Raw genomic sequence first — 72,089 nt, forward strand, 5'->3', positions numbered from 1 at the left:
ACAGCTGTTTCCCGTCACCTTGTTAGTATCTGTGTGTATATATACCCTGTTTGTTTCAGTCATTGTCATGGAGTCCTTGTATATGTCATCCTGCACTAAACGGAGTTCTGTTTACGTTTGTTTCTTGTTTGTTTTTCGTTTTGGACTGCTTATATGGTTTTTGACCCCTGCCTGGACTGGTTTTATAATTTACGGATTACCCATTAAACTGCACTTGGATCTTACCTGTTTGTGTGCGTTCCGTGACACTGGCATTTAAAGGGAATAGGAGATGAGTCTCTGATTGGTTTATTGCACGCAAAGACCAAAACACACCCATTACTCATTAAGAGAATAGGAACAACCCTTTTAGACCATGTGCCGGGAGCGCCGACCATTTTTCCCGTTGTTAAACTAGCAAAAGTGGTTTCAGATGACCTAAGTACACTTGCGACCCGCACGACCATGCCCTTAGATCCTTAAAATAGGGCGCAAAGTCTGGGATGTCAAAAAGTAAAGCCTTTATTATGTAGATTGAAAGGAGAATCTACAGTGAACCAGCAGGGTTAGTATAATTCTTTCATATCAGCTGTTGTCTGAAAAGAAGCTGACTTAATCGCATTTGCTATTACATATCTTTATTACATGGCCTGACTGAATTCTAATGTAGAATGCGGTGTGTTATCTCTTGATATCAGACCGCTGCTAAGTATAACACAACGCTGCCATGAAAAATAGAGCGTTGCCATGGAAACACAGGATTCTAACCGTAGAGACGGAGCATACGGTCTGGCATCTTAAAGAACATTAGCTGAGATTAAACCTCTAATACTGCAAGGATGACACTATATGACTTCATAAAATAAGTCAAATCTAGAGAAAAGGTGTCTCTTTTATAATTGTATGAAGTAGGACTGTCAACTGATACTTAATCATGATTAAGTACAAACAGCAAGTTCGAATAATCGCAATTAGTAGTTTTGAAAGCCTTTATTTATTTATTTATTTGTGTTGTTGTTGTTGTTGTTGTTTTGTTCAGTGACCACAACGGATGGAATCATCCTCCGCTGCAAGAATGCTCTCAAGAGATTCACCAAGTTTGGATCCATGAAAAAGGCCTTCGCCAAGATTACTGTTGAACACAACACAATAGCAAGAACAGCTATAATCGCTGAGCTAGCAATCACATATCCAGACGCATTTAAGGAGCTGCTCCCCACTGATGATGTAAATGAGAAGATCTCTGAGTTTGCAGAGCGCTGCAAGAGGGCTATGACAAAAGAGATGGCTGAAACAATCACAGCAAAGAAAAAAAGTGGTCAACTCCTCCCAATAATGTACACCTAATTTCATTAACAAGTTATCCTGTTGGTTTCCCTCCAAAACAATAAATATGTGTTGAGATTTTTTTGTAACCCTCTGAGGAAGCACAGGTAAATTATATTTTGTAATTTTTGGGGGTGTTTTTTTTCCCCATTTTATGTCAGAATCCTCTGTGTGAGGAAGGAAAACTTATGTTAGTTTTCATTTTTTTATGTGTTGTGTACATACATTAAGTTAAGTATAATCTTTTGATGTGTCTGTTGCATTTTGCTATACAATTATTTGACAGTAATACCACTTAATGACATTTAATGACAAGTTCAACTTGTACCAATGCAGAAACATATTCATGACACTGTTATAAACTAATTTGACAGAGTATTAACACTTAATGACATTTTAATGACAAATTCAATTTGTACCACTGAAAAAAAAAATGGTCAGAAATATATAAAGGTGTCATTTCAGTCTTATGCACAAGTAAAGTGTTACCACATTTCTTTATTTATTGTCACAGTGTCTGGTTTGTGTTTCTCTGGGTAACTACTAGAGGTCCTCTTCCCCCTCGGTGTCATTCACTCATAACTACATTTCCCATAATCCTGTTCTGTCACTCATTGATCATTGCACACTGCTAATGGATCTTACCTTTCCGTGTGTGTGATCGTGACACAAGGCATTTGATTTAGTTGATTATACTGTAGTTAATATGGTGATGGTGAATGAGATGTTAAATGTTATCTTAAATAATCTTTATTTATATATTTTTTTATATTAATGTATATCTTTTATAGATTTTTTTATATTAATGTATATCTTTTATAGATTATCAACCTAATGTAACTACTGCTTCTACTATTGCTTCTGCCAATACCTCTGCAAACAGAAGTAAATGAAAAACAGTAAAGCTCAAGTAGTTGTCCTCTTGCGTCCTTCAAAGTTTTGAATAATATTATATTGTGTCCTCCAGTGCCCGAACTCGACTGGACTGTATTCTGGGAAATTTTCAGAGTACAAATTCAGCCGAATTTGCGTTCATTGAAAATAGGACTTGAGTCAGAATTACCCCAACTCTAATAATAATAATAATAATAATAATAATAATTTTGTTACATTTATATAACGCTTTTCTGGGTACTCTGTGCTTTTACATGTAAGGGGGAATCTCCTTAACCACCACTAATGTGCAGCTCCACCTGGATGATGCGACGGCAGCCATATTGTGCCAGAACGCCCACCACACACCAGCTTACTGGTGGAGAGGAGACAGAGATGAAGCCAATCAGTAAATGGGGATGATTAGGAGGCCATGATGGACAGATGTCAAGGGGATTTTTAATGACCACAGAGAGCCAGGACCTCGGTTTAACGTCTCATCCGAAGGACGGTGCTCTTTGACAGTATAGTGTCCCCTTCACTACACTGGGGCATTAGCTTCAGTGGGCAACCAGTCTTTGGCTGCTGGAAACTCTGATGCTCTAACCCAACTCTACTGATCAACAAAGTTTATTTCTGCTGTACAGCAGATCTAGAGGAAAATAGCGTCATAGTCCAGCTTAAGTAAGTTCAATAATGGTTCATGTTTGTTGTAAAAAAAGTTATTAATTGATTTCACTATACAGCCGCTTTGGAGAAAACATTGATGTCATCGTCCAGCTCAGGTCAGTTCTCATATAATGGTGTCAATACAGGCAGATCAATAATATTCTGAATATAAGTAATCTCCCCAACTAATCAAGGAACCAAAACTCCATCAGGTGACAGAAGCTAGGCTCAGGCGCTCAGTTCTCCTCTAGCCAACAAACAGTGCATGATTATGATTCAATGAAATTAAAATATCCAACAGATATCCAACATAATTATCCCCATCTTGTGTGCTTCAGCAGTCACTGGAGAAAAGGGTATATGTTCTTAAGAAAAAATGAGGTTGCACCAGTTTGTGGAATGTGGTGTTGTTCCCAGGCATTTGACGTGAGCGGAGCAAGCATGTGATGTTGCTGCCTGTTGTTTTCATTGCAGTCGGCATTAAAGCAAGTTTAAACTAAGCTCTTGTGGCAGCGAGTCATTGTGCCTCATCTACACATTGGCACTCTCTGGTCCTATATGGTGGAATGAGCTGTCATTATCCACCCGATCTGCTGAGACCATCAATGCGTTTAAGAAACAACTGAAGACACACTACTTCTACAAACACTTAACTAATTCACATCCATAAACATTGTAATATATTCATGATGATGCTTCTTATCACCAAAGTCACTTTGGATAAAAGTGTCTGCTAAATAAGTACATCTGTCTGTAACCATTTTCTCAACTAATTTAATTTGAAATTTCCCTAATCAAGAAAACCCTGGATTCCCGGCAGTTGAATGTTGAATTGGCCGGAGTTTTTTTCTCTTATCAAATTAATAATAAGCGCACGGTGCCTCCACCAGGGAATAATAAAGCAAAAATAAATTTTCTTATAATTTACTTCCCCAGAATTTTAAATTCTTGTTAGTTCCCCCCTTTACAAGCTTTAAACAATCTCAATGCTGATTGGTCAACATTAATACACTTCAGTTCAACAGAACACCTCATTTGAGTAAAGGAAAACAGTACAAATGATGAAGAAACAAAGAATGTTGGTACATTTTGTTACATCACATTATCAAATAAACAAAAAAACAAAATATCAAAAGTATATATTTTAATACTCTGCAATTTTCAAAATAAGGCATATTTTTAAGGCATATTTTAAGGGGTCCCTACATGTCTCTTACTGTACCTGTAACTTCTCAGACTATCTCATTCCATCTACTGCATACATGATCAGTGTCTTGACATGTTCTCTCCCCAGAGTTTTTTCTTGAGATGCCAGTTCAGAGCCCTGCCTTGGAGCAGCGCTGAGCCGTGGTCTATACCTGGTATGGCCTGCAAGTATCATGCTTTCCCCGCCGCCCACGACGCCGAGCGGCAACAAAGAAAGGATCTTCATAAGCCCGGCTTGTTATGCTCTCCCCTGTGGTAGAGCTGCGAGCCAAGCGCGGAGAATGCAGCTAGTGTCCTCATGTCGGCACAGGTCTTACATGGCACTTCATACATGCATCTTTCACACGATAAGCAGCCCCTCGCCTCAGAGGCGCGGCCTACTGTGTACAGAAAAGCACTCGCACAATATAAACAGCTTCCTGTCTCAGTGCAGTGTATGGAAGAGCTTCCTGTCGTGTATGGAAGATATATTCCAGCACTCTCACGATGAACAGCCCTTGCCTCAGTGCAGCGGTCGGTCGTGTAAGGACGACAAAATTCCCAGCACTCTCATGATAAACAACGGCATCTCAGTGCAGCGGTCGGTCGTGTAAGGACGACAAAATTCCCAGCACTCTCATGATAAACAACGGCATCTCAGTGCAATGGTCGGTCGTGTAAGGACGACAAAATTCCCAGCACTCTCATGATAAACAACGCCGTCTCAGTGCAGTGGTCAGTCGTGGACAAACGGACCAGCTCTTCGTGTGCTGCCTATGGCAGCTGACTGTACTAAGGGACATGCAAGTTCAGTGTGACGCCATAAATCGTGTCGCAAGTGCTTTCGGTGAGTGATTAACCTCACTTATCTCCAAGTCTTGATATTGACTACGTGGGATTTTGACTAGTTGTTGTTGCTAAGGCTGCTGACTCTGTGCTTATGTACATACTGATATGTGATTATGCTGTTATGTTGCCCTGTATCCTTCAGTGCAACTAGTTATTCTGATCTGACTGCGTATATTCACAGCTCACAGTATATTCACAGAAAGCTTCCTCATGTTTTTTCACCTCCTGAAACTTGCTGACGACTGTGTTCACCAAACAGGCCAGGTGAGATTGGGGCATTAAGCAGAAACACTCTGTCCCTGTCCTTGAGGTTCAGCCACAGGCGCTGTCTTTGCCAGCGCTAGTTTGAAGACAGAGAGAGAGCGCACGCAAGGGAGGGGCTCTTTGCTCATTCTCTTAGTTAACATGCGCCCTATCACAAGTGCAGCAGTCATCTACACCACTCATAATAAATCACAATAACTGATCAAAGGCAGGATACAATTTTGCAAACCTTTTGGACAGTGGAAATATCCACTCATCCCAGATGAATACCCGCCGGCAGAGGCCTTACCAGGGTCTCTATTGTGCAGCCCATCCCAGTCCAGCAGCACCACTAGGATCTCCTGCTCGGCTCATTAAAAGTCTACAGAAAATGTTTTTCTTCCAATCACTTTTGTGTACTGTTAATTTAAAATTCTATGTTGTTTTTTCTAATCTTGAACGTAACTTATCTTGTTAATAGTTTTAGTAATTTATTTTGTTAATAATTAGAAAATAAACCATTCCTGTTAACAACAACAGCACAATAAATTCCAGCAATGGTTTATAAATTTCCCAACCCGTTCTCATCCTAGGGCGCTTGACGCTTTTGACATTTCGTCTACATCGAATGCACATGGCACCCTTTAGCGTCAATATGAGGTGCAGATAGATATGGGCCAGAAGGCGCCTCCTAGCGGTCTAACCCTAACCCTACACCAGACCTAAACCTACCCATAACCGAACAAAGCTCTGTGCGTGTCATATTGACGCTAAAGGGTGCCATGTGCGTTCGTATTTATTTATTAATTTTTTTACCTGCAAGGGAGTTAACCTTCCCCAGCCAGCCCGTTTTATACAGAATTGTCCTAAATCTTGAGAAAAAGAAAACACTAACAACGTTTTTAAATATGAATGTTTAAAATATTATAATATTAATATAATATTAATATAAAAATATTAAATATTTTTAAACAGTACATGCATACAAAATACTCCAGAAATCATATTTCTGGACACTCTAATTTGTTTAAAACATTTGTAGACATAGTTTGCATGACAGCACTACAAAAAAACTAAAAAAGTAAAAGAGTTATCTACTGGTTTTCTTATTTTTGTGGGTATTGTATGGGGTGAGGGCTATATGAGGGCTATAAAACACAAGTTTCCAATATTTTTTGGGAAATATTTTTGGCCTTGGGTAAATAAATGATCATTTTCAGCCCTCATTTGAATAAACTCAGCTGTCTGCCCCTTGCTGCCTAAAACATAACGAAATATTAGAACAAGTGAAGGCGCACAGTGGTAACTCAGGGATTAAGTTCACGTTTTTAAGAAAGAAAAAAACAGGCTTTTAACACCTGTTTTGTTGGCTATTTGAGTAAATAATTATTTTTTTAGTGTATTCATCCGCTGCCACAGAAGAACAATCACACGCTATTTTCTTTGATGATAATCCTGCCGTCGGTGTAGCGGGATAGGCTAGGCTGCAAATGATCCACTCGCGCTGTCCTGCGCAGCCCGGGGAATGAAGGCCGTAGGCCACAAGGAGCCTTCGAATATGGACAGCATTCAAATGCAGCCTTCGAAGGATGCAGCCCCTGAACTGGGACACAGGTGATGTGACCTTTTAATTTGGACCCAGAGAAACTGAGGGACGGTCTTTATTGCATCAAACAAGTGTCACTTTGCTCACAGCTGCTTAGTCCAGTTTCACCTGCAATGCAATGCTGCTTCATCATTTCATTCACGTTTCACACTTGTGTCTCTTGAAAAACTGGTTTAACTTGTTTTTCTGTTGTTGTTCAGAAAAGCTTTCAAAGTAAGTCGTTTAACACACATCAGTTGACTGATCAGCTCTTTTTCTACTTGTCCTGCAGAAGTGAGTCAGTGAAGAATGATGGCGTCTGTTTCAGAAAATCTTCTGGGTGCTCTGGATGATCTAGACCCAGATGAACTGAAGAGGTTTAAATGGCGTTTAAAGAATCATTACTGTGTTTCAAGTGCTGCTCTCGATAAGGCAGACCGACCTGACACGGTGGATCTGATAATGAAGCGTTTTGGACCAGAAGAAGCTGTGAAGATCATGGTGGAGATCCTGAGGAAGATGAACCAGAACCATGTGGCTGAACAGTTAGAGAACAAACACAAGCAAGGTAACAGGTTACAGTTAAAACAAAGTTGTTAAATGTGCCATTTCAAATAAAAAGTTGAACTAAAGAAGTTTTTTTTTTTAATATAAAGCCTTTTTCATGTACCAAATATAATACTTTTCTGTTATTGGTGTTTCACATAATAAATTAACTGTTGACTTAAACTTTCCTCTTTGTATTGCTAATGTGTTTGTGTGGTTTAATGTCACTGTATTTTCATTCTCTGTCACACAGCTCAGGCTGAGGGCAGTTTTGAGGATCCTGCACTTGTTGGAGCCGAACCAAAACCGATAGGGGGTAAATACTGATCGCTGTCTGTACAGAGAAAACCCAAACTCAGCTGCTCTATCCTGGGTTATAGAATGACTCATAAATTAATAACTACTGGTTTTCAGCCTAAACTTTGCTTCGCTGATGTGTTTGTGTGGTTTAATGTCACTGTATTTTCATTCTGATCTCTTTCTCTCTCACACAGCTCAGGCTGAGGGCGGTTTTGAGGATCCTGCTCCTGTTGGAGCCAGTTCAAAACCGATAGAGGGTAAATACTGATCGCTGTCTGTACAGAGAAACCCCAAATTTGGGTTTATTCTTATTTTAGTCATATGGACTCCTTGTGTAGATGAAAGAGAAAAGAAATTACAGGACAAAACACTGATAAGGCTGATCTTTTAAAATGAAATTCATAATTAAAACTATATATATAATACAATTATTTACACTTAAAAGCACTTGTTGTAATGTCAAAATTATATCCTTTAAAGTAATCCAGTGGTTTAATCCAAGTCTTCTGAAGTGATATAATCACTTTGTGTGATGAATAGAGTGAAATTTAAATAATTATTCAGTCTCAAATAAAATCATTGATCAACTCATGTATCCAGAACCCAAATCACATATAACACCTCATTGCTTTTTTGTCATGAAACAATAGACAAGAAAACCGTACAAGATTGGGACAACATGAGGGTGAGTAAATGATGACAGAATTAAAATTTTTGGATGAACTAACCCTTAAAAATAGGCAATGATGAAAAAATGCTAACACTGTTCATTTATATTTAAATTTGTGGTTTGAACCTATAGACTGTTTCTATGCTAGATCATCAACCACTCAGTGATGATCGTGTTTGTACTTTAAATTTATGTGGGGTCCGTGTACCTTCTGGTCATCTGTTTTTTATAAAAACAATTCTGTTTTAAGAAACATATAAACTAAAATTAAGCTAGATTTTTCATATTTTTGTTCATGGGTAAAAAAGGACCTAACGCTGACCTCGGGCTTGACGTCACTTATTGTATTGTTTTATTGATTATTTGTTTCGAATGAGTGGGCAGCCCTGAAACACCCCTTTTCAACTCATATTGGAAAAAACAAACATCAAACCATTTCTTATGCCTCTTTATTTCTCTTTAAGTAGAAAATCAAATGACCAGAAGTTACGCGGACCTACCTTGACATTTATTTATTTAATATTGAGATAAGAAAAATTTGAAAGTGGTGCATATTTAAATACAAAATACAATTTAAAGCAAGAATTTGGCTTGACTATTTTCAGGATTAGAAAATGGATGACGAGACTGTGGATAAATACAAAGAGGCCAGAAATGCAGCAAAAAATTCTTTGTTTACTCTTACTTCGAACTCTTTTTAAAGGAACACTCCGACTTTTTGGGACTTTAGCTTATTCACAGTATCCCCCAGAGTTAGATAAGTCCATACATACCCTTTTCATTTCTGTGCGTTCTGTAAGTGTTATTTGACGCACCCACCGCTAGCCTAGCTTAGCACAAAGACTGGATGTAATGGATAATGGTAGCATACTAATCCCAATAAGTGACAAAATAATGCAAACATTTTCCTATTTACATGTTGTGATCTGTATAGTCACAGCGTGTACAAATAACAAGGCTATATGAGACAGAGACCATTTTTAATCGTATAAATACTGGGAACTATATTCTCACTAGGCGTAGGTATACTCTCACTGGTTGAGTGGCAAAGACTATGGCCTTTCTACGCCCTTCTGCACTAGTTACAATATGGCTCTGATGGAAGTGGCGGATGCATCGCAGGTGACCATGGTGTTACAGGAGGTGCTGAAATGTGACAGAATGGGGGTGAAGTGAGTTGGGATCTCCTAACATGCCTGCATCCACACTGGGGTGTAACGGTTCTCTGTAAAGAAAAAACTAACCGTACCATTCTCCACCCACGGTTCGGCACGCACTTGCATTGCGGTTGATCTCAAATCTGATGAAGAATCTATAATCTGGTTTGTTGAAAATATGTAAACATACAGTTCCGCTAATGTATATTCCTGTTGATGTATGCATATGCTGGCACATGCCAAAACAGCTGAGGCTAGAGCAAGGTGAGCAGCAGTTAACCAGGACAGCAAGCTGGACAAGACACTGTCAAAACTGGTGGCACTAGCTCCAATGTAAGATTAAGTTTCAAGTATGGTTGACCCCCAAAAGAAGTAAGAAGAATAAGCGACAAAGATATGAGGAAAGGGAAAACAGTAGCTAGACTCTGGGGGAAGTTTGAATGGGGCTTGGGTGATAAATGGACCGAACGATATACAAAGCAAAGCCCCTCCCTCAGCAACCGAAAAGAGTACAGACTGCAAATTCAAATGGGAAGCCCTCACTGCATCCAGATGGATATGAAGCAGTGAATAAACAGCGAGATGTTCAACTGGGAGATAAGGTCCAGTCCATTTTGTGAGCTAATCAATAATCAGGACACAATCAAAAACACAAATGACGCTTAATTTTAACATTAACTCTCCTTTAACAGTCGGAAGAAAAGCATGATATGAACTAGTAATCTGCTGTAAAATATTCAATCTGAGTTCTGCTAAATATAATCAGTTATATTTAGTTTGTATTACCTTTTCTATTTAAGTAATATTTGAGTATAACTAACATGTTTTTTTGACTGTAAGGTGTTATATTGTAGCAGTATGAATTTAATTTGAACCGATGTTTGGAGCCCATATGGATGGTTCAATAGAAGAAGTAGCTCGCTGAAACTGGTTAAACAAATTGGATTCACGTACAGTGGATACGACAATGACAAGTTCACTTCTCAGACAAAAACGCTTTGTTAGACAGCATGGGAAGTACAATGCTGCTGAAAGTGTTGCAGAAAACACCGATGTAGTAATTAGTGTCACCTGTGTGGAGGCATAGCAGAGATACAGAAGGAAAACTCATTGCTTTACAAGTCCATGAGAGAGCCTTGATAAGGTGGCCTTTTCCAGCGGTTCTTCGCACTTCAGTAACAGGCTGGGGTAACCAATAGCTTGCTCCAATGTGCTACCAGAGTCACTCGGGGGATGCCCCTCAGTCTGTTAATCGCCATGGGTGTCAGTCCGCTGCGGGAAAAAACCCTCCACCACAGCCAGCTCTACTGTGACGTCAAACCTTCGCAGGAAGACAGTGCCAGAGTTGGACACAGCTGCTCTTCCCCGGAGGTGGGCCGGACGGAGAATATTTTGTTGAATCAAATTCTTTCTCATCCAGCGGTACCCAAAATTCTCAGTAAGAGCAGCTTCTCTATCTCTGGGTCCCAAGAGGGCCAGACTGGTTGTGTGCAACCCTGTAAAGCTTTGCCAGCCTCAGCCAGTGGCCCTCTTGTATCGCCAGCCGGCAGCCTGGTGCGGTTCGAGGACCCGAGTAAGCCTTCTCACGCACCTCTTGCCGACCCGTGGAAACAGGTAATTGTTGCACCACACACTCAGACCCCACTATGTCTTCTGAGTTGGGCCTTCCGAGTCGGGTCCCACCTCACCAGTAGGGCCATGGTGTAGGAGTTTCACCCGGGAGAGCGAGGAAGGGCGGCGGCCAGAACTCGGCAAGGCCAGAAATGCAGCAAACAACTCATTTACTCTTACTGCAAACTCATTTTAAAGGGGTCATAGACTGGAATATTTTATGATTTTATAATGTTTCCTTGGGTGCCCTTATACTGTTAGTATGATTTTAACATCAAAAATTGTCATAATTTTATAAATAAAAGGCATTTTTCCAAGCCTGATTTTAGCCTCTGATTTGAACGCTCTGTTTTAAGGGGCGTGTCTGCTCTGAGACTTCAGTGCAAACGCCCACTGCTGTGATTGGCTGACATGTTTGCATATGAAAAAGCTAGTATTACATGTGGAACTCTCTCTAAAACTTTTACTACGTTTTTACTTTTATAGCTATCGAGATTAACCTGTTAACCGTTGCCAGTTTTTATATATAGTTCAAAGTTACTATCAGATTTAAAGGTCCCATTCCATGGATTATTTTTATTATTTTATAATGTTTCCAGGGGTGCCCTTATAATGTTAGTATGTTTTTTAGATCAAAAATTGTTATAATTTAGAAATAAAAGGCATATTTCCTAGCCTGATTTCATTCCCTGGTTTGAACACTCTGTTTGAAGGGGCGTGTCTGCTGTGAGACTTCAGTGTAAATGCCCTCTGCTGTGATTGGCTGACATGCTTGCATATGAAATATCTGGCATTACATGTGGAACTATCTGGAAAACTTTTACTATTACAGCTATTATACGTTTTTACTATTACAGCTATCGGGATTAACGAATCGTGAGAAGTTTTTTAAGTATTTAGATCTATTCCCATCACATAAAAGATTGCAGTGATGAGCATTGAGCAGATGACAGTCTGTTGATTGCGTGAAAAAAGATCTTATCATTGCAACGCAGTTTCTGCACTCTCACTAATGATTTCACCAATGCAAACATGAGGTATATAAATACAGTAAGAGCTTCATTGTGCAGTGTAACAGCGCCATTGATTTCATAACGAGTTTTGGCAAGTGTCCAGGTAAACTCGCGCTGTGTGATTGTGTGATTGACAGCTTGGGCGATTGGAAAGGGATTGTTCTTTGATCGCTTTCTGTATATTAATCACAGTTTAAGTAAGATTATTTTCATCCTACTAAGAGAAACGATGTGAAGAGTGATCGCTACTTCCATATTAAATCAGTACTTACCGCTTGCTGGAATATAGTTGAAATTGCCCCCTTCGTCAGTATGAAACGCTGAGAGAAGGTTATTTCCCTGCTTGATATTATCCCAGGTTAGAAAAACAGTCCGTGGTGAAATGGACAGAGCAAACTTACAACTTCGAATTAAACTTTTGCGGTATCCGATTATAGATAAACATCAACCACGTCTGTTGACATTTTGCCATCAATACGCCTGTGTTCCTGTGGGCGGAGGTTAGTCTAAACACGGTTCTGGTGATGTCATTAATGAAGGAAGTAGAGGGATGTAGTCCAATCCAGCCGTTTTTTGTAGTCAACTTCTGTTAAATAAAATATCTCGCTTGGCATTGAACTTTGAGCTTTATAATTTTACAGATATTATTTACTGTATACTCTAACAACAACATTACACACTAACTAAAGTTTGAAACATGGGATCACGTAGAACGGGACCTTTAATGTTATACCTTGACAAACTATACATCATTAAAAAGATATAAGACTCAAGTTTCAGTATTTGACCACTATTGTATTCTGAGAAACTTATAGCAACAGTTATTTCTTAATTTGTGTCAGGAGTTATGAAATGAAAAAATGAGTCGATACCTTTGATATGAATTATGCGCGTCAGCCGCTTTCATTCATAAAAAAACTCCCGTGCCGTCGTCATGACAGCGATACACAAAACAACGTCCTTCTAGGCTTTAGCTCAAAAATGTGCAGATTTGGAGAAATATTGATATATTCTCATAGGTTTACATCAGATTTCTATAGACAGGAATAATATTTATTGAATTTATACCCAAATGCGTCGATGTAATCATTATGAGCGCTTGCATACTCTGATACTACTGTGTTTTCAATCCATACCAGCAGCCTGAGGGCGCCCTCGCCGCCCTGTGCACAGTATTAGTCCATATATAGAACACATGAAGAAGTGCCATAATCATGTGACATTCGGCGTCACTGATACACACAAAGCTAACAAGAGATCGCGCTGTAACATGCAGATACAGACGTTTTGAAGACAATAAACATGTTTGCTATGATATTTGAGTTACCTGTGTTTTTCAAGCCATGCCAGGTATTTCCATAATAATAGATTATATTTATAATGTAATGCTAATCTATATAGAATCATTGTGCAGAATACTATACCAATAGTATATTTTCTGTCTGATTTTTTTATCTGAAGCCAAATTAGATCACAGAAGATTATTTAAAATACTCGTCTTGTGTTATAAAGTAAGTTTGGAACACAAACATGGTTTTAATCTCATAAATTGTCGTGTATTGATGGTGTGCTAAGCTAACATGCTAGCTAGCCCTAGGTGCACCTGCCACCTAGAAGTTATATTTTTATGATTTTTTGAACGCTTACTGAAATGTTTCTTTATTCAAAAAATGCATTTGATACAGTTTAAAATGTGAGGTGAACTTTGAGAAAAGAAATTAGGGACTGAAACCATATGAATAGCCTGTGAGTAGCCAGTCGTTAGTAACTATAATGCAGACAAAAGAAATGCATATTTCGAGCCATAACCAGGCTGGAGAGGTGTGAATGTGTGCAGGGGGAGACTGAGACTGAATGGGGCTCGTTTGCACCACAAAACAATAAAGACAATATACTGGATAGATGGTTAGAAGATGACATGAAACATCAGTTGCATTTTAGAATCAAATCAAAATAAAGTAATTTGACATGGTCTTGAAAAAAATTTAACTAAATACAGAATTTTGGACTTATTATCTTCAGATTTTAAACATAAAATGTTTAGACATGTGGCTTTAGCTGTAGTGCATTTCTAGATTGCTACAGTGCCAACTTCAATTTTATTTTCATGAGGATGTTTCATAAAAATTAATTTCTAATAACTTTACAAAACTTTGAAGCTATTTATAACAATTTTTCATTATGACAATAATTAATTCTACATTTACAATAAACTACCAGGTGTCAGCTTTCAAATGAGATCATACTTGTGCTTTTAGTACAAAGGGTTCATGAACTGTATCTGTTTCAGTTTGGGTATGTCATTTCTGGGGATTTTTCAAAAGTGGGGTTGCAGCTTAACAGGTTAAGGAATCGTGAAAAGTATTGATCATAATGATCACGTGAAAGGTTACAGTGATGAGCATTGAGCAGATGACAGACAGTCTGTTGAAAAAGATCTTATCATTGCAATTTCGGCACTCTCACAAATGCTTTCCACCAAATAACAATGCAAAAAAATGTAAATACAGTAAGAGCTTCTTGTATTGTACATTGTAACATTGATTTCAACAAGTTTTGCCAAGTGTTTGATTGATAGCTTGGACAATTGTAAAGGGACAATTCGCTTTCTTTATATAATTTAATCAGTAATTTTTCACAGTTTAAATAACATTATTTACATCCTAGTAAGAGAAACGACGTGAAGTTGATTGTTTAGTCACTGGCTTGATTTACTGATGCATAAGGGACCGTTCGGTATTTATGGAAGGGGCCACCGGAGGAAAATAGGGGAGGGTCATGTCTTTTTATTCTTTGTTGAGGGGAGGGTCATCCAACTTTTTTTTAGTCTAGGGGGAGGGTCACCCAACTTCTATATGAAAACAGCAACATTTCAAAGTGGCTTGTTTGGTGCTATTTTTTTCCATTTAGCTCCATGTTGATCTCGCGTTATCAGCCCCCCTTCGATATCAGATGGGTCTGACCCAACAAAAATCCAGTTTGGCGCTGTTTGACAGTGCGCGCGCACTTCAGTTCGCACTTAGAAAAAGTGCATCATGTCAGAACAGAACGCCAATGAAATGTTTACCCGGCAAAGCTTTAAAGCACGAGCAAATAATAAACTTTTGTGATTGCGAATAAGTGCACAGTGTCCGGTGAGTGTAACTCTACCGCCGCATTAACATGTGTGACGTGAATGTACGTCGAGTTTTACAGTATTGGGACTGAGCCAGAACCGCAGCTGATAGAATGTGCTACTACCATATTTTAGTTTCCATTCTTATTTTGTTTCCACGATGTGTAAGATGTAGGGCTACCACATCTTTAAATTACTATTAGTAGGCCTATTATAAATTCGTTAAAATTGGGCGATTCCAGTGTTATGGACGTGAGTGACAATTGCAGTCAAAACTCAGAAAATGCATTTAATAGCCTACCAATATTTTGAAACGTCTGAAAGGAGTCAAGACATTAGAAAAATATCAGTCTACACATGCGTTTTATATTTAATATGAGGGAAATACACATGTGACGTGACACAAAAAAATCTTTAACTTTTAGGTGGCAAAATATTTTTTAGTAGGCTAATTCTATAAATTACACTGTGCAAACCAAAAGATATATACCCACCGGATTAATAAAGATCGGCCTCCACAGAACATAAAATATTATATTATTTTTATTTTATTTTTCGTGTTCGCATTTATGTGAAAAAATAAAATAAAAAATGTTACGGGCGTGACAGTTCTCCATTACGGACATGACTGCTCTGAAAGCGAAATTTCACAGAGACCTCAAACAGAAAGCACAAAGCCTTTCTTTAAAGTGAATTTCGTTTTTTTATTAATTGTATCTTAATTTTAATCAATGTTTCATCTGGATTTAATAAATAAGTAAATATAGTAGAAAATAGATAATCAGACACGGAGGCGCGGGCGAGTGAACTGGACTCTTGTCTCATAAATGAACCGAAACTCGGCGTAAGGTATGCTACTTGCCTCACAGACCTGAGAAATATATAGAAAGCTTGAAATGTCTACTTTTTAACATGCAGAACAATTCAAAACGAAGGAAAACAGACTGCTTTCTGCTTATGAAATGTGCATTTCTCTCTGGCGCGTTCTGAGAAGATCGCGACGCATCGTCAACTTCATCTTTGCAGTCGACACAGAAAACACTTGTTTATTAATAAACAATTAGAATGTCTCCTTGCTATATTTGACATATTAGTAATCATTACTTTTGCCGGTTCTTTGTGACAGCTTTTAGATGCTTCATTGGCAGCGCCACCCACATGTTGAACGAGTCACACCTCATCAGCACCGAAAACATGATTTTTTTCAAATCTAAAATAAAAAATCGTGATACGAACCGAATCGTAGGTTTGGTCTATCGTTACAGCCCTAGTAAGATGAGAAAGCATCTGAACATCTTTGCCAAGCGCAAACCAGTACAGAAGTAGGCTAATCAATAAATTATCGGGGAGGGTCATGCCTTTTTTCACAATCATTTTGGAGGGTCATAGAAAAATATATTGCTGGCGAAGGGAGGGTCATGTCTTTTTTGACAACACATCTCAAAACTCCTCCGGTGGCCCCTTAAATAAAAAACGAACAGTCCCTAAACAGTATTGAACGATATTTTGAGAGATAATCTGTCTAAACTTGAATAATTACATCAGAAATCACTGATCACAGATCAGGCATTAGAATAAACATGACTACTTACATGTTTGTGGCATTGCTGGCAGATCCATATTGTAAAAGTATGTTTGCAAAGCCTGAGCTGAAATTTACCAAATAATCAACAGTAAAATACACCAAATACACACAAATAATGCACTGCCGATACATTCACATTGTTGGGAAACCCCCCCCCCACTATCCTAGCATTAGGATCGTTTCGAAGGTAATGGTATTATTGATGCTGTATCGATCTTTTCTCGTTCTCATGTCACTGTTCGCTATCGCTCGAGTTGGCTCCATGATGTCACAAGTCTCCACTTTTTATATCCTGTCGTTTGCTGGCCTTGGTTTCAATAAAAGCAGTTTTTGGAATAACAAGAACGTTTTGAGTTTTGAAACTTACAGGGTATTTTTATAGTATAATGAACTCTTAACTGTCAAAGGATGAAGTTGTTTCGTCTGAATATGACCCTTACACTTGTCTTCTTCTGTGGAAACCTGCAAGAAAGGTCTACCTCGTCATGTTTCATTGTGTAAACACCACTGACTGTTTTGTAAAAAACACTTTCTGTGATGGTTTCACTACAATGTAAATTGATCGGCTCCTTTCTGTCCAGTCGGTTGCATAGCTTTGCCATACAGATTTTAATAGCTGGACAGCTAAATAAAACACGTAATGTGTCAAAGAAGTTTGCTAAGGGGTAATTTGGGTGCAGATGGAGGGGACATTAATACTAATGAAATTAACAACTTTCTCTGGCACACATAGGTTGTCAAACCTATTCCTGCTCAGTAGAAAGCCCTGTCTGCATGGCACTGCCCAGTAAAGTTTGTCAAGGCATTCTTTAGTCTGATTGTTATGAGGTTATATAGCCTGCAATAAACTTTTGAAGAATCCCATATATCCTAAAACTATAGCAGCACAGAGCTATTATTCTATTACAGAGAACTGCAGAATGATTGATGATGTTACATGTTAATATTTTGCTGACCAATCAGGGAAAGTGATTTCATGCCTGACATGTAGAAATTTAATGTTCAAGTTGTTTATCCATTTTCTATCCCTGAACCCAAAACTATATATATATATATATATATATATATATATTTCTTTCTTTCTGTGGTATGAACATTTATTAAATTTCGCCATTATTTCATTTAACTGCTATCAATGTTGATTAAAAAAATGGATGAACGTAACCTGCACGGACCGTTTGGATTGTCATCCAGTTCGATTTGAAGGTAACGCAGAGGTCATTCCAGAAGAGAATCCAGCAGAGAGAGAGAGATCTTCAGCAGTTGAAAGAGGCTGTGGAGTCTTATGAGGTGAGTTTGAGAAGTCTTGGTTAGGACTATCCTCTTTCATTCCCACTGAAGCCCACTGTGTGATTGTGATGTGTGTCTTAACAGCGCTCTGCACTGAAAGCAGTGGAGGAAAGTGAGAGGATATTTACTGAGCTCATCCGCTCCATTGAGAGAAGCCGCTCTGAGATGACACAGCGGATCAGAGATCAGGAACAGGCTGCGCTGAGTCGAGCTGAAGGAGGACTGAAGCAACTGGAGGAGGAGATCAATGATCTGAGGAGGAGAGACACTGAGCTGGAGCAGCTTTCACACACACAGGATCACATCCATTTCCTGCAGGTAACGGAGATCTAGTGGATTTGAGTGAGATCCTGCAATGACAGGAAACTTAATGAGAAATGTTTCAAGAAAACACGAACACGAGCAGTTGACTAGAATCAGCTGAAGAGACATCACTTAAAAATGGACTTCATCTCTGGAAAACTTCTCCAACCTGCACTTTTTGTAGGTCTCCTTTGTTTAAAACACCAATTCTCTGGGTGCTTCTCAATTCTTATTTGTGCATCCTTGTTTCCTTTTCTCGCTTCCTTTCCTCGTGTCTTAGCTCCACCCCTTCAGGATGCGAGGGAAGGACGCAAGGAAAAGACGTGAGGACGGAGGAATTTAATCAAGTGAAATAATATATCCTTGCTCCCTTTAGCGTCAATTCAAAGCGTAGTCAATTAATGATGACTACACCGCTGGATCTAGAGACGTAAATAAACGTAATTAAAACTGTGCTGAAAAGTACACGTTATACATCGGATCGGCACTGTCAAAACATAGCCCACATTTACAATAACTTTTATGCTTAATACTCAAATTGATTTGTGTTTGTATTTTCTGCCATGGTTAGCACTTGTGACACATGTGAAGGGGGAGGAGAATTTATATGTGCGTCACGTCTAGTCGATAAAACACTTCCGCAAAGGATACACTTGTGTATCCTCGCTCATGGCTCCTCTGGAAGCTCCTCACTCCTCGATCCTCTAGGTGCAATTAGAGGGTTGAGATGTCCTACAAGATAGCTGAGTTCGATCGGTTTCCGGGTCATAGGATGGAGGACAGAGGAGCGAGGAAACGAGGAGGGATATTGAGAAACACCCCTGGTCTTGGAGCCTCTAATAATGAGCTGATGACCTGAAAGCAGGTGTGTTTGATTAAGGAGACATGCAAACTGCTAAGACAGGGTTGAAAACCCCTGTCCTTAAGATACAGTTGTCTGAGCTCTTTCTTGTGCAAGATAAATTGAGTGTCACCAACACTTTTAAACTGAAGAAGCTAATCAATGTCTTCAGGATTACTTTAAAGTTTCATGTAGGTGAGTTTGATCAAGGTTTGGAGCTTAACTCTGCAGGAAAGTGGACCTTAATAGCCAAAGTTGAGAACCCGTCTTACATCATGGTGAAATCAACATACCTGATTTCCTCCCAATTTTTTAATGAAATTATTTCAAATACAAATTTTGAGTCATGTTCACCTGTTTTGAGTCAGGTGATCTTCAAATTGTCACAGTCTTAGAAGGCAAGGAGAGTGGAAAAATAGATCTATATGCAGCAGACCTCATGCTCCAACACGGCAAGCCCAGGGAAAAATCCTGAAGCCGGACACTAACCGAACATAAACAAGGACTAGAAAATGAATGTCAGGATCTTGTCATAAAACCCTAAATGTGACAGACTAGGTGACAGGATCCTGACAGAAACATGATCAGAGCTGTCTCCAGCATATTATCTGACATAAGATTAAGAATGTGTGCATATTGAAAATAAATGTAATGAACCCAGAACACCAGTTTACTAAACCTTATTTCACTCCAACCCATATGCAAAAGGCTGTTTTAAAGCTATCGTTATCCCATTTTTGCCCTACAAACATCTCGCTACGGGGACATGCTTCCGAATCCCCCTACCAAGCTCAGATGTTGGACCTTGTATTTATTAAAATCCTGTGCATGGTCATGAATGTCTTATTACATGGATATTTATGTTTAGTATAAATGACATCATTCGGTGTGGAGGTGATAAGATTTCTGTTTTCTGTAGAGTTTCCAGTCTCTCTCAGCACTTCCCGACTCTACAGATGTACCCAACATCCCCTTCAGTTCTCTCTTCTCTTTTGATGGCCTGACAGAATCTGTTCGTCAGCTGGGAGAGAAACTGGAGGATTTCTGCAAAGAGGAGATAAAAAAGATCTCAGACAGAGGTAAAGTCCTGGAGATTCATCTGCTTTCAGTCCTCCATCACCTCATATCATTTAGAACATCATATTAGAAATGTCTTAGGAATAAATGCATAGGAATCTCTTGACATGAGAATCACACTGTTCATGTCTGGTTCCACAGTCACATTCACCAACATTGTTTCTAGGACCAGGAACGACCTCGTACAATGTAAGTCACTAAAGCTGCATTCACACCACTAACAACTTTGTCGATGAACTTCACTAGACTGTACAATGAGTTGCTCATGGGCGTTCTAAGTGCTGTCGCTCTAATGTTATTGGTAGACCGCTCATGTGTACATTTCTTTATAATATAATCACAAATTAAATACACAGTCTATTAATTTCTTCCCTAAGATCTTGTCTCTTTTTACTCGTGTCTCGCCTCCTCTGTGCTCGACACTGGCCCTGCCTCCAGTCCTCAAACTTTGACGGGCCAGATCCCCCAGAGGCCTTAGGCAGGGATCTGGATCGGCAAGGGATGTACTTTCTGAACGCTGCCGCCTGCACCCTCGATCTCTAAACTTCCATGAAGTCTAATAATTCCCTGTTTATGTGGCTAGCAGGTTGAGAAGACACAGTAGATATTCTAGCACGTACACTACCCCTGCCCTCATTGTCAACAAAATGTTTTCACTGACGAAAACGAGATAACTAAATAAAAAACAATTTTCAATGATTTTCAATGATAAACATACAAAAGAGATGAAAATGTTAGGTAGGGACAATTTGGGAAGAGATCCAGTCAGAACTGATGTCCTGCGTGAGATTTTAATCACATTTTACTTTACTTTACATTTACAATTAACATGCAGATCTAACCAGTGGGACATAAGTTGGCATACATTTGATGCATGTTTCATAAAACTTTCAAAAGTGTAAACATCTGGGAGAAGAGCAGTAGGTTCCAAGGTGCAAACGATTATCAGTTATCTCTGCGCAGACCTACACTACCTCTGTGCAAACACCGACGTCGCGCACATGCGCATCATGTGTTCAGTCCATAGGTATGCGCGTTTGAATATATATATATGCGCTGGTGTGTAGTCCTTCTTTACAAATCAACCCTCAACAAACTAATTGTCTGGCTTTAAAAAATTATAATACAGAATTAATTATCGCGTCTGCGTAGCCACGTGGTGACTACAGAGGTAAAGGAAAGGGAGGGAGACCTTCACAGGGGAGAGACTGGTTGACACTTCAGGACTGCATTGTCGTTGTGTCCAGGTGCAGGTCCCTCATCAGATCTGGATACGGCCTGGATCCGGCAGACTGCAGTAAACCTCAGAATAAACAGAGAGACTAATATTAGCGTAGATACCATTCTTCTTATGATGTAACGAGTACATCAGGATATATGGGTAGTGTTCCCGGTTCCAGCTGACCTAAACTATGCAGCCTAACATTGAATTATAGAAGTCTAGAATGTGTTGTGTATGCTAGGTCAAAGAGAAGTGTTTTTAGTCTAGATTTGAACTGACAGAGTGTGTCAGCTTCCCAGACAATGGTAGGAAGTCTGTTCCAAAGTTTTGGTGCTAAATAGGAAAAGGATCTACCTACAGCAGGGGGAGATAAACCATTTAGTACTTTGTAAGTAATCAGCAATATTTAAAAATACATACAATGTTTAATAGGAAGCCCAATGCAGTGTTGACAGAACTGGGCTAATATGGTCATACTTTCTGGTTCTGGTAAGAACTCAACCGACGACGAAGACTTGACAGAGCAGCCATCAAGTGTTAGACAGTATTCTAGGTTATTAGGTGAGGAAGTTTTTTGTCCAATAATTAGAATCTCTGTTTTTTCAGAATTTAGAAGTAGGAAATTACGTGGCTGAAGTGATAGGTCTAACAAAGACTTGACTTGACTGGTTGGAGGTGGTCTTGGGGGAGAGATGGTGGGCCAGGCCTGTGCAGGGAACAGGAGCAGGATCATGGCAAGACAACGGCCATGCAAAAAAAAAGAAATTGTGGCCTGGACTCTGAACTAGGACCCGAGTCATCTCAGGAATCTGGATGGGGACTGCTGTCGATGTGTGCACAGCCCACACACACCAAGTGGCCGTGGCCATAATGGTTAGTGCTGCATCGCTCCGAGCTGACTCAGGACTGGCGGCTATCTTGGCAGAGGGCTCTGGCGTGGCAGCCATCTTGGGATGAGGCTCTGCAATCTTGGGACAAGGCAGTCATCTTGTGTATAGGCAGCAAACATATCTCCATACATCTCCGCTGTAAAGTAGATGCGCCTTTCATACTGACAAGATTACATAATCAGCTGTGGGTGGGAGTAACTATGACTCTCTTAGTTACATGGCCAGGGCGCCTCCCCGTGGCGACCGCTTGGCTGGGGAATAAAACCCCACCCAAGCTAAGATCCTGGCCACTCCCACAGGGTTCTTTTGGTTGGTTACGTCAAACAAAAAGAAAGGAAATCATGGTCCCCCCGGAAACCAGGATATCAATGAAGGTGAGGAAGCTAGTTCTGCCGCCACATATATTTGCAAGGAATGCACGCGCCGATTTGTCTCAGAAGCTTGGGAATGCATAGATACCATCGGCATCCTGAGGAAGTGAACCAAGATCGAATTAATACACTCCAAAGCAAACGGAAAGGATGGACAGAGGAAGAGGATTCAGACTTATGCAATCTGGCAAGCTCCTTGTGGAGGGAGGGCATGCTAAAGAAAGATCTCGTAGACCAAGTACATGATCAATTCCAACATCGATTCACTGAAGCATTAAAAAAGAGGCTTCAGATTATAGGATGGAAGCCACAAGGAACTGTACCTCCATTATCCCCCACAATCCTTAATGAACCACCAGCTTCAACTAAGCACAAACCCACGTCAAGTTCTAAAATGGTTAAAAAAGCTAAACTGACAGTTCAGCCAGTGGTGGCTGAGAAGAGAACAACCCACGAAAAATTGGACGGTGGAAGAGGATAACAGACTCATTGGAAAAACGAATTCCATCTGGAGCTTTGAAATGACTAAGAAAGATCTGATGGATGCTCTAAGTTTGGCTCTGGGAGGGAGAACTTCAGAATCCATCCGTAAGCGACTGTTGAAGCTGGGTTGGTCATCTCGGGACAGCGAAACGAACGAAGATCTAGCTGTTCCCGTTCAAATCCAAACATCGCCTGAACCGTCAATCTGGAAACTCATCTGATGGAGACGATGGAAGAACTTGATTCTTCAGAGGAGTGGAGAAGTGGAATGCTTGAGTATGCATTTTCCCGAATTGAAGATCCCAAATTGGGGGTAACAGAACTAAAAGCCATAATAACAGATCTGTTAATTGGAAGAAAGACCAGAGAGGAAGTAATGGCAGCACTGGAACAACATACACTGCACGTATTCGTGGTGAAATGGGCAGCTGTCCCCGTAAAGACGACTACCAACTATAAAGCGAAATCAAATAAACAACGGAGACGATTTCAGTATGCTAATATACAGCGATTGTACCGACTTAGGAGGAAGGATGCGGCCTGTATTGAAGGGTACATGAGTAGTAACAGCATGGGGGATGAACTTGAAAAATACTGGGTTCAGACCCTTGCAGCAAAGGGAGAGTCAGAATCCGACACATGGGAAGGTGAGGTGGTAACACACTGGGACATCTTAACCCCGATTGTTGGCAGTGAGGTGACAGAAGCCCTAAGGAGTATGACATCATCGGCAGCTGGCCCATATATGGTGTCGGCAAAGGAACTTCTTTTATGGGATCAAGAATCACTAGCAAGACTCTTTAATACCATCTTAGCAATAGAAGCTATGCCATCCACGCTATCTTCGGCAATGGTTACATTTGTTCCAAAAGTGGAGCTGCCAAAATCCCCTGGTGACTATCGTCCAATTTCTATCTCCTCAGTACTGACTCGTGCAATGCACAAGATTCTGGCAAGGAGGATGCTTGAAAATTTAGAATTCTCGAATCTGCAGTTTGCATACCTAAAGAGAGATGGATGTCTGGAAGTCAGAATGCTGCTACATTCCATTCTAAAAACAACACACGAGGAGGAAGCACCTATGGCTTTGGCATTCCTGGACATATCAAAAGCTTTCGACACAATCTCTCATACTGCAATCCTGAATACTGCTAACAAAGCTGGAATACCACAACCCTTACTCAACTACCTATCTCGACTCTACATCGAAGCTTTATATCGGTACAACAACCACTATGCGGAAGGGGAGTGAAACAAGGGGATCCCATCGCCAATTCTTTTCATTTTGGCAATGAATGAAGTGGTGATGCAGGCATCACCAGAAAAGGGCATTGAACTATGAGGAGAACATATCGACACATTAGCCTATGCTGACGACTTGGTCCTCTTTGCCGGGAATGGTGATGATCTACAACGGAAACTTTAAGAACTAGATATAGCTCTGAGGAAGATGGGTATGTATTTGAATATGCGGAAGTATAGAGTAGTATAGAGTATCACAATTTTGAGAGATGGGAGGAGGAAGTGTCTGGTACTAATGCTTAAATCCTATAACATCAGTGGCGGAACAATATCGCAGTTAGGAGTACTAGACCAGCAGAAGTATCTGGGCCTCAACTTTAGCTGGAAGGGATGAGTTGCACCTAAACAAACTGGGGAGCTTGACAGGATGCTGAAAGAACTAACTGCAGCACCGTTGAAACCGTTCTAAAGACTGGATCTGCTGAGGATTTTTTTACTACCGCGACTGTTCCATGGATTGGTCCTTGGAGGACCACATAGGAACACGCTGAAATCCATGGACAAGATGATCCGGGCAGCAGTTAGACAATGGCTTAGGTTGCCTAAAGATATACCCCTTGTCTATTTCTACTCAATAATCGACCTTGGCGGGATTAATATTCCATGCCTATTATCAACGATACCTTTGCTACAAAGATCAAGGATCATGAAAATACTGAATGGGAGTAATCCCTTGGATAAAGTGATCCAACAACTGCCATCATTCAAAAGGATGTTGAGTGGTGCAAATAGATCAGTCAAAATCGGTGAGGAAATAGTAACATCAACTACCGAAGTGAAACAAGCCTGGGCGAAGCTTCTGGCACAAACAGTTGACTGCAGGGATCTAACATATCCGGATACAGATGTAGACAGCAACCTTTGGTTAAAAAAATCGGACCACGTATTCCTAAGATTACATCTCTGCGCGATCCAACTTTGTGGTGGAACACTTTCAACGAAGGAAAGAGGATCGCGTGGAAGGAATATGACCGAAGAGGACATGCAATGCAGAGGAGTATGTCAGGTGAGAGAAATATTAAATCACATTCTACAGATCTGCGAAGTAACCCACTATGGAAGACATAACCGTGTGATGAAGAAGATTGATGGGATGCTGAAGAAGAATTCAGCAAAGACTTGGATGGAGCCAATTATCCCCACACCGGAAGCCTTTCATCAAGCCAGACATCATCGTGGAGAAAGGACATAATACCTACATTATGGATATCTCTATTGTGGCAGCGTACAGGATGGAGGAATCCTGGATCTTAAAAACTCGGATATATAGTTCTTAGTGTTATAAAGAACTGGAAGAATGCATTAACATCATTAAAAAATCTACCGATTATTGTTACGTATAATGTATGGGCCTTCAGGAAGGGGGCTTAAAGATCTTGGACTGTCTAAAGGCGGGCGTACACAGTGCGAGTTCGGACCAGGATCGGACACTCGGGAGGTCGTGAGATATTGCACACGTTGCGAGTCAGTTTAACTGATAATCGCGTCAAAGCAGCTGGTACACGGCACGACTGTCCTGCACGAATTTTATCCCGAGCCGGCAGCAATCACGTGAGCTTTCGCGCTAAACACAGAGACCGTCAATGTTGCATGTAGGCAAAGCTTCATATAGAAAAAAATGACAGAAATGTGTGTGTAAATGATTTGTTGTAAAGCAGAGAACAGTAGCCATTCCTTTCAACATAAAAACTAGAGAGAGAGAGAGAGAGGTGTGTTGTGTGTGTGTGTGTGTGTGTGTGTGTGAGACGGTGTATGCGCACGCTGTATGGTTGCTGCCACTGAGGTATAGCCCCACGTGGTTGTGTATGATTAGCAATAGGGGACAGCTGGTGAAAATCGGGCCGACTCCCCGAATTTTTTAAACATGTTTAAAAATGATCGGGAGGTCGGGGAGGTGCTCATAACGTGCTCGGCTCGGCTCGTAATTCCTCTCACACGCTGCGAGCCGCGACCATGCGAGCATCACCGATTCCACTCGATTTCTCCCGAGTGAAAAAAATCATCTGCGAGCTCGTAAAAACAGCAAAAATCGCACCGTGTACGCCCGCCTTAAGAGGGACATATCGGATATATGCCTTCTAGGAATTATAGGCTCATTATAGGCTCATTAACCCTCTGGGGTCTAAGGTGTTTTTGAGGTCCTTGAGGTGTTCTGACATGCCCTGACATTTGTGCTTTTTTCAGTTGCCTATAAACATATTAATGGCAAAGGTGTAATTACACTCTATATAGCACAAATAGGGCTACCATAATATGCGAGCAACATGTATGTACATGTTTGTATTTTTGAGAGAATAATGTTTATGCATGGTTATTGAAAAAACTAAAAACTAAAGTTTCTGAAATAAGGAAAAAAAACACATACTAAATATGTGTCCACAAGACTTTTGACTAATGGATGTTGTCGCCTAGAGTTTTTTTCTTCAAAATGATCTGAAAATCATCCTGCCTAATCATTCAGATAAAACAATACATTGATTTAAATTTTGCAAGACACTTTCTGTTTGGAAAGGCATATTGCAAGTGGGCGTCAACGATCCAACACCGTCATGCATACTGAATAGTTCACACCTGAGGAGACAATGGGGCCCGCATACTTAATGAGCCATTCATTCAGGTGTGTCACTGAGCCACAAGAAAGAATGCAAGAGCAACAGTTGGAAGCATCTCAATATTTTTTTATTTTTCCACAAATTGTGCTTGCAAATTGTATAATATCCGAGGAAAACATGTCTAGTAATTGTGCAGTTAATTCTCATACTGTATTTTCAGTTTTGGAATATTTATCCTCTCCCCAAATTTGTCACTAATAAAACACAATACAAATTATTTAAAGAAAAGGCTTATGTTTATATTATATATTAATATGGTTACAATTACAACAACAATTTCAAGTGTAATCTTTCTTTGTAAAAACTAAAGTATACATTTTATCATACATATTTCAAATTTAAGGATTCATTACTTGAATATAGCCTATACATTGGAACAAACACATTACATATTAGTTGATGACTTTATTTTTGACAAAACATACTATATTTACCATATGAGCAAAAATTGGCAAACAAAAGCTTATTTGAGGTGGCAGATATTTTACAGTAAAAATGTATTTTTTATTATAAGGAATATAAATGTTAATTTGCAGTTTAATACGTTGCTTATACAAATACATTTTATTTCAACATATTTCAGTCGATTTTACCTCATCTCAGTATAGCAATACAGTTTGCTAAAAGCAGATCATTCATTCACACACAGAAACGCGATTCAAATTTAAACTGTCTTTTTGCGAGTTGTGGTGAACAGCGCACATCTCTGCCATTCATTCATTCACACACAGAAATGCGATTCACTTGAGAATGAAAAAACTTACTACAGTATTCCATCCGTTGCTCCTCGAAATACCAGCACTTCTGAGGTACATTTTCCATTATTATTATTACGATAGTATTATTCCTCACAGCGCTGCGAGACGTTGTAAACAACAAGGATCTGATTAAACTTGATGTGTTTTCTCGAGCTGATATGGGGCGTTCACAGTTTGCATGAATTGCCTCAGTCATTCGCATTTGAATAGCGCATGCTCTCCGTGGGCAGGATCATATAAAAAATAATGAGCTGAGATGAGAACGACTGACATCTCTCTCTTTTCATACATATTACATAAACTGAGAATATTTGTTTTTTTTATAGAAATTACTTCATTTAAAAGAAGAGAATTCAAGCTTCATGCCTGTGTGACTGTTTGACTGAGTATTCGCTGAGTTATGGTTTATTTTCGGACGCGTTTCAGAATGGATTTAACTGACAGAGAGAAGGCAGAACTCGCATCATGTTTATTTTTATTTATTTGGCAAAAAGCACAACACTTTGTTTTTATTGTGAGTATACACAAAAATAATACACACTTAACAGGATCGATTGATGTATGAAACTTGTTTGTAAAATCAATATCAACAGAGTATTTGGAGTCTCGTTTGAACTGATAAGGAAAAAAAGCGAGCCTAGCCGACCTCAGGGGGTTAAAATTCTATGATCTTTATATGCGTGGCACTTGAGGGAGAGGGAGGCAGGTCGAGTTAAAATGACTCCTGATGGACGATGAATCCTTAGGGTACTCACCACTAGCGTTTCACAGATGCATTTGCTTGGGTTTGTAGGCTAGGGACAGCCGGGGGCCGTCAAATCCAATCTCAAGCGCACATTCACTATAAGTTTGACTGTACCTTGAAAACAAATTAAAATAGCCTACCGTATACATATTTGCTTTAGATTAGATTTTTTCCGTTGGTGGACATTTTTATAAGCTTTATATAGATAGGTATACTTCTCATGTCTGTGAGGCTTATCTATACGCGTCACAAACTGCTCCGAGACACAAAGGTTGAGATCCAATTGTGTGATCCAAAGCTTTATTTGAAGCGTAATCCAGAATCATAATCAGCACAAGCAGGGGTCAAACACAGGAAGGCAGTCCAAACAACCAAATAAACAAACAATCAAAACAGGAAGGGGTCAGAGGCAAAAGAGTAATCCAGGGAACAGGCAAGAAATTCAAAAACCAAGAGACATGAAACCAGGGAAACCGCTTGGAAATGCAGTGCAATAACATACAAAACTTCGCAGTGAGTGATGGGGTGAACCAGGCTTATATGGGGTGAACTAAACAAGAAGATGAGATACAGGTGAATGTGATAATGAGTGCTGATGAGTCCAGGCAGAGAATGATGGGAGATGTAGTCTGTGAGTGAACATGAGAGTCTGGTGTGGAGTGCCCTCTGGTGGCTCTCAAGGGCACTCCAGCTGGTGACCGTTACAATACGCTGTTTTTCAGTTCATTTTTGAGACGTGCTCCAATTCACGGAGACCATGAAAGCATGTTTTTCGTACTCACGTTTCAAAAACTTTGTTTTCTTTTCTTTTACAAAAGCACAACGTTTTCTTGTTGTTGCGAGTTTAAACAAATATAAGTATTTGCGACTAATGTATTATTCTTTTCTGTCTTTTCTATTCTTTCCAATGTTGATAGGAAAATGCGAGTGATGGCACCGGCACCTCCATGTCATGCAGTGCGCGCTCCACACTCCGCACAAACACTTGGATATGCGCTTAATAATAGCGAACATTTATCTAGGTTAACGTTAGAGCGACCATGCCAGTCGGATAAGTCCTCTTCAGGTTTAACAAATCAAATTCTGTTGCGTTTTCTTACACCAGTTTGAAAAGGGCGGCTGAAACACTAGGCCTATACAGATAAACGCCCGACACTGGTGTTTTTCTTTAAATAAATTTGTTTAGGATTTAAAATAAATATTGTTTGTGGGCTAATTAATGCCACAATAATTTGTTTATTTTATCGGCTACTTATATTTTTCATTTTTGTTTTGCATTGAATACCATTTAAAGGATTTGTTGTGCATCGCAATGCCATCCTCCTATAGAAAGCCACGTTAAGAGTTTTCTTTATAATAAAGGGGTTCTATGGGAGGAAAATGCTTAACGTGTAATTAAATGTGTTGCGTGTAGGATAGTATGGTTCATTAATAAGGTGTGTACAGCATTTGATCTTTATCACTGTAGTAGCCTATTAAGCCACACTAAGCTTTTTCTTTATAACAAGGGTTGGTAACACTTTATAATAACTTCATGCTATTAATCATTAGTTAAGCATTAGTAAACAGTTAATTCATCATTTATGTAAGGGATAATGTAGAGCGAGGCGGTTGTTATAGCGAATACAACCCCGACAGGCTGATCAGGACCCCGATGCGAAGCGGAGCTTGAATCAGCTGAAGGAGTTGTTATTCCCTATAACAACCGCCTCGGTTTACATTATCCCGCTGATTACATGGCTACCTACCAAATAAATCAATAATTTGACACAAAATATTGATTTAAAAAGGAGTTTATTGATTTAAAAACAATAGTATTGTTTCTGCTAAAGAAAATATCTAAAGAAAATTATCAAGAAATAACAGACCGCATTCTACATTAGAATTCAACCAAGCCATGTAATAAAAAGCATTAATAGACATTAATAAGCAGTTTATACAGCTATAAATGCTTTGTTCTTGATTTGTAAGCATATCTATAATGTTTAATAATTGTATTTTCATACTTTATTAATGATCAATTTATCATTTCTAAATGAAGTATAGCATTATTTACAAACCAGTTACATTATTTACCATTATTTACAAACTAGGTGTTATCATTGATTTATAAGATCACTTAGAAAGTGTAAGTAAATGTAGCCTAGTAGATTCAGGTAGCTATAAAGCATTTAGTAGTGGTCCGTTAACTATTTGTGTGAGCTCATCTAGTCAAGTGAGGACTATGTATGCCTTGTAAATCATTTACAAAGGAGATTTAAAGACTCATTGATCTTTGAGCCTTTAAATCTCCTTTATAACTGCTTTACAAGGCATAACTAGTCCTCACTTTAGATGAGCTCACAAAAATGGTTAATTCAGGTAGTTATAAAGCATTTAGTAGTGGTCAGTTAACTATGAATTAAGTAGAAATACATGTTAATAAAGCATTTATTAACACACTAAGTAACTATTACTATATGTCTTTATGAATGTACATTGAAATAATTTATTAATCATTTACTCACACTTTCTAAGTGATCTTATGAACCACTGACCACTCCTACACAACTGGTTTGAAAATAAAGCAATACTTTGTTTAGAAATGATAAATTGATCATTAATAAAGTAAGAAAATACAATTATTAAACACATTTTAGATATGCTTATAAATCAAGAATAAAGCATTTATAGCTGCATTTATAAACTGCTTATTAATGTCTATTAATGCTTTATAAATAATGAATTAACTGTTTACTAATGTTTAATTAATGATTAATAGCGTGCAGTTATTATAAAGTGTTACCTAAATTTTTTAGCATCGCTGAACACACCTAAATCTTGTTGTTAATGGTATGTAAAGGATGACTTCCACAATATATCGGGTAAGCTGTACTGAGACACTGGTGATAAACTGAACACAAAAAGATTAAAGGAGTAGTTCACTTTTAAAATAAAAATTCTGTCATCATATACTCACCCTCATGTTTTTTCAAACCTGTATGAATTTCTTTCTTCTGCTGAACAGAAAGGAAGATATTTAGAAGATTATCAGTAACCAGACAGTTTTTGGGTCCATTGACTTCCATAGTATATTTTTTTCTTACTATGGAAGTCAATGGGACCCAAAAACTGTCTGGTTACTGATAATCTTCTAAATATCTTCTTTTCTGTTCAGCAGAAGAAAGAAATTCATACAGGTTTGAAACAACATGAGGGTGAGTATATGATGACAGAATTTTAATTTTAAAAGTGAACTACTCCTTTAAAAGATCAAACAGATTTGTAATTCATGTTTCTGATGTGTTTTCTCTCCATCAGATTATCATCAGCTCACTCTGGATCCAAACACAATGAATAGACAACTTGATCTGTCAGAGAAGAACAAAGTGATTACTTTCACCCAAACAGTAAAGCCGTATCCTGATCATCCAGACAGATTTGATCATTCGTATCAGGTGTTGTGTAGAGAGAGTGTGTGTGGACGCTGTTACTGGGAGATTGAGTGGAGTGGACAAGTGTCTATATCAGTGTCATATAAGAGCATCAGCAGGAAGAGTTTTTTTAATGTGTGTCATAGTTATCATGTGTTTGGATCTAATGATCAGTCCTGGAGTTTGTCCTGCTTTGACTACAGTTATTCATTCATTCACAATAACATAGAGACTAAACTCCCTGTAAAGCCCATCAGCAGTAGAGTAGGAGTGTATGTGGATCACAGTGCAGGAACTCTGTCCTTCTACAGCATCTCTGACACAATGAGCCTAATACACACAGTCCAGACCACATTCACTCAACCGCTCTATCCGGGGTTTGGGGTTCATCCTTTATCATCAGTGAAACTGTGTTGATGAATCAGAATAGATTATAGAGATATTCCCATGATGTTTTGGGCTGCATGATAAAGATAAATCGGTAACAGTGAAATGTTATCCACCTTATTTTTCAGGTAAGATTTGGCATGGCTGTTGGTAATTTTAATGTGTCTGGCTTAGTTTGTCATTCACTTCCAGTTAGTTTTAGCTGTACAAAACAGCTTGTTATGCTGCTTGTAATAAAAAATGAACTTTTGATGATGAATTTTTCTGATAAATCTCCTGGAATAATATATGATAAAAATGTGAAAGATAAGATTTTTATGGATGATCTTTTAGTTGAATATCTGTAATGAGACCACGCCAGGAAAGTCTGCAAATCTGAGAAGAAGGAAGAGAAGGTGCTTGCGAGGACCTCCCGTTAAGACTTGATTTACCCAAACTGATCTGCCGTGGCCAACAGTTAATCAAAGGGATTGGCAAATTGAAAAAAAAAAAAAAAAGTAAAAATTAAAGAAGACTGTGAAAAAAATGTTTAAAAATGATACATGTATGTATATGATTTCGCACTATGTCTGCTGTTGAGGCCCTATACATCCTGAGAAAGATACTGTGAACACCTTCTGCCCTGACTGTAAAACGTTAGAGGTCAGGGGTGGGTTCTCAACGGCTCTTAATAGAAAAGATTACCAAATAAGCTTTTGTGGTTGTGCTGCATAAAATAAGTGTGGAAAAAGTGTTTGAATATGTGCTTTTTGCAAGCTTGTGTGAATTAGGGACCAGTGTGAGTCCAATTATTTACCATATAAGGGATGACAGCCCATAGCTTTTGCCTTGGGATTTTTTGTCTATGTATTACTTTTGAATAAAACAAATGTTGTGGTGATTCATAAAAAAAAAGTCTCAGAGTTATCTTTTCCTATCAATATTTCATATTTTTTGTAAAATTGCGCCCAGTGCATTCGAATCCGAGATTGAACTGGTGAGAGGCACCGCCGATGTCAACATCTAACATCTTTAATCTACAGGTAAGGGCAATATTTAATTGCAGCAGATTATGGGAATGTTTTAGAATTATTTAGTGGTTACAGCGGGATAAAGAAAAAAATACAACATGCTTTCTTACCATATGATCATATATATAATCATAATCATGTGATATTTCCCATATGAGGAACACGTTCAAATTGAATCCTTCGTCACACTCCGCCAGGTGCCGCCGCCGAGCCTCTGGCTACATTGCGCAGTCGCTAGTCCATCTGTTCCCGTCTCCACACCCCAACACGATTAGACCTGCCATCACCTCCTCCGGCGAGACATCCACTGTCTTCCTCGTCGTCTCCATACACCTTGGTCCATCTAACTATACCTGCAATTGAGTAATGGACACTGCTGGGATTAAGGCAAGCAATGATAAGTGCGGACGTTCATTTCTCAAGACGTACGAATAAACCCAAATTAAATGAATTGTATGTCAACCTGCAGTCAGCTTGCACTCCTAATAAATCCTCTTCACCCTCCAAGGCCGCCAATAAACGACCAAAAACCGCAAGGGCCAAAAGCATCCTTCTCAAACGCAGCCTTCCTTCTGGGCAAGACCGGACCCTCTGTTATGTCCCTCCACTACCTGTGTTTCCTTTTTCTCTGTTTGGCTGCTCTGTTATTGTTTATTATTGTGTGCAGGTGTAAGCTCCAATCACCGGCCCAAAGACGGTGTCCAGTGTCTTGGTTCGAAGGGAATTCAGCGTGTATGACGTTTCGGGCGCTTCTGGAAAAATCACTTTAATTTATTAAACAGTTAATTTCCAATTTTAATTCTGACTCCATGAATAATTTAATCTGACTCCAAATTTTAAGTGACTCTTTGTTTATTCCAATTGTCTATCTTAACAGCTGATCCGCAGATTAGTTGTGATTTAATTTAGACCAAGAATTATTCTGGGCCTCTCATACTTTCAAATATTCGCTCATTACGGACCTAGTGTCACTTTGAGACGTCCCGTCGCGACTGCGCGCTCTCGATCACAAACTAGCCAGTCCTGAAATAGTCAGAGGGTGCAGTACAAATATTTTACCCTATGCGGCCGCACACTACAGACCCATAGGTGTAATTTTTATAATATTTGCAGCATACAACATGCTAAGGCAGGGAATAGTCAGAAATCAGAAGGTTTTTCTAAGATGTGCCCCATGCTCCATTCAAAGTGCCTTCAGTTTGATCTACTCTGGACAAAGATTTGCGGAAACACCAGACTACACATTAATCTACTGGAAATAATGATTTCAGAAGAATGCAGAATAAATCAAGGTTAACATTTATTTTTGCCAGGCAGAATTAAACATCCAATAAAAAGAATTAAAAAGAATACATAATACACAACTGATCAGCATATAATAGAGACAACATTCAAAATGCAATATCAAAAATAGTTTCAAAGAGTCAGCATACCTGGCAATAGAGACACACAGCAACAGTGTGGGAAGTTCTGTTTACAGATGCTTCCTTGAGTGGTTTGCCAACCCCCTTTAAATACCCAAGTGGAACAAAAGAACAATAAACATCTAGCACCCAAATATTTATTCAGCTTTTGCTGGACCCTTTCTCGTGCCCAAGTGGTCACGTCTGAGTTTGGGGGATAAACACAAATGGTTATCTATTATCTTTATTGGGGCATCTTCCCACATCAGAAGAACAGGCATTGGTTTCTTTGTTCTGACTGTTCTGCTGCTGCGGGAATGAAACTTCTTTACCATTCGCACCAGAAGTATTTATTTTGACCTCTCATAAAACAACTGGAGACAGTAGGTGTGTGTGTTTTGCATGGCTGAATGAGACCTGGGGGGAGAAGATAGTGTGAGGAGTCAGGACCCCAGCATGGGGGGAAGAGATGAGATTGGAGAAGATGTGTTGTGCTCTCTGTCCCATAGATCTCTTCTTCAGATTAGTGAGTTTTATTGTTTTATTGCGGGTTAGGATTCTTGAATTCAGTCTTAGTAAAAGTCCATCCTTACACAGGTGTGATCGATAATGAGTGGGCGGAGAGACACCCTTTAAAACATCAGTCACTCCGTGGAGAGGGTGGAGATCTGTGTTCCGGCAACCACGCCAATGATTGACCTTCCTGCATCTTTTGTTGTAGTTGATCTCCCATATTCTGTTTTTGTAACCCACCTAAAAAGGGTAACCAGTTAATTGTGTGTAATTATTATCATTATTTATCCATACTTTATGTTTATGAGTAATGGGGGTTTTATTTTGAAAAATATATTTTATTTTGTGGGAAACTGGAAGTAGCGCGCTAAAATACTTCCGCTAGGTTCACATCGCTAAAATCAGATGGAGCACTGCTTCGGTTTCTCCCGCGAGTTCAAATAAACTGAGAAGAAAAGGTATGAAAACCTGTCTATTTTTGCTAGCAGTTAAATATGATTCAGTTCATTATGTAAACATCTGTATACTTGTTTTAGAAGTTGGAGAGCCGTCCAGAAATCGCTTTTATCTGTCCTGGCTTCTCATACAAAAAAAATCCTCTCTTGGTAAGCTAAAGTGTTCAATGATGGTGTGTGAAAAAAACCCACGAGGTAGCTATGCTAGTTTCAATTAGTGATTATTCAAACATTTCTGTTGTTTTGAAGGAATGTAACATGATAAAAGACAATTTATTTCATGGTTTAAGGAGAAATGTAAACTAATTTGGTATGTATTACAAAAAAGATGCTTTTGTAACATTTTTACTTTGTGATATATATGTGACTAAAGGTTTAAGTTACAGACAGAAGAATATAAAATGTCATTTTAAGTTAGTTAAAGTGGTTAAATCAGCAAATGCTGTAAATTCATATAAATGGGTTTTCAAGTAAAACTGTATTTCGTTATTTTGATTTAAAATCTAAAAAAATCCTATGTAAAAAGGGATTAAAAGCAGAGAGAAAAAGTTCATTAGTACAATGTGTCCCTATAATTACATTTCATTGTAATGACATAAGGTTAAAATGGTATATTCTGATTTAAATAGTTAAAATAGCTATTGTTTTCTTCCCGTGAACTATGCTATGATATTTTCTAACAGTAATATAATGTTGTACAATACTTTAAGAACTATTTGGTATAATTGATTTTGGACTGAACCTGTTCTATATACAGGTCAGGTCTTTTTTTGATGAGGTGAGCAGAAATTCCAGAAGCTCCAGTCCTTGAATTATACCAGGTGAACCATTGATCCATAGATGGCGAGCCTTCCCAATGAGCCATGAATCTCCACCACAGCATTCCGGAAGCCTGTGGTAGGATTGTGTCAGTTCAACTAACCGGCACCAACGAGATTTTCCCTTGACTTTGACTATTTCCCTTGACTAACTGACTTGAATTCTGGATTTAACTTTGGAATTCCTAAGGAAAATTTCCAAGGAACATTTTCAACAAAGAAAGGACATTTTATTTTATTTTATTCTAAATTTATTTTGGGCCCATAGGTATTGTGAACAAAAATTGTTGTGAAGTGTTGAAATATTTTGTTGAACTAAAAGTTTACACATGTCAAACATTACACCTGTGTTGCTTGGTTATTACTGTACTCTCAGCTCCTACGAACCTAGGGTGTACATACTCTGAAGTGGGTTACATTTTGTTGGCAATTTATTTATTCTTTGTTTAATAAACCCCTAGACAAAACGAGTCCAACTGACGTTGCAGTCATTTTATGTTGCGGTTAGTGTGCCTGATCGTAACATTTGGGGGCTCGTCCGGGATTTGAATTAAGTTGGAAGTAATGTTTTTGTGAGTGGCTTTTGTTGGTGAGTACCATATATATATTTTGGGTAGAGGAGCGTGCACCTCAATAAGTAAGTCATCGGGCAGACACGGAGTTTGCCACTTTATTATTTTAGTTTCATTATTTTTGGTGGTATCCTTAGTCGGTACGTTTCGGGGGTTGTAGTAGACTGCGCAATCGGTCTGCTACGTCCTCACGAGCTTAACGTTTAATGTACACCGGGTAGGGGATCCACTGAAGACTAGTGAGGCTAAGTTTAGTTTTTTGGGTAGGTAAGTAGGGGTTGGGGTGCAGTGAATCTCCCAGTCTTTTGGTACTCGCTTGTTTTGTATGTCGCTTTAGTGATTTGATAATGCACTGTATAATGTAGTGTTTAAACAGGCTGAGGTTGAGTGTAGACTTTTGTTGGCTGCAGAGATTTTTGGTGGTTTTAGCCCATTCGTATGTCTAACTTTTCCTCAGCTTGTCAGTATTGTGGCGTGGTTGGTTATGTTAAAATTTTGTGGTCATTTTTTGGGGGATTTTTGATCACTTCGTTTTTTCCCTGTAGTGGTGTAGCAGCCTGTAGTATTGTGTTGTTTATTTTGTTGTTATACTGATCATGTCTATAGTTCAGGAGTTTGCTGAAAACCCCTCGGTAGAGGCGTTTAATAATCTTAAAAAGGAGCAACTTTTGGAATTGGCTACTTATTATGAAGTTGAGTTGTCCGCTTCTGAAAAACGCCTCAAAAATAGCATTAAAACTGCTTTGTTACCAGTTTTGGTAGAGAAGAGGGTTTTGCCTCCTGTTGATATGAGAGATTCTATCCGGTTGAAAGAGCTTTCTATTCGGGAGAGAGAGTTAGACAATGAAAGAGAAGTGTTGCGTTTAAGAGTCTCTGAGAACGAGTTGGAAATGAAACGCTTAGATTTAAAAGCTAGACAGGAAAATATTGATCTCATTCACACCGGGTCTTTTGATGTGGGCAAAAACATTAGGCTGGTACCACCGTTTATTGAGAGAGACGTGGAAAAATATTTTCCGCATTTTGAGAAAGTTGCGTCAACTTTAAGTTGGCCGAAAGAAATATGGACTTTATTAATTCAGTCAGTGTTAACGGGTAGAGCACAAAAAGTGTATTCTTCACTTTCACTTGAGCAAAGTAAAGATTACGGTGTGGTTAACCTGTTAACCGTTGCCAGAGCGCGGGCGCACTGAAGCGGTTTTTTTTATAAATAGTTCAAAGTTACTATCAGATTTAATGTTATACCTTGACAAACTATACATCATTACAAAGATATAAGACTCAAGTTTCAGAATTTGACCACTATTGTATTCTGAGAAACTTATAGCGACAGTTATTTCTTAATTTGTGTCAGGAGTTATGAAATGAAAAAATGAGTCGATACCTTTGATATGAATTATGCGCGTCAGCCGCTTTCATTCATAAAAAAACTCCTGTGCTGTCGTCATGACAGCGATACACAAAACAACGTCTTTCCGGGCTTTTAGCTAAAAAATGTGCAGATTTGGAGAAATATTGATATATTCTCATAGGTTTACATCAGATTTCTATAGACAGGAATAATATTTATTGAATTTATACCCAAATGCGTCGATGTAATCATTATGAGTGTTTGTATACTCTGTTAATGTGTTTTCAATTCATACCAATAGCCTGAGGGCGCCCTCGCCGCCCTGTGCACAGTATTAGAACATGAAGAAGTGCCATAATCATGTGACAATCCAGGAAGCCTCGAACACACACACAGCTAACAAGAGATCGCGCTGTAACTATGGCTGTAACAGGGAGATACAGTCGTTTTGAAGACAATAAACATGTTTGCTATGATATTTGAGTTACCTGTGTTTTTCAATCCATGCCAGATATTTCCATAATAATAGATTATATTTATAATGTAATGCTAATCTATATAGACTATCATTGTGCAGAACAGTATACAATAGTATATTTTCTGTCTGATTTTTTTATCTGAAGCCAAATTAGATCACAGAAAATTATTTAAAATACTCGATTTGCTTTATAAAGTAAGTTTATAAGCACAAACATGGTTTTAATCTCATAAATTGTCGTGTATTGATGGTGTGCTAAGCTAACATGCTAGCTAGCCCTAGGTGCACCTGCCACCTAGAAGTTATATTTTTATTATTTTTTGAATGCTTACTGAAATGTTTCTTTATTCAAGAAATGCATTTAAAACAGTTTAGAATGTGAGGTGAACTTTGAGAAAAGAAATTAGTGACTGAAACCATATGAATAGCATGTGAATAGCCAGTCGTTAGTAACTATAATGCAGACAAAAGAAATGCATATTTAGAGCCATAGCCAGGCTGGAGAGGTGTGAATGTGTGCAGGGGGAGACTGAGACTGAATGGGGATCGTTTGCACCACAAAACAATAAAGACAATATACTGCATAGATGGTAAGAAGATGACAATAAATATCAGTAGCATTTTAGCATCAAATCAAAATAAAGTCACATGACATGGTCTTGAAAAACATTTCACTAAATACAGAGTTTTGGACTTATCTTAAGATTTTAAACATAAAATGTTTAGACATGTGGCATTAGCTGTAGTGCATTTCTAGATTGCTCCAGTGCCAACTTCAATTTTATTTTCATGAGGATGTTTCATAAAAAATAATTTCTAATAACTTTACAAAACTTCGAAGCTATTTATAACAATTTTTGTCATTATGACAATAATTAATTCTACATTACAATAAACTGCCAGGTGTCAGCTTTCAAATGAGATCATACTTGTGCTTTTAGTACAAAGGGTTCATGAACTGTATCTGTTTCAGTTTGGGTATGTCATTTCTTGGGATTTTTCAAAAGTGGGGTTGCAGCTTAACAGGTTAAGGCAGCTATTCTTAGATGTTACCAACTAGTTCCGGAAGCTTATCGACAGCGCTTTCGCCGATGTGAGAAAACTGAGCATCAGACTTATATCGAGTTTGCTCGTGAGAAAGAGGCTTTGTTTGATCGATGGTGTTTGTCAAGTGATGTAGACAGCCAGGCAAAGTTGCGAGCTTTGATCCTTGTGGAGGAATTTAAAAATTGCTTGCCGGATGTTGTAGCTACTTACCTTAATGAACATAAAGTCGATTCTTTGCACGAAGCTGCTGTCCTGGCAGATGAATTTGTTTTGACCCACCGTGTCTTTAAAGATAGATATAAGTCTGTAAGTTCATCTCCAAAGCCCAGTTATGCTGCGGTCCATTCTTCCGGTAGTCCAGAGCAGGCTTGTTTTTATTGTAAGAAGCCTGGGCACTTGGTGGCAGATTGTCCAGTGCTGAAAAAAAAACAAGCTGCGAAAGGCTTTGGATTGATTAAAGTGTTTCCACATATTGCTTCGCCCTGTCTTGAATTGTCGAGCGAGGTGAAGACTGGATATGAACCTTTCATTAGTGATGGTTTTGTGTCGTTGTCTGGTGATGATAATTTCATTTCCGTACGCATTTTGCGCGACACCGGTGCTGCACAATCATTCATTTTGAAAGGGGTTTTGCCTTTCTCTGAAACAACGAAAACGGGTACCAGCGTTTTAGTTTGTGGTTTTGAGATGGGCTTCACTGTTGTTCCACTTCACCAAATCATTTTAAAATCTAGTGTAGTCACCGGCCGCATTGCGGTTGGTGTTCGTGAATCTTTGCCTATTTCTGGCATTTCCTTTATTTTGGGCAATGATTTAGCAGGTGGTAGTGTGTGGAGCCGAGGGAGTTTGGAAGTTCTCCCTCAAGTTGTCACTGTGCCTAGCAAGACAGCCGACCATGAGTGTGTGGAGAAAAATCCAGATGTGTTCCCTGCATGCGCGATTACTCGCGCTATGTCAAGGAAAGGAGGGTGCTCCTCTTCTCCTGTTGAATATGAATTGTCTGATTCTTTCTTTGTGAATCTTGATTCTGAGACGTCTCCTGAGTCAGCCGCTGTTGATTTGTCTGGGCTTGATAAGGAAACTAATAAAATTAGGACGGAGTCTGCATGCGTGTCACGCACAAAATTGATTGCTGCTCAAAAAGCAGATGGGTCATTGGTCTCTTTATTCTGCTCTGCCTCATCTGAAGTTAACCTGGATGAACAACCACAATGTTTTTTCTTTCAGGATGGTGTTCTAATGAGGAAATGGAGGCCTTACAATGTTCCAGACTATGGTAACTCTGTTCACCAAATTGTGATGCCAGTTGAATACAGAGATAAAATTTTGAGTGTAGCTCATGACAGTGTAGCTGGTCATATGGGGGTCGCCAAAACACTAAATCGTGTTTGTCAACACTTTTATTGGCCAGGGTTGAAGCGGGATGTAGTTAGATTTTGTAAAACTTGCAAGGTCTGTCAGCTGGTTGGTAAACCTAACCAGAAAATTCCTCCTGCTCCTCTGTACCCCATTCCTGTGGTGGCCCCGCCATTTGATCATGTCATTGTTGATATTGTTGGTCCCCTTGTGCGCTCCACGAGTGGATATCAATATCTTTTAACAATCATGTGTGCATCTACTCGTTTTCCGGAAGCTATCCCTCTGCGAAAAATCTCTGCTAAAGTGGTGTTAAAGGAACTGCTAAGTTTTTTCTCTGTGTTTGGTCTGCCAAAAGTCATTCAGACTGACCGTGGATCGAATTTCATGTCTCGTGTGTTCACCCGTGTTTTGAAACAGCTTAGCATACAACATAATGTTTCCAGTGCCTATCATCCTGAAAGCCAGGGGGCACTGGAACGTTATCATCAAACACTGAAGAGCATGTTGCGTGCATATTGCCTTGAGACTGGTAAGGATTGGGCAGATGCAGTTCCCTGGCTGCTGTTCGCCTGTAGAGAGGTGAGACAGGAGTCACTTGGTTTTAGTCCTGCTGATCTTGTTTTTGCACACACCCCACGAGGTCCGTTGGCTGTATTGAAAGATCAGTCTTTAAGTGAATGCCCTGCAAAAGACATCTTGAGTTATGTGTCAAATTTTCGTTCTCGTTTATACAGAGCTCTTGAGTTAGCCCATGAGAATCTTGAGAGAGCACAAGACAAGATGAAAAACTGGTATGACCGTAAGACCATAGGTCGACACTTTAAAGTGGGCGATAAAGTACTCATGTTACTTCCCATCCCTGGATCTGCTCTACAAGCTCGTTTTAGTGGTCCATATGTGGTAGTGCATGAAGTTTCTGACCGCGATTATGTAATCGCCACTCCAGATCGGCGGCAGCAGAAGCGTCTTTGTCACGTTAATATGTTGAAGCCTTATTTTGAGCGTGCTTCTTCTGCTAGCCTAGATTCGTCTCCAGCTGAGCTGGAGTCGGTTTCGTCAGGTGATAAATCTATACTATTGTCTGTTGTGGTGGAGGAGAGTGATGAAATTGAAAATAATCCATCTCGGGCTCTAATTGAGGGTCGCCTTAACAACACTGAAATGCTCTCAGTTTTAGCTGATCATCTCCCACACCTCACAGACTCTGAGAAGGTTGATATTTTGGATGTTGTCCATCAATTTTCAGAGTTGTTTAGTGATGTTCCAAACCAAACTCATATTATCGAGCATGATATTGATGTTGGAGAAACAGCACCGATAAAACAACATCCATACAGGGTAAATCCTTTGAAACGTGCTGTGTTAAAGAAGGAAGTACAGTACATGCTTTTAAACAACATTGCGGAACCTAGCATGAGTGCATGGAGTTCTCCATGTCTCTTGGTAGCAAAGCCTGATGGTACGTTTAGATTTTGCACTGATTATCGGCGTGTTAACGCAGTCACCAGACCTGACTGTCATCTGTTGCCCAGGTTGGATGATTGCATCGACCAGGTGGGTTCTACAGTTTTTGTTAGCAAGTTTGACTTGCTAAAAGGTTATTGGCAGATTCCCCTCACTAGTCGTGCAAGAGAAATATCTGCCTTTGTTACCCCAGATGACTTTCTGAATTATCACGTTATGGCTTTTGGAATGCGTAATGCTCCCGCAACGTTCCAGCGATTAATAAATACAGTGCTGTCTGGCATGTCTGGCTGTGAGGCCTATTTGGACGATGTGGTCCTTTATAGTGCGTCATGGCCAGAACATGTTCAGCAGATTCAAGAGCTATTTTGCCGACTGTCCGCAGCTAACTTGACCATCAATTTGGCTAAATGCGAGATTGGCAAGGCAACAGTCACTTACTTGGGTAGAATAGTAGGAGGTGGCCAGGTGCGTCCTTTGGATGCCAAAGTTTCTGCTATTTGTAGTTTTCCTCCCCCTGCTGATCGTCATGAGTTACGCAGATTTCTTGGTATGGTGGGCTACTACCGTGGTTTTTGTAGAAATTTTTCATCTGTAGTAGCTCCACTGACTAATTTGCTTAGTCCAAAGGTGGTATATCAGTGGTCTGGTCAGTGTCAGAGTGCCTTTGAGAATGCAAAGGCATTACTTATTTCAGCTCCTGTGTTGGACCTGCACCTGACTTTGCGACACCTTTTTTTTTAATGGTTGACGCAAGTGATCAAGGTGCTGGAGCTGTCCTTCTCCAAGATGGTGTTGAGAATGTCCATCACCCTGTTTGCTGCTTCTCCAAGAAGTTTAATCAACATCAACGGCGGTACTCCACCATCGAAAAGGAGACGCTGGCCCTTGTTCTTGCTGTCCAACACTTTGAAGTATACTTAGGTGCTTCGGATAGAACAATTGTTTATAGTGATCATGACCCCTTGAAGTTCCTCAGTCGCATGAGAAATGCCAACCAGCGTCTGATGCGGTGGAGTTTGATCTTTTAATATTGAGGTCAAGCATATCCGTGGTACTGATAACGTCTTGGCAGACGCTTTATCTAGAGTACCTTAGTTAAGTATTCTCATGTTTATAGTTACTTGGGGGTAACTGTATTGACATGGGTTTTTTTGTTGTTGTTGTTTGTTTGTTTGTTTGTTTGTGTGTTTTTGTACTTTAAATTGTATTAATTTTGTTTGATTATGGTGACTGGAGTCACCATTTTGGTGTGGGGGTGTGTTATGTCCCTCCACTACCTGTGTTTCCTTTTTCTCTGTTTGGCTGCTCTGTTATTGTTTATTATTGTGTGCAGGTGTGATCGATAATGAGTGGGCGGAGAGACACCCTTTAAAACATCAGTCACTCCGTGGAGAGGGTGGAGATCTGTGTTCCGGCAACCACGCCAATGATTGACCTTCCTGCATCTTTTGTTGTAGTTGATCTCCCATATTCTGTTTTGTTGGCAATTTATTTATTCTTTGTTTAATAAACCCCTAGACAAAACGAGTCCAACTGACGTTGCAGTCATTTTATGTTGCGGTTAGTGTGCCTGATCGTAACACCCTCTAAGAGCGTCAGGCCGCGGCAGCAGGCCTTCAGTGAGCCTGGGTTAGGCTCTCCTCTTCTCTCCTCCTCCCTCCTCCCAATGAATGCCTTCTTTCCCTGCTTCCACCATCCGATTCTAGTCGCTAAATTGATTGCCGTGACTTTTCAGTTACTGGAAAAAAAATGCTAATAACCCATCCTGGACCCTTTCCTTCTCAAAATTCTACACTGCGTTCATTCGATACACAGAAATCATCTGTGCTGCATTTCCCCATAGGAGGCGCAAGCTAATTAACTATCTCGCGATTGTAGCAGAGCTCGCGTTATCCTATGGAGGTTCACACTCCTACACTTACCACAAGCTGTTTTCTGCAAAATGCTCCGTTCAAATCGCCCAGTGGAACCAATGCCCCTATTGGGAGACGCTCGACACAGACCTCCACAATAGAATCTTCTTAGACGTTTGAAACATTTCATGTGTTGTTTGTAGATCAGTCGCTCATTCCACCATAGCTTGTCCCCAAGTTAATCCCTCAATTCCTCCATGTTCAATTCCAATTCAAGAAAGATGAATGAGTTGCGTTCCACTCCCAGCCTCAAATTTAGACTCTTCTGGTACAGGATCCACAGCCTTTTCCACAAGAAGACAGGTCTGCAACCACTTTAATACAGGTGGATGCGGTGGCGCTCGCGCCCGTCCAATATGCCCTGACAGGAAATCTGTTAATATAAATTCTAAAAATTACTTGTCGACTCCTGTCAATATTTTATGTTTGACAACTGAATTGTCTCGCCACCCTGATCATGATTTTACTAACTACTTGCTGTCTGGCTTCAAGCATGGTTTTGAACCTGGTGTAGAGGCCTTCCCTCACAAAAATATAATTTGTGATACCCCGACACAGTAGACAAACTGATCAGCAAGGACGTTAATTCAGGCTTCATGATTGGACCTTTTGATGTTTCTCCCTCTGAAAACTCTCGCATCAGCCCTGTTGGAGTGGCTACTGTTGTGGTTTCAATCTTTTTTGGAAGTCACGTCTCAGAGATCTTTAATGCCAGAAATATTAGACTTTATTTCACAAACAAAGTCTGAACGCCCCTTGTGCAGAAAGGCGCTCCAGATCAGTGGCTGGCTTCTCACATATATTACCTACATCCCTTCCAAAGATGGTAATACATTCTTATAGACCCTTTTACAGTTGGTAAACATGATTACGTATTTGTGTGGGCGGGGCTTAGCTGGAGGCAGAAAGATCCCTCTGGCCGCTTCACTAACGTTAGTTTGCCAGTGTGTTAGCTTGTTTTTTTAACAATGACTGGAGAAAATCCAATTTTATCTTAATGTGCAAGGTCACTCACTCTCCAGGGCTGCGATTGTTATTTGCAAAAGTTAATTTTAACAGACGGAACCAGATTGACTGACCCGTACATTCTCAGTCAATGGACGATCTGACAGGATTAACGTTAACACTACTACCGGTTGAGTGGCCTGGCTTCTACACCTATGTAAGGCCCGTGAAATTGGTCCAATGGAGGTTTTCCAATAACACAGGGAAGGTCTCACGTGCTCCTGTCCTTTTCTCATGCGAAGTATTGATTGGTTAAATTTACAATACATTTAGTTATGTATTCTCTCGTTAATTCATCTGACTCCATAAATGAAAGGTTTTAATAATATCTGTGCCTCACTAAAGGTGAGTGAATATTTGACTATTCCTTTTAGCCATTAAATGAACAATGTCAAGATCAGTTAGAATAATCGAATGTAACATTTTAATGTTTCAGATATCAGAAATTAATTCCACAATCAATTCAAATATCTAGAACATGGTTATACATTGGTTACACCAAAGAATCTTACCCAGCTTGTACCTGAGATAGGGAGAGAGAAAGAGAAAGAAAGAAAGAAAGAAAGAGAGAGAGAGAGAGAGAGAGAGAGAGAGAGAGAGAGAGAGAGAGAGCTACCACCTATTCCATTTCTCACCAGCCAAGTACAAGAGACCAGATAGAGCAAGCACACCTTCCTTTATACTGTTTGCCCAGGTGACATGGGGGATGGGGAAGACCACCCTCAAATGGCTTAACCAGTTTTCTCTAAACTTCTATAAACCTTATTACCTTTTATTTTATCTATCTGGATATGAGATATCTGTACCACTCACTTTGAGACCTTTCAAATGACACCAAAAACATAAGTTATTGATCAACATTCGCATCAAACCATGTTCTTGAGTGAGTTCTTTGTTGTTTCTGAGAGGAAGTCAGGCTGTATGGGGGAGGTCGAATGCTAATTAGCCAGCAAGGCCCCTTTGTCTCATAGACCAGGCCGCAACCAATATTTTCAGTCTTACAGCTCCCTCCTTGACCCCGTGGGTCACATTCCGATGAACACTTACGGGGTCACAGTAAGACGTTTGTTATTATCTTTGAAGATGTAGCACAAAAATTGTCTTTGCTATGTTGGCATCTGTAAAAGCTCAGTGGGCTGTGTTCACCAGCAGAACACCTGTTCTCACCAGTGTTTCGCTTTAGTCCAGCAGGTGGACGAATGAGTTCAGGTTCTCTTCCTGTAATCCTGTGACATGAGCAAAGTTCATAGAGTCAACCTGGACCTTTTGTGACTTGTTCAGTTGACGTGTCATTCCTTCATGGAGAAACTTCCGCTTCCCTGGCACCTTCTTCACGATGATGATCTGACCCTTCTTGACCAACCCGGTCACCTCCAGCGGTACGGTGGTCTGGGCAGACCTCAGTGGATGAAGGGGTTCTCCTTTGATCCACACTGCTTTGTGTGAGACACCTGAAAAGCATCTTAAATGTCCGCTTCACGATTGAGCACATATGAACTTACAGTCGTAAGGAAATGCATAGGAATGCATAGTGCAATAAAGCAAAATCATGTCATGTTCAATGTAAAATACCATGTTCATGTCAGCAAATGTGAGTGGTACATTTGGTCTCATTAATTACCTGATTTTAATAACCACGCCAATAGTACTCCTACAGAGGGTCAAGGAAGGACAAAGTAAGATCCTACAAGCTCTTACCCTATTTCTAGAAACATTTAAATAAATGTCATTCTAACAAAACAACCAGTGCTGGGTTAAAGAGTGTCAGCTAAATTTTGGTGTGACCAAACACAAAGATTCAATTGAATTGATGTCCAAAAACATTGTTGCAAGTAAATTGGACAATATACAAATAAGCAGAAATCAAAATAAGTTTAAGAAATTAAAATCAAAATAAGTTTTAGAAATGTTTTTCTGAATTATTCAAAGGAAAAAATGCAGAGTTTCAGAAATTAAAATCAAAAATAAGTTTCAGAAATGTTTGTATGAATTATTCAAAGGAAAAAATGCAGAAATCAAAATGAGTTTCAGAAATTAAAATCAAAAATAAGTTTCAGAAATGTTTTTCTGAATTACTCAAAGGAAAAATGCAGAAATCAAAATAGGTTTCAGAAATGCAGCAAGAGGTCAGTGTAAACCAATCAATGGTTTTGTGTGTTTGTGTTTAATTTTTTAGAATGTCAGAGTGTGTTTTTGTCTGTGAGAGTGTTTTTGTGTGTGTGTGTGTGTGTGTGTGTGTGTGTGTGTGTGTGTGTGTGTGTGAGAGAGTGTGTTTGAGAGTGTGTGTGTATTGATCTGGCTAAGTCACAGTCGATGACAGAGTTGAATTGTACATTTTTTGTACTTGATTGAATTGGTATTTATCCATTTTAATTCTGTTTCTGTTATTAGTAGGTATGTTGAGAAATCAGGGGCCCTCTGATTTTTCAACTCCCACCAACAATCATGGAGTTTGAAATTTAATGGCAGGTCTGCCTTAGAATTTGTCTTGATTTGTGACTGTAGCCATTCAGTTGTCCATGTGTGTTGCATTAGTTGGCAGTTTGTTGTGAATAGCGTATGCTATGTGTGTCTCTTTTAGACTGTCATGACCATCCTATGTGTGTGAAGCTATCTGGATCTGTTTGTGTGAAAATGACACATCTTCGTATGATGTGTAGTGTTCAGTGTTCATGTCTAGGAGATGGGTGGAATATAATCTATAACAATTGTGTTGCAAATTTCGATCCAGTTCTAAACTGGGAGGCCATATTTATGCAGTAATGTGATGGTGTGACGTGTGAAAAGGCCTTTTGTAATATCTTTTCACCCATCTCCCGAGTCTCAGGTTATGTTCTAACAATTCCGCTGTCCTGGATTTGCTCCAGGTGTGCTCCTGGCATCCATCTTCTGAGGAATTTGCGGAAGTAAGCCTGAGACAGAAAACAGAGGAGAGCGAACCACAGACAATTCCAATATTTAAAAAACATTAAATTCAGACATGTGGAATTCTTTTACTTGTTCCATTATCATGTCAGTTGGAATTTTTAATTCCAGATGTCACATGAAACCGAGTTTCATTGACCAAGTCTGAATTGTTGCTGTTGTCTCAGTGTGTTGTGACACCTGAAGCTGCTCTTTCAGTTCAGCCTTCAGTCTGCTGCATGTGCAATGCTCATTGCTTTCTCTCATTACAGGCAGATCTCTGGGTTGTCTGGTTAGCATTTTGCTGTTTATGGTGTCGTTCACACATTTTGGTTAGTGCAGATATTTTTTGACCTGCAAAAAAAAAACTGTGGTACTTCTGTCTGCTGTTTAGCATTTCACACCCTCCTTGTAAATTTACTTCTCTGATTAGATTACATTTTAGTTGTTGCACAATTTGGTTTGCTATTACCTGTGCCACAATTCTAGCCGTGTTTTCTAACGGTGAAAAATAAAGGCATACCCCGCCCCTTTTGGCACTGGGTAGCACACAAATGAAATTCTGTTTTAGAAATTCAGTTTTAATGACGAAAGTCACACTTCTCCAATTATTATCCTACTCTGTGAGTGTAATATAATGTTGATTATAATTCAAGTTATAATATAATTATATTCTTTAACAATACAAGTCAAATTATATTGTTTTCAGTCTCTGAAGAGTCTCTGGAACAACTTACCGCATGGTCAAATCTCTACTTGTTCTCATGTCAATACATTTGAATATGTAAAAGGCTTTTCTGGCTCAGGGCTGATAAGATGTACATTTGCTGTTTCTCTTTTTTCTTTGCTAGGTTTCAAATACCTTTTACAATAGCATTTAGCATTAGCCTTGAGCGCAGCATGGCTTTAGCATTTAGCGTAGCCTTGAGCGTTTTGAAAGCAACATGGACAATAGCATTTAGCATTAGCCTTGAGCGCAGCATGGCTTTAGCATTTAGCGTAGCCTTGAGCGTTTTGAAAGCAACATGGACAATAGCATTTAGCATTATCCTTGATATCTGAGTTTTAGCCTGTACATCATATCATCCTGTTTTCCCAAAATTTTCTTTCCATAAACAATGCATCGATCTGCCTTTTTATTTATAAAATCACGTGTTTTCCGATTGTTTACAAACGTAGATTTTTCTTTCTCTGTTTCTTGTTAGTTTGCTCATTCTCTTCACGTGTTGCTGGTTTGTTTAACAAGCCCAGATACAACAATGGCCGGAAAACATGCGGCTGATTTTAAAACTTTTAGGCTTTACTTTTTTCAGCTCTTCATCGAGTTATTAATTATTTGGAAGATGTTATTCTTATTTTAGGTTTTGCTTCCTGTTGCTTAGGCAAAACAAGGAGATCTTTAAAATCTAATTCACAAGGTTTTTCATTCTTCATCTGGCTGCCACATCAAACATTTCTTCAACTAAAAATGCAAAGAAAATTGACTTACCACAACTGCAGAAGAAAGAGATGATTTTCAAACCTCTTGTTGATTTTAAGATCCCAATACTTGCTGGAAAGGACGTTTCTCGCCTGTGTTGTGAGATCACGTCGGGGTCACCACTTGTAAGGCCCGTGAAATTGGTCCAATGGAGGTTTTCCAATAACACAGGGAAGGTCTCACGTGCTCCTGTCCTTTTCTCATGCGAAGTATTGATTGGTTAAATTTACAATACATTTAGTTATGTATTCTCTCGTTAATTCATCTGACTCCATAAATGAAAGGTTTTAATAATATCTGTGCCTCACTAAAGGTGAGTGAATATTTGACTATTCCTTTTAGCCATTAAATGAACAATGTCAAGATCAGTTAGAATAATCGAATGTAACATTTTAATGTTTCAGATATCAGAAATTAATTCCACAATCAATTCAAATATCTAGAACATGGTTATACATTGGTTACACCAAAGAATCTTACCCAGCTTGTACCTGAGATAGGGAGAGAGAAAGAGAAAGAAAGAAAGAAAGAGAGAGAGAGAGAGAGAGAGAGAGCTACCACCTATTCCATTTCTCACCAGCCAAGTACAAGAGACCAGATAGAGCAAGCACACCTTCCTTTATACTGTTTGCCCAGGTGACATGGGGGATGGGGAAGACCACCCTCAAATGGCTTAACCAGTTTTCTCTAAACTTCTATAAACCTTATTACCTTTTATTTTATCTATCTGGATATGAGATATCTGTACCACTCACTTTGAGACCTTTCAAATGACACCAAAAACATAAGTTATTGATCAACATTCGCATCAAACCATGTTCTTGAGTGAGTTCTTTGTTGTTTCTGAGAGGAAGTCAGGCTGTATGGGGGAGGTCGAATGCTAATTAGCCAGCAAGGCCCCTTTGTCTCATAGACCAGGCCGCAACCAATATTTTCAGTCTTACACCTACCCGATAAAGAAACTGAGGGTAAAGAGAAACTGAGGGTGTGTACGATCCGCAGTTCTGCCTAGCCAGCGCCAAGAAGACGACAATGTAAAGAGTGACATATTACGGTGCAATTTTAAAGATGTGGATATTTTCTAGAAATAAAAATTCCAGATACAGCATAGTCATGTTTCATCGATTCTTGCACCCAACAACACAACAAGATGACATTTAATAATAAAAATAAGAATTTAAGCTCCTTATTATGTTGCCGAATCTTTGCTGGTTTGTATTGGCCGCCTCCAGTTTTCCATTTGTTTTGCCTCCAGCTAGCGCCGTGACGTAACTGTGACGACCGCGCAAAAGGGGTCTATAGATATTTTGAGAAATATTTTGTACCATGTGACATTACTGAAATATAATTCTCAGTCGACCGTTCAGGCTTCCAAAGTCAAACCCAAAGACACACACACACACACACATAAAGGAAATAATAGTGTACAAATATATAGCAAAATGACTTATTTTCTAAATAATAAAATCTTCAACATTTGACCCTCCTCTAGGGCTTTTTTAAGCCCCACTTTCACTTTCCTTTTCCAGAGTGTAGTTTCAAAATCCAGCCCCCTCAGTTATGCTACCTTAGTGACTAAATGAAGTCACCCATTCTCCTTTCCACTGACTAGGTTATGCCACCACTCTCCGGAGGAGCATTCGAGCCAAGCATCTCTTTCCATTCATTTTTCTTTCTTTCAGTTGTTCTCTCTTTTTCTTTCAATGGAGAAAGTAAAAGACTTGAATCCTCCCTAATCAAAAATTAAACATTGTTATAAGTGTGTGGATAAAATTTGTTCAGCATTGCCTGTTATTGTCACAGTAATGTAGAGTATGTCAAACATAAAAGTTCTTCTTGCGACATCCTCTTCGACTACACTTTGCGCACCGTAGAGGGTCACCCTCGGGGAGGGGTTTAGGCTCATTAATCTTCTTCTTCCTCATCATTTGAGGTACTTGAATCAATGTCCAATGCTTGTAAAATCCAATTTGGTTTATAAGCCCAATCTTAATAATATATAAACAATTTTAGCACTTCCATTTGCTTAACCGTGGTTTTGACAACTAGTGATCTTAATATGGGACGTACACAACAGAATAATAACCCCATTTCAATACTGCAACTCCAAAAAATATTCCTTATTTAGCAAATCATGATCATAATTCTCCAAAATCAAGTTTTCCTTAACTTTTTGACTCAATCGTATTTGCTAAATTTTCGTCCCTGCGCAGTATTATTTGCTAAAAGTGCAAACTAATCTCCAAACATAAGTCATTCTACTTTTTTCATGTTATTGTTTTCCTCCTAATACAGACAAATCATTATAATAAATCTCTGCTGATTATAGTAGTAGAATTGATTCATTCTGCATTTTTATTTTGCGTAATCCATATGAATTTTGATTTAAAATAGGGCTGGGTAAAAATAACTATTTCTCATTTTTATTTGCTTTTTATGAAGGAATATCATTTCTTAAATTTGAAGAATCAATATTTTAATCAGACATTTTTAGTTGATGAACGAACAGAACATTGTAGTGCAGCTTCTATCCAATAAATCGCAATATGATTTGTCATAAAGTTTTACATTTCAAATTCTGACTATTTTATTACCAAATTTAATAATAAATACTATTTTGACATTTTTAATCTCACGTGTTACAGCTCCTTCTCATTGTAGCTCCTCAGTTCAAGCATACCTTAATTGAATACCTTTTCTTCCTTTTTACTAATTTCTAAGTAAAAAGTTTCTTCATGAATAAACTTTTCTTCATGTCTCATGTAATCACTCAAACTAAGAAAGCTTTGAGAGCAATGTTACATTTACCTCATAAAAGTCATTCATAAAAGACAATTAGAAAAAATATAACTCTAGAAAATAACTTTTTGCTCTATCTTACATATTCAGTATATGTACATTTCTTTTTCTGTATTTCTAAATAAGTCTAACTATCTATAAGTTTTTATCTCAACCATTTCAAACATAAAGCATTATAACTTAATTATTATTAAAAAGTCCTTGTGTGCACTTTAAGTGTTTGTATACAATTCATTTTAATCTTCAATATTTCTGGAATGACTGCTGACCTATTATCTGAACTTATTTCTGATAGAATTTCAATCTAAGGAATACTTCACTGGTAGAAATGTAATTACTGCTCCTGCCCCTCCTCTGCTGATTTCACTGCCTTTACCCATCTATATCATGTTCACATAATCCATTACCAAGTGTTTTATTAGTCCTTCTGGTACTGGTATGTGGCAGTATGTAGCCTATTTGTGTCACTGTTCCTTTCCTACCTTTATTTTTGGCACAAATTGCACATGTGGACAAACAAAAATTAGCAAAAAATGTATTTTATTTAATTTTCATTATTCTTAATTTTGCCTTTTAATTTAATTTCCTTTCATTTAATTTTTAAAATCATGCACATCTGGATTGAGAATATTAAAAATTACTATTGGTGCAATAATCTGTAGTTCATGTAAACGCCAAATATCTTTTTTGACCCTCCTCTGGTACCATATAGATTGTTCATAAGGGCCTGTTTGTTATTGAATTTGAACAACTTCCACTTGAGGTTGTCGTGCTATTAGCACTATATATATTTAATTATTTAAAAGCATATTGAAACAAATCATATTCTTATGAATTAAAAGCTTTGTGTGTGTGTGTGTGTGTGTGTGTTGCACTTGGAAGTTTGCCGCAATTTTGCAAAGAGTTAAAAGAAGCCTGAAAAACCTCAATCTTGCAGTGATTACTTCTTCAGTTTAACCAAACGTTAGCCTTCAGATGTGAGATCAATCATGGAGAGTTTCAGTCTCATCTTGTTCAGAGGAACTAAACGGGTGACTGTCAAAGACGACGACATGACGACCGAAAAAATCGGCAGGATCTTCCAGGTAACTTATTGTAGTTTCATCTAAAAATAAGTCTAATTTATTCTGTAAAATTGCACTGACCTAACGCTAACTGTTAGCTAACGTTACTTTATTTTATAACTAACGTTAGGGTGACCATACGTCCTCTTTAACCAGGACATGTCAGGCCAGGAATTTGAGATTGCCCAAAATGTCCGGGATTCGGCTTTTGCTTTCTACAGTCACCATTCATTATGTTTACATTATTTAACACTGACACGTACGTGCCAGCTTTGCAGGTCATGCATTCTGCTTCACACGGATCCCGACCGAGACGAAAACACAGGAATTTTCTTAGCAATGCTAAAACTCACATCAACCGATCACTTATTTAGCGTTCATGTAAACACTATTCAGATTCACCAATCGGAATTAATTCAGTCCTATTGAATCAAAAGGTGTGCATGTAAACAAAATGAGTGGCGACAAAAAAAGCAAAAGCCGAATCCCAGATATTTTGTGTGATTTCGAAATCCTGGCTGGACATGTCCTGGAAAAAGAGGACGTATGGTCACCCTAACTAACGTTGTACCCTTCCTTCACTGTTTACATATGCAAAGGTACATGGCCCCAGTCTCTACATCACCGATGACAGCAACATAGCCCTATTTCCTGGGCTTGATGGCCTTTTTAGCACTTTAGACCTCATTGTAAGAGGACATTACGAGGTGCACGGCGAAAGCAGCGTGGAAGACTCATCTACCGGTAGTGTGCCAGCAACACACCCTACCCCAGTGGTCTCAAACTCGAGGCCCGCGTGATGATATTTTTTTGGCCCCCATTTGACATCAAAGTTTAATGTTAGTGCGGCCCGCGCGTTGTTCTGAAACGCACTTTTTTTTTTTTGCTGAGTCGTTGCGTGCGGCGCGTTTTTTTTAATCACTTATGGGCTACCATAGATGGTCTCATGACAGCTTCCCGGGGCGTTTGTTGTCAATAGTTGTCATAGCAATAGTTGTCAACCGCGAACGGAAAATATATGCCATCACCCAGTTCCAGTCATGTCTCTCTCAAAACGTGCCGTGAAGAGAAAGGTTGCCGACGAGCACAGGCAATTTCAGGAAAAGTGGGAGACGGAATATTTTTTTGTCGAGCACAGGGGCACCCCTACGTGTCTCATATGCACAGAGAAAGTTGCGGTGTACAAGGAATACAACATCAGACGTCATTACTCAACTAGACATGCTGAGGAGTATATAAAGTGCCAGGGAGATGAGAGAAAGAACCGGGTCGCCAATCTTAAAAAATGTCTATTGAGGCAACAAGATTTATTCAAGAAAGCAAAGAAAGAGAATGAAGCAGCAGTCGAAGCTAGCTACGTGGTGAGTGAAATGATTGCGAAGGCCGGTAAGCCGTTCAAGGATGGCGAGTTCATCAAAAAGTGCATTTTACTAGCTGCAAGTAAAGTCTGTCCAGAAAAGAAGGGTCAGTTTAGCAACATCAGCCTTTCAGCTAACACAGTGGCAGAGCGCATTTCTGACCTGTCAGAAAACATATATGATCAACTGCGTGAGAAAGCCAAACGTTTTTGTGCATACTCAGTCGCTCTTGATGAGAGCACAGATAACACTGACACCGCGCAGCTCGCAGTATATGTCCGTGGTGTTGACGACAATTTTGAAGTGATCGAGGAGTTACTCGCTGTGATTCCAATGCATGGTCAGACCACCGCTCAGGAGATATTCCGTCAGCTGTGTGGTGCTATTAAGGATGCAGGTTTACCATGGAAGAGTTTTGCTGGAATAACGACCGACGGAGCGCCATCAATGACTGGAAGGAAAAATGGACTGGTGGCACTTGTTCAAAGAAAATTAGAAGAGAAGAATGTGGAGGAGGCCAATGCTCTGCACTGCATTATCCATCAGCAGGCCCTTTGCAGCAAATGCCTGAGGTTTGACAATGTGATGTCTGTTGTTGTGAAATGCATCAACCATATCAGATCTAGGGGCTTAAAGCACCGGCAGTTCCGTGCCTTTTTGGACGAAATAGTCAGAATATGAGGATTTGCTCTACTTCACAGAGGTACGTTGGCTCAGTAGGGGAAATGTCTTGAAGAGGTTTTTTGAGTTGAGAGCAGAAGTGAAAGCCTTCATGGAGAAGGATGGGATGGCTGTTCCTGTGTTAAGTGATCCCAAATGGCTCATGGACTTAGATTTTCTTGTTGACATCACACAGGAGCTGAATGTACTGAACAAAAAGTTACAAGGCCAGGGGCAGCTTGTGAGTGCTGCCCATGACAATGTGAGGGCATTCTCCACAAAACTTGTGTTATGGAAAGCCCAGCTCTCTCAGACAAACCTCTGCCATTTTCCAGCATGCAAGGCACTCATGGATGTAGGCACACCATTCATTGGTGAGAAGTATGCTGATGCCATTATGAAGCTACAGGAGGAATTTGATCGCAGGTTTGCAGACTTCAAGACGCACAGAGCCACTTTTCAAATTTTTGCTGACCCCTTTTCCTTTGAAGTGCAAGATGCTACTCCTGTACTTCAAATGGAGCTCATTGACCTGCAGTGCAATTCTGAACTCAAAGCCAAGTTCAGGGAGGTGAATGGAAATGCTGACAAGCTTGGACATTTTTTGAGAGAATTGCCACCGCTCATGAAGAACCGTTCATGTTCAGAAGGACAGCTCATGAAGAACCGTTCATGTTCAGAAGGACAGCTCATGAAGAACCGTTCATGTTCAGAAGGACAGCTCATGAAGAACCGTTCATGTTCAGAAGGACAGCTCATGAAGAACCGTTCATGTTCAGAAGGACAGCTCATGAAGAACCGTTCATGTTCAGAAGGACAGCTCATGAAGAATCGTTCATGTTCAGAAGGACAGCTCATGAAGAACCGTTCATGTTCAGAAGGACAGCTCATGAAGAATCGTTCATGTTCAAAAGGACAGCTCATGAAGAACCGTTCATGTTCAGAAGGACAGCTCATGAAGAACCGTTCATGTTCAGAAGGACAGCTCATGAAGAACCGTTCATGTTCAGAAGGACAGCTCATGAAGAACCGTTCATGTTCAGAAGGACAGCTCATGAAGAACCGTTCATGTTCAAAAGGACAGCTCATGAAGAACCGTTCATGTTCAGAAGGACAGCTCATGAAGAACCGTTCATGTTCAGAAGGACAGCTCATGAAGAACCGTTCATGTTCAGAAGGACAGCTCATGAAGAACCGTTCATGTTCAGAAGGACAGCTCATGAAGAATCGTTCATGTTCAGAAGGACAGCTCATGAAGAACCGTTCATGTTCAGAAGGACAGCTCATGAAGAACCGTTCATGTTCAAAAGGACAGCTCATGAAGAACCGTTCATGTTCAGAAGGACAGCTCATGAAGAACCGTTCATGTTCAGAAGGACAGCTCATGAAGAACCGTTCATGTTCAGAAGGACAGCTCATGAAGAACCGTTCATGTTCAGAAGGACAGCTCATGAAGAACCGTTCATGTTCAAAAGGACAGCTCATGAAGAATCGTTCATGTTCAAAAGGACAGCTCATGAAGAATCGTTCATGTTCAAAAGGACAGCTCATGAAGAATCGTTCATGTTCAGAAGGACAGCTCATGAAGAACCGTTCATGTTCAAAAGGACAGCTCATGAAGAACCGTTCATGTTCAAAAGGACAGCTCATGAAGAACCGTTCATGTTCAGAAGGACAGCTCATGAAGAACCGTTCATGTTCAGAAGGACAGCTCATGAAGAACCGTTCATGTTCAAAAGGACAGCTCATGAAGAACCGTTCATGTTCAGAAGGACAGCTCATGAAGAACCGTTCATGTTCAGAAAGGAATGTTCAAATTCAGAGGAACAGTTTATGTTCAAAAGAAACATTCATGTTGAAGAACAGTTAATAATAAAGATTGAGAAGATTGGATCAGCTGTGCTCCTTTCTTTTTTTGGAAAACTTGATGAGGCCCAGCCTGACCCAGACTCTACCTTCAGCGGCCCCCGGGTAAGTTGAGTTTGAGACCCCTGCCCTACCCGCTTTTCTTTCCACTGTGTTATTTCAAACAAACTGCAACATGACAACAAACAAAGAATGTTACAGTATGAATTACTGACTGTGAAAAACATGAAATACTGTAATTAGGAGTTATGCCTTCTTTATTCGGTATATTTTCTGAATTATGTGCATTGTTAGATATCATCATCAGATGATTCAACAATAGGGAGAGGGAGAGGGAGAGGAAGAGGTAGAGGGAGAGGGAGAGGACAGAGAGGCAGTGGATCAGTGGGATCTAGACGAGGAGTTGGACGACGAGGAAGAGGAGGAGAGCGAGAGTCAATACCACGACGACAAAGATGCCCGGCAGCTACGAGAGACGATCTTGATAGAATTGAAAGTTTACAAAGGCAGAGAAGAGAAGCGACCGAGGTTTGTACAATTTATGTCTAGCAATAGCAATGAATTTTCATTGTTTGCACAGTTCTATGCACGTAGCAAAATATTCACAATTTGAGCTAATGGATTGTTTTTGAAAAAGGAGAGCAATATAAAATGTTACAGAGAGCACTGATTTTTTTTGCACACAAATAAAAAATTATTTTGTCAACATTGATACATGAGATCCCTGCAATGCCTCCAGTGCAATATACTGCAAAACATGTTTTTCAGCCTTGTGACTATATAGGTCTATCTAAAACCTACATGTATATCTAATTGTGACGGAGAGGCAGAGACGGTCGGATCCATTTGCAGATATTTATTTAAGATGATATCAAACTCAAAAGAAGACAGGGGCAATCCAGAATCGTAGTCAAACAAGCAGTGGTCAGAGGCAGGCAGCAAAGGTTCACAAAAGAGTTCAGAGTCCAAGTTCAAATACACGAGATCAAGTCAAATACAGAGTAGCAAGAGAAACAAACTGAGACAGAGGTTTGGTAAAACAAGACTTCACAAATGAGAACAGAACAGAACAGTCCAGATAAAAGGGAGCTGAGGGTGCACAGGTGAAACGGATGAAATCATAATGAGGTGATGAGGGAATTGCAGTCCTAGTATGCAGGAGAGAGGGACCTAGTGAAACCAGGAGGAGGCGCTGTCGTGCGTTCCGTGACACTAATAGACTAACCCTATCTTATTTCCTTTTATTTCTTCAGAGACTTCTGCAGGATATGAGCCTTGACGATCACATATGCCTCACAGGTAGACTGTTAGAGAGGCAGCCGGGTCTGGTCTTTGATATATTGATGGAGCATCAGCAAAGACATGGTGCTCCAACATCTGCGGAGGTTCCGGGGGTACCTTGGTGTACCTGTAGCCACTGCAGGGACATGCCGACCGACAGGGAGCGGAAATGCTGTGGACAAGACCCTGCCCACTGTGTGAGCCTCCTTCCTCATTTTACACAATACTGCCTGGATGAGGGATATCTGCGGATACATAGGCAGTACCGGGAGGATCTCACTGCTTTTGGAAATGTAAGGGAGCCCGGTGATGACAACCGTGAATACAGACATGCATCTTACAGACACTTTATTTTCTGGCAGCATGGCTCATTAGGACAGGGGAACAGGAGAGTCATTCCCAGCTGCTGTGTTTGCAGGATTAGGGAAAAATTCCCAGACCCTCAGGGACAATACACCGGCTACATTCCAGGGATCTAATAACATTTTTGTAAATATTGTAAATAGTTATATCGATTTATATATTTTGTATTCTTTGAAGTTCTGTGGACCTCAAACTTTATTTTAAACAATAAAACATTTTTCAATGGACTCTGTGCTGTATTTGCTCTACACTATAGGGATAGAGAAAAAAACTCAAAATTATGTGCAAAAACTTTTTGATACAAAAAAAGATTGAAATGAAGTTTGTTTGAAAACACAAATATAGATTTATTTACAATGAATTTTGATTATGCATTTACAACTCAAATATCAGCAAAACAACATCTCAATCTGTCTCCAAGTTGGAAACAGCATGGAAGGCTGATCCTGTGAAAGACATGTGCACAAAATTCAGTATCAGTTTGAGGCTAAGTTAATGGGCTACAATAAGGGCAAGTAGATGTTTGACACTTACCCAGACCTCTGCTGACCTGTGTATTTACCAACTCTGATGTCGGTGGTGGCGGTATCGGTGGCACAACACCAAGCCGCCTTGGGTCATCTGCTCTTAGGGACCTCTTTCGCGGCATCCCAACTCCGCTTTTGACTCTTCCTTGCAAGATGCGTGCTTGTAACTCGGTGATGTAATCATATGATTTTTGACACTTTATGGCGTAAAGGCTGTATCTCCTCGCATTTTTATTGTACTTCTTCCTGTAACTAAAATTCACAAAAGACAATTATTACAAGTCATTTAGTCATTCTGTGAAGTAAACCGTCATACTTGTGAATACATAATTTATATTGTGAATATGCAATTATTTGAATACAACAAATTTTGATGAGAGTTTGACATACACTTGATGGCCCTCAGCCGTTCTGTATGTTGGCCGTTCGCGGTGAAAATTGTAGTCCAGTGCTGCGAGCACAACTCTCGTGTCATACACTCGGGGAGTGAAGGCCTGGCGCTTGCTGGCATACATAAGAATGTGGTTTTGAAATGACTCCAGATGTGCTGTCGATCTGAAAAATATATATATATATATTTGACCCTAAAAACACCCACCCACACATGACTTGTGGCACTGTTACATTTCTTTTTAAATGTCATGTCCCCACACTTTACCTGAAGCGCAGATACTTGTGGACATCCTTCTGCCAGCGCTTGTTGAGGACGATCTCCACTAGCGCTTTATGGCTCTTGGAATCTCTCTCAATCCACTCTTTATCCTGAGTGTCTTCAAGGTGATCGTGTTGGCAGCTTCCCGTTTCCCAGGTGTGATTGTTGCAAACATGATGCAGAACTCCAATCCAAAGTGCCTGAGGAAAGTAAAACAAATAAACACAAAAACATTATCATATCACAAGTATTTGAATCATGGCATTATTACCATTTTTTTTTATAACATTCCTTCTGCTTACAAGAAACTGCTGAAATGTTTCTGCTGTCTTGCAGCACCACCAGAAATGGTTTACTATATCCCTCAGCCAGTGAAGGAGAAGAGACTGTCCTTTCACCTTTCCTGCCTTATGGTGATTAATAAAACACAATCAATGGAAGTTATTCCTTTGATGGAGATCTAACATAACAAAATTATTCCATCGACATGCAGGAAGGTACAATTCATTATTAAAGGTCCCGTTCTTCGTGATCCCATGTTTCAAACTTTAGTTAGTGTGTAATGTTGTTGTTAGAGTATAAATAATATCTGTAAAATTATAAAGCTCAACGTTCAATGCCAAGCAAGATATTTTATTTAACAGAAGTTGACTACAACGAACGGCTGGATTGGACTACACCCCTCTACATCCTTCTTTAATGATGTCACTAGAACCGTAACCTCCGCCCACAGGAACACAGGCGTATTGATGGCGAAATGTCAACAGACGTGGTTGATGTTTATCTATAATCGGATACCGCAAAAGTTTAATTCGAAGTTGTTAGTTTGCTCTGTCCATTTCACCACAGACTGTTTTTCTAACCTGGGATAATATCAAGCAGGGAAATAACCTTCTCTCAGCGTTTCATACTGACGAAGGGGACAATTTCAACTATATTCCAGCAAGCGGTAAGTAGTGATTTACTACAAAAGTAGCGATCAACTTCACATCGTTTCTCTTAGTAGGATGAAAATAATCTTACTTAAACTGTGATTAATATACAGAAAGCGATCAAAGAACAATCCCTTCCAATCGCCCAAGCTGTCAATCACACAGCGCGAGTTTATCTGGACACTTGCCAAAACTCGTTATGAAATCAATAACGCTGTTACACTGCACAACGAAGCTCTTACTGTATTTATATGCCTCATGTTTGCATTGGTGAAATCATTAGTGAGAGTGCAGAAACTGCGTTGCAATGATAAGATCTTTTTTCACGCGATCAACAGGCTGTCATCTGCTCAATGCTCATCATCACTGCAATTTTCTATGTGATTGAAATAGATCTAAATACTTAAAAAACTTCTCACGATTCGTTAATCGCGATAGCTGTAATAGTAAAAACGTATAATAGCTGTAATAGTAAAAGTTTTCCAGATAGTTCCACATGTAATGCCAGATATTTCATATGCAAGCATGTCAGCCAATCACAGCAGAGGGCGTTTACACTGAAGTCTCACAGCAGACACGCCCCTTCAAACAGAGTGTTCAAACCAGGGAATGAAATCAGGCTAGGAAATATGCCTTTTATTTCTAAATTATAAACAATTTTTGATCTAAAAAACATACTAACATTATAAGGGCACCCCTGGAAACATTATAAAATAATAAAAATAATCCATGGAATGGGACCTTTAATGAAATTAGATTAGTGTTATAACTTACGGTTGCTATTTTTTTGCACAGATTTTTGGCACCATGCCACATGTCCAGGCTGTGGTGAATTCTCAGATCCTTATATCTGCCTTTGTCTGGGTCTGTGGAGTATGTAATAATTTTAGTCCCAAGTGTCTCAATCAGCAATTAAATATTTGTATTCAAAGATTATATAATCTGACCACTAACTCAAAAGGGCTCCAATCTGGACATGAGCATCCGTGCAGAACTCAACTACCTTTATCTCTTGGGTAAGCTTGTCCACTGTCTGGATAAAACCCTCCTTCTCCATGATATTGGAGTTCCAGTTGGTCTGCCGCTTGTCTACAGTGGCCACATGGATGATTTCCTTAGAGTCAAGCTCCATGGTTGTGTAGCTACAGTATTGGGCAGAATGCCCTGGTGAGTCATTTCTGCCGTCACCTAAAGAAAAGAAAGGCAATTTAAAAATACAACAACTGTATGATTGATGATTGCAAAATTAGTTTAATTGAATAGTACCATAACTTTTTATGTAGAAGAAGGTCAAATATAAAAATAAACACACCTAGGAGCACAACATCTTTCCCTTTTAGTCGGCTGATGGCCTCAGGCCTCTTCTCTTCCCAGAAATCTTTAATAGGGTCAACACAGTAGGTTTCCTGGATGGTGTAGTGTGTGCTAGGGTTTACCATTCGCATGTTCATGAATTTAAATAGGAGAGAAACTTTAGTGTAGTTGTTTCCAGAGAGTAAAATGTTTGTGGAAAGAAGAAAGTCCCCGGCCTGCATGCCAAACTTCAACACAGGCTGTGAGTTCCACCGCCATAGGCAGTGTCCATTGGGGCAGATCTGGTAAGATAAGGGTAGCCGTATAAATTCATAAGGCATATACAGTGCTGTCTGTTACCATACATTTTGATGTGATGTGAAAGGCTTACCCATTCAACACTCATTGCAGTGCCCCTGATGGCGCCAACAATGTCATCCTCACTGAGGACCTTCTGAGGGCCTGGCAAGACATTCTCTGTGAGAGGGAGAATTACTTGCCGTACGTCCTTTGTTGTTTACTTGCTCAAATGCCCATGTGGGCTCTGTTATGTTGGTAAAACAAAAAGAGAGTTAAGAACAAGATTACACGAACACAAAAGTAACATACGCAATCACGATATTAAGTCACCCGTGGCGAGACATTTTAATGAGTTTGGACATGATATCTGTACTTTGAAATTTCAAGGCATTGAGTTAGTTAAACCTTTTCAACGGGGTGGAGATAGGGAGCGTTACCTTCTTCAGCGAGAGGCATTTTGGATTTATACACTTCAAACAGTATACCCTAATGGTTTAAATGAAGAATTGCCTTTGAATTGTTTTTTATGAAATCATGTAATTTGTCATTGAAATCATGTAAAAATGTATTTACCATGTATTCTGAAATTAATTTATTTATACAGTTCAAATAGTATACCCTAATGGTCTAAATGAAGAATTGCCTTTGAATTGTTTATGAAATCATGTAATTCGAAATTATTATTATTATTTATTTATTTATTTATTTATTTATTTATTTTTTATTTTTTTGTATTTACCATGTATTCTGAAATTAATTTGTTTATACACTTCAAACAGTATACCCTAATGGTTTAAATGAAGAATTGCCTTTGAATTGTTTTTTATGAAATCATGTAATTTGTCATTGAAATCATGTAAAAAAGTATTTACCATGTATTCTGAAATTAATTTCTTTATACAGTTCAATTAGTATACTCTAATGGTCTAAATGAAGAATTGCCTTTGAATTGTTTATGAAATCATGTAATTCGAAATTATTATTTATTTATTTATTTTTTTTTTTTTTTTGTATTTATCATGTATTCTGAAATTAATTTGTTTATACACTTCAAACAGTATACCCTAATGGTTTAAATGAAGAATTGTCTTTGAATTATTATTTTTTATGGAATCATGTAATTTGAAATTATTATTATTATTTTTTTATAATTTTTTATTTATTTATTTATTTTTTATAATTTTTTGTTTTTGTATAAATTGTTCATAAGGGTCACATGGACATTACATATGGTATGTGTTATTCCTGGTGTTTCCACAATGTTGGTAACTTGATGCACCTGAAGGTGCTGATGATTTGCGGAATGAGGTTCACCTGTGATGTGTTTCTTTTAAAAAACAATCTTTTCGGTGTTTCATAGTACACACTGATGATGGCTTAGGCCGAAACGCGTCTGTGAGGACATGGTAATAATAAATGTATGAAAATAGAACCTGAGAGTGCGGTTTTTCATCTTTACTTTTGATAAACGTTTTTTATTACTCGCACCCATAAACTATCTTGCGAGTTGAGCGCGCCTGCTCTTAATACGGCCTGGCAAAATTGTCAGCTCGTGACTCAAGGGCTCATCAAGAGGAACTTCAGGAGCAGGCAGATCATGCACAGTCTCATCAATCCCAATAGTTGGCAGATTATCAATTACCTGTGCTCCCTTCAGTGCACCACCCATTCTGGGAAAGCAGAAAATCAAGAATCATACACAGAAAAATTAAATTATTTCTATTATTTGTTGCCATATAACCATGATCTTATTTATCACCCGCAACATCAGTGTGAACTAAAAGAATACAAAAACATTTCAAAATAGCACTGAATCTTTTTAAAATGTAAAAACTCAACACATAAACAAAGTAAAAAGTAGTAATAAATAACTCACCGCAATGAAATGGTTGGAAGGTATTCCTCATCAGAGCTGTCGTCCGGGTTACCATGAAGTGAGGGTCCCTCTTCTTCCCAATCAATCCTGTAAGAAAAAAAATGGAATGAATAAAATCAATTCAATAAAAATCAAAAGATAGAATAGAATATAAGCCCACACTGTTCATGGGGTCATTGAAGGCATTTTCATTCAACTCTTCAACAATACTCATGTCATGCATACTAAGAGAATAAAGGATCATTTAAAACATGTATCAGATGAAAACATGCAATTGAGAAGGGACACAGACTAAAGAACTAAAAAAAAAAAAAAAAAGATTTATGGGTTACCTCTGCTCTGCTCAAGGGTTTCAATTTCCGGTGCACTCATATGTTCATCTCTACAATAAATAATGATAACACACTATGAGATATAGGTAGATACAAGTTTTATATGAAACCTGAACAATTACAGAATAATTCCCATGGAATGACTTACCTATCTGTTCCACCGGAAATGCTTGACAATGCTGGAGCATATGCCACTTGAGAACGTTTTGCTTGAGGGGGGTTGATGTGTTCCTAATCAAAAGGGTACTCTCATAACTGGACAAATCAGATGGGGAAATCAGATCAAGGTTTATTGACCAATTAATCATACAAAAAAGCAAATTGACTCCAGCAGTTGTTGACCCTCTTCAACATGTTCACAAATAACACTATATACGCGTAAGATATACATACTGAATTATTGTATGCGTCTGTATTATTCAATGCGAGGACACAGTATAAGTGATAAATAACAGAAAATGTCAGATAACATTAATTTGGTAGCCTTAGGTGTGCAAACAATGCAAGAAAAATCATATGCTCTATTAAAATATTTCTATAGAATTTCTAGGTTACAAAAAGTAAAACTTACAAACATTGTTTTTAGCACCTTCGCTACTTTACTCAATAGCTGCTATTCATCAAAGAGCCTGTTTAACTTTTAACTATAAATGTTCGTCTAACTATATAATAACAACCAAGCAAATAACAAAGATTGTAATTAAGATTGTAACACTGACTTACCTGTCGAGAAGAAAACAGGCCACTTCAGCGTCTCTTTTGAAATCTTTCCACCTGGAAAAAGCTACCCCGACATTAACTCTTGTTTTCTGTAATCTACGGTCACGTTTCCTTTTACGTTCTATTTTTGACGACGATGTTTTCTTCTCCTGTGGCGCGGCATATGTATGGTCCATAATAACAATGCAATCCATGCTATAAAAAATGATCTGTTGGGTATTTTGAGCTGAAACTTCACATACACACTCTGGGGACATCAGAGACTTATTTTACATCTTGTGAAAAGGGGCATAATACGGGACCTTTAATGCCTGCAGGATTGCCCCTACATGAATAGGTTGAATAACATACTGTTCTTCCAGTTTCCCCACTGATATTCTAACAGTTGGGTAAGTTAATTGTATTACTAACTACAACTGCCATCTTCAACAGTGTAATTAGATTAATGTAATAATGACTATCTTTGGAAAGCATTGGTCTACTTATTACTAAATCCCATATCAACCTCAACCACTTGAACAACACAAGGAGAGACAAGAAACAGCACTTTTAATGCTTTCAAATAAACAATATACAATCGCATGAACTATTCTTGAATTGACCAAAGTGTGTAGAGGGAGAAGGTTACATTAAAAATAAACCTTTTAAAAATGTGTTAAATATACAGAATTGTTCTATAGTCTAATGCAATTACATCAGATTTTACTTTAAATTACAGAATAATTAAGAGTAATCCCTTTAATTAAATTACAGTATTAATGTTCTAATACTGTAAAATTACAGTAATAATGTTCGTACTGGTGAGAAATATGCAGACCTCTTTTTATCTGGCGCTGTTGCCATGGTGACTCATAATATCTGCGCTCCATTGATGATGCAGTTGTATAGTTGTGGTGCACGCGCTAAACTCAGAGTAGGTCAACTCAGAGTTCATTGAACTAACTCATTTCAGCTGTTCTGTAACCGAAAAGTTTCCCATCTCAGGGTAAGTCAACTCAGAGTTCAAGTTTTAACTCAGAGTTGGTTGAACCTCCTTATTGAAACAGGCCCCAGAAGGCCTACTCTCTCGTTCCTGCATTGAAAGACGCACGTGCAAACGAGGCTCTAACTTTAACACGGTTAAAAGAGCAACTTACAAAGAAAATAATCTAATCACACTGATACACATTATGATATAACCTCTTAACAGTGTTTTGACATATAAATAAAGTGATTTCATTACAGAAAATCAGTTAATACAAGACAAGTAGGAGAGATAAAAACTACCTCCGCTTCCCTGTCTGCATACACCATGCGTCTGAGCGCGAACGCTTAAAGCTACACTGTTTGATTTTTACCCCCATCTAGCGGTGAAATTGTATATAAGACTACCCAGTGAATATTAGTTTCTGTTCTTCTCAATTCCGAGGGCGTTTTAACTCCTACGGTGGCCGTATTATTCCAAGATTAACATGGCTTCCACTCCTTCCACTCATCACTTCGTCCATGACTGTTACGATAGCAGTAGCGGATGGAGGCCCAAAGTGACAGAAGCCGTTGGTCAGGTTCAAGGATACATTTTTTTTATTTGCCACACTTGAGTCACTCAATAATTGGGAAACAAAACACAAAAACAAAAAAAACTTAAATACGAACTGCACCAGACACATAATAAAAATAAATTATATTGACAAGACAAACTCTGACCTGTACGTGCAGCCGCACGACACAAACAGCACTTCCCATCCCCATACTTCTTCCTCTTTTTCTTCTTCTAGGATTTAATGGCGGTTGGCAAACCAACTTAAAAGGTGCATTCCCGCCACCTACTGAAATGGAGTGTGAAGTGCATATTTGGAAAGGAAGTTTAAACTAGATCTACTCTTTAAAAAAAAAAAAAAAAAAAAAAAAAAATTATATATATATATATATATCCATATAGAATTTACACATAATGGAGTTTTAAATCCTATTAAATAATCCTGTTTCCTTTAAAAATATAAATAACTCATGATAAACTCTTGATTGTTTAGCACCTTGTCCTAGGAGAACCTGAAGTGTCAACTCATTGATTTCTACACTTCTTAAAGCATGTCTTAACTGGGACCGCTCTCTTTCATAAGCTTCGCATTCTAAAAGGACATGCTCTATAGTTTCAACTAACCCACATTTGTCACAATTTCCATTCTCATGTTTACCAATTCTTTGTAAGCTTTGATTTAATAAACAATGTCCAATACGCATTCTTGTTATTAAAACATCCTCTTTCCTGTTTCCGAATCTTCTTCTCTCTGACCCAACTTTTCCTTGAATGCAGTAAAAATGTCTACCTTTTATTCCTTCATTCCATTCTTTCTGCCAAATTTCCTGTATTTGTTTAGCTATTATCACTTTAATTTCTGTTTTACTTAATGCCACTTCAATGTCAATTTGTGAATGATTTAATGCCTGTTTAGCCAGATTATCAGCCTCCTCATTTCCTTTCACACCCATATGCGATGGAACCCATACAAGATTTACCAGAAGTCCATACTGTCTTGTTCTGTAAAGACTCTGCATTACTTCATTTATCATGTCTTGCCTTGCTGATGATGTTCCACTTTCCAAGCTCCATCCCCATACTTATTCTTCTTCTTCTTTGGTGTTTATTGGCGGTTGGCAACCTAGCTTATTGGTGCATTACCGCCACCAACTGGAATGGAATATGGATCAAGTTATTTGCTTTTATACAAAACAAATAAACATAACAACCAAGTAAAACAAATAAACAAACTGGAAATAAAACATAACAAATAAACAAAAAACAAAACAAAACCGCTATATTCTATTATATAATTTACTTTCTTTCACAAATTTAATGATTTCATCATACAACTTACTATCTGTTTCCCTTAATAGACCTGAGAAAGTAAAGTCATGATGTTTTACTTTCTTCAATGCTTGAATAAGGTGACATCTCTCATTATTATATTTCCTACAATGGATTAATACATGCTCAACTGTTTCTTGTTGGCTACAGTGTATGCATTCCCCAGTTGGGTGTTTTCCAATTTTATATAGTGTACTGTTAAGTCCAGTATGACCTATTCTCATCCGAGTTATGATACTTCCTTCTCTTCGATTCCTACTCTCCCTCCTCCCAGCACCAACTTGTTTTTGTATGTTGTATAAATGTCTACCGGTTTCATTATCATCCCAATATATCTGCCATACTGATTGTACATATGTTTTTATGAGTACTTTTGCTTCTGCTTTGCTTAATGGGACCTGAAAATCTACTTGCTTTATTCTTAAAGTTTGTTTAGCCAGTATATCCACCTTCTCATTTCCTTCCACACCAACATGAGCAGGAACCCAAATGAAATGTGTAGAAATACCCATAACTTCCATATTATACATTTTACTGAATATTTCATTGATAATATCCATCCTAACTAATGACCTGCCAGACTGTATACTTTCTAGTGATGAGTAGCTATCTGATGCAATGACCGTGTTTTTAATTTTCTTCTCCTCTATCCACTGCAGGGCCAGTAATATTGCCAACAGTTCTGTTGCATATACTGACAAATGATTGGTTACTCTTTTCTTAATAAAACAATCTCTCACTGGAATATATACTGCTGCACCTGCAAATCCTGTTTCAGGATCTTTGGATCCATCTGTAAATAAAAACACTGATTCTGGATAATGTTCCTTAAAATAATTCTGGACTATAAACCATGTTGGGAGGTGTCCCAAATTATCTTTCAATTTCTGCTGTATATTAAGGTCAACATTTGGCAAAGGGAATAACCAAGGAGGAATGGAAGAAATTGACACTGTATTACTGTATTGTAATTGGTGTAATCCTATATTTCTTGCCTTTGCATTACCTATCCATCCAAAACTAGTATAATTTGTTTCATTATGTTCCATCCCCATACTAAATTTCTGGAGCCTTTTTATAGGCCTAACTCCTCCCATGGTCCGGGACATACCATTTGAAAAGGTAATTATATTTCACATAAATCACATATACATATAATAATAACAATAATACATACATCAACTCATATCTGCAGATATACACATAACACACACATTATGTACACACAAATAATAAAACAAATAACTCATAAAACATTTCTTTTGTACAGCTATGACGGATGGAACCCCCGGTGACGTCACACACACGGACGCGCTACCAAGATGGCGCGAACACCAAGTATAAATAAACCGGATTTTTAACTGAACAGGTTTGGCAAATGACTCGTCAAATGTGGTAAGTATATTTGTATGACTCTTAACACTGTACTTAATAAATCATATAAACCAAATAATAATAGTGAGGTGTTTTATTTCTGTACATCAGACAACAATCCTATTATGTTATATACACTGATGTTACAGCCACTGATTCCCCATATAACTCACGTAAACCAGGTAATACTAACATACAGGACATAATACACCACAACACACCTTTAAACATACAATAACATCAAATTTTACACAAGTCCGTGTATACATGATTGTCAGTGCCGGCAAACAGACTGTGTTAACATGACGCCCATGTATGTATGAAATGTGCGTGTGCGTGTTCAGTCCGTGCATAGTCACAGGCTTACCCTGTGACAATGACAATAATAAACAATACGTCTAAAATGAATAAAACTACAGGACAGATGTCAGGAGGTAAACGTCACCCTTGGAATCGGCTATCCCAGCATAATCAGATTAGGCTAACGTTACAATGTGTACAAAGTAAAAGCAATTAAAAATGACTAAAATTTGCAGTGTCCTTTTTTTTATATAGCTTAAAAAATTGCGCCTTTAAAACTATTCATCACCTGTAATCCGTCGCAGCACAGATTTATGTTACAAGGTAAACAATACTTTTTCACCATAGACGCGAGGATGAAGTTATACTAGAGGTCGTTCTGGCGTTATGCACAACCATGCTATGGTTAGACAAGCAACTATAAAACTTCGAATTTACACAAATGAATTACAACAGGCTGGATTACCTGTCGAGAAGAAAGCAGGCAACCTCGGCGTCCGTTTTAAAATCTTTTCTCCTCATGAGCTCTTTCCATCTGGGAAAAGTTACTCCAATATTGACTATGGTCTTGCTGATTTGTCTGTCGCGTTGACGTTTTAATTCTCTCTTTCAAATGTGAGTACGCACGCACCACAGTATCTTTCAAATCTGCCGGCACTCGCGAGCTCGCGAGCAGTGTTGGGGAAGTTACTTTTAAAAAGTAGTGTTTGCTCGTTACTCGTTACTTTTTAAAAAAGTAATCCGTTACTTTACTTAGTTACCCCATTTGGAAAGTAACTTTTTACGTTACTCGTTACTATTACGTTACTTTTATGTTGCTTGACTTTGGGCAGAACCCAATATCTGTTCCTAAATATGTAGACATAACGTTATACAATGGAGGACATAACAGGTAATTATTTTGTGCTCTTTATTATAAAAAATAGTATCAATTTCGAAAGAAAAAAAGTCCTTCTCATTGGCGCTGCTGTGTGCGGCAACTTTTATTCTCAGCCGGCTCTGCATCATGCGAGTGCGACACTCCGCGATGAGCAGCGCGCCCGCACCACTTCTCTCCGATCCGCTCCCCCTATCCACCGAACTTTAAATTTCGGCAACAGCCAATAAAGCGCTCCTGCTCTCTAACACCGGTGCGCATCGCGTCTTGATAGCATAGGACAAAATGATATAGAAGACATAAGCTTAGTTTTCAGACATACGACTCACTCTAAGGGAGTAGGAGAAAAAATATATATTTTGAGAGAAAAAAATATATTTTGTTTAAAAGTACACATATTCAAGCTTTCTATATATTTCTCAGGTCTGTGAGACAAGTATAGCTTATCTGAGTTTCGGTTCATTTACAGTATGGAGACGAGCTCCAGTTCAC

The 72,089-nt window shown here is 38.9% G+C and overlaps 3 protein-coding genes across 3 annotated transcripts in view; 1 reads left to right on the top strand and 2 right to left on the bottom strand.

Moving 5' to 3' along the window:
- Positions 1-2,870: 2,870 nt before the first annotated feature.
- Positions 2,871-33,285, top strand: LOC307157267 (uncharacterized protein). Its single transcript, XM_079869137.1, has 10 exons — positions 2,871-4,879; positions 7,002-7,277; positions 7,509-7,571; positions 7,750-7,812; positions 8,206-8,240; positions 17,901-17,996; positions 18,081-18,314; positions 20,060-20,219; positions 20,359-20,406; positions 31,901-33,285. The coding sequence occupies exons 2-10, from the start codon at positions 7,019-7,021 to the stop codon at positions 32,428-32,430; spliced, it is 1,488 nt and encodes a 495-aa protein (XP_079725263.1). The 5' UTR covers positions 2,871-4,879; positions 7,002-7,018; the 3' UTR covers positions 32,431-33,285.
- Positions 33,286-59,938: 26,653 nt separating this feature from the next.
- LOC307157912 (uncharacterized protein) lies at positions 59,939-62,852 on the bottom strand. The gene is made up of 7 exons (XM_079869904.1): positions 62,632-62,852; positions 62,452-62,543; positions 61,048-61,152; positions 60,752-60,945; positions 60,484-60,648; positions 60,101-60,345; positions 59,939-60,012 (listed from the first exon to the last, which is right to left on the bottom strand). The coding sequence occupies exons 1-7, from the start codon at positions 62,807-62,809 to the stop codon at positions 59,972-59,974; spliced, it is 1,020 nt and encodes a 339-aa protein (XP_079726030.1). The 5' UTR covers positions 62,810-62,852; the 3' UTR covers positions 59,939-59,971.
- Positions 62,853-70,224: 7,372 nt separating this feature from the next.
- Positions 70,225-72,089, bottom strand: part of LOC307157044 (zinc finger MYM-type protein 6-like) — a gene marked incomplete at both ends in the record, with an annotated part of 9,957 nt that continues 8,092 nt past the window's right edge. Inside the window, one exon of the mRNA XM_079868789.1 lies at positions 70,225-70,235. Within this exon, the coding sequence (XP_079724915.1) occupies positions 70,225-70,235 (11 nt within the window). The remainder of the gene's footprint in view (positions 70,236-72,089) is intronic.

The sequence above is a fragment of the Squalius cephalus genome (assembly GCF_949319135.1).
Source record: "Squalius cephalus genome assembly, chromosome: 4".
NCBI classification, from domain to species: domain Eukaryota; kingdom Metazoa; phylum Chordata; class Actinopteri; order Cypriniformes; family Leuciscidae; genus Squalius; species Squalius cephalus.

Coding starts and splice junctions, on each gene's coding strand:
- LOC307157912 (XM_079869904.1), bottom strand. CDS start 62,809: ATGGAGCTTGACTCTAAGGAAATCATCCATGTGGCCACTGTAGACAAG. Junction 60,649..60,751: donor CACAAGTATCTGCGCTTCAG/GTAAAGTGTGGG, acceptor TATATTTTTCAG/ATCGACAGCACATCTGGAGT. Junction 60,013..60,100: donor ACAGGTCAGCAGAGGTCTGG/GTAAGTGTCAAA, acceptor TGTCTTTCACAG/GATCAGCCTTCCATGCTGTT.
- LOC307157267 (XM_079869137.1), top strand. CDS start 7,019: ATGATGGCGTCTGTTTCAGAAAATCTTCTGGGTGCTCTGGATGATCTA. Junction 8,241..17,900: donor AAGATTGGGACAACATGAGG/GTGAGTAAATGA, acceptor ATTGTCATCCAG/TTCGATTTGAAGGTAACGCA. Junction 18,315..20,059: donor ATCACATCCATTTCCTGCAG/GTAACGGAGATC, acceptor TGTTTTCTGTAG/AGTTTCCAGTCTCTCTCAGC.